At 43.5% G+C, this 72,089-nt stretch overlaps 2 protein-coding genes across 2 annotated transcripts in view; one reads left to right on the top strand and one right to left on the bottom strand.

Moving 5' to 3' along the window:
- Window positions 1-12,403: 12,403 nt before the first annotated feature.
- DHRS3 (dehydrogenase/reductase 3) lies at window positions 12,404-53,726 on the bottom strand. The gene is made up of 6 exons (XM_038377136.2): window positions 52,563-53,726; window positions 19,192-19,335; window positions 17,874-17,993; window positions 16,724-16,962; window positions 15,651-15,776; window positions 12,404-14,149 (listed from the first exon to the last, which is right to left on the bottom strand). Exons 1-6 carry the CDS (start codon window positions 52,755-52,757, stop codon window positions 14,065-14,067), a joined length of 909 nt encoding a protein of 302 aa, XP_038233064.1. The 5' UTR covers window positions 52,758-53,726; the 3' UTR covers window positions 12,404-14,064.
- Window positions 53,727-71,717: 17,991 nt separating this feature from the next.
- LOC119845086 (arylacetamide deacetylase-like 4) overlaps window positions 71,718-72,089 on the top strand; it is a 14,148-nt gene continuing 13,776 nt past the window's right edge. The window contains exon 1 of the mRNA XM_038376873.2: window positions 71,718-71,902. Within this exon, the coding sequence (XP_038232801.1) occupies window positions 71,747-71,902 (156 nt within the window). The 5' untranslated portion in view covers window positions 71,718-71,746. The remainder of the gene's footprint in view (window positions 71,903-72,089) is intronic.

Raw genomic sequence — 72,089 nt, 5'->3', positions numbered from 1 at the left:
CCTACGTAAAAGTCTCTACGTAAAAGAATCTATCATGCATTCCTACAACTACAATACCCACCTGCTGAAGTGAAGAAACAGATAGACAGAGCCAGAAGAGTACCCAGAAGTCACCTACTACAGGACAGGCCCAACAAAGAAAACAACAGAACGCCACTAGCCATCACCTTCAGCCCCCAACTAAAACCTCTCCAACGCATCATCAAGGATCTACAACCTATCCTGAAGGACGAGCCATCGCTCTCTCAGATCTTGGGAGACAGACCAGTCCTTGCTTACAGACAGCCCCCCAATCTGAAGCAAATACTCACCAGCAACCACACACCACACAACAGAACCACTAACCCAGGAACCTATCCTTGCAACAAAGCCCCTTGCCAACTCTGTCCACATATCTATTCAGGGGATACCATCATAGGGCCTAATCACATCAGCCACACTATCAGAGGCTCGTTCACCTGCGCATCTACCAATGTGATATATGCCATCATGTGCCAGCAATGCCCCTCTGCCATGTACATTGGCCAAACTGGACAGTCTCTACGTAAAAGAATGAATGGACACAAATCAGACGTCAAGAATTATAACATTCAAAAACCAGTTGGAGAACACTTCAATCTCTCTGGTCACTCGATCACAGACCTAAGAGTGGCTATACTTCAACAAAAAAGCTTCAAAAACAGACTCCAACGAGAGACTGCTGAATTGGAATTAATTTGCAAACTGGATACAATTAATTTAGGCTTGAATAGAGACTGGGAATGGATGAGTCATTACACAAAGTAAAACTATTTCCCCATGGTATTTCTCCCTCCCACCCCACCCCCCACTGTTCCTCTGATATTCTTGTTAACTGCTGGAATTAGCCTACCTGCTTGTCACCATGAAAGGTTTTCCTCCTTCCCCCCCCTGCTGTTGGTGATGGCTTATCTTAAGTGATCACTCTCCTTACAGTGTGTATGATAAACCCATTGTTTCATGTTCTCTGTGTGTTTGTACATAAATCTCTCCTCTGTTTTTTCCACCAAATGCATCCGATGACGTGAGCTGTAGCTCACGAAAGCTTATGCTCTAATAAATTTGTTAGTCTCTAAGGTGCCGCAAGTACTCCTTTTCTTTTTGCAAATACAGACTAACATGGCTGCTACTCTGAAACCTGTGATTAAGCACAGCTAGGTGCCTCCCTGCAGTCTGGACTTAGGGGCAGGTGTTAGCACGCACCCCGTCATCAGTTTCTCCCACTGGCTAGCTTCGATGGCTTGCCACCTAGCTTGCTGGCTTATGTGGATCGCATTCTAAGGTGCCCATCTCTCCCCATTGTTTGTATAAGGAGCCAAGACACCTAGCTCAGCTCTGTGGATGGCAGGGTGGTCCTGTGATAGTCGACAAACCTAAAAGTTGGATGTTGTGATACTCAGTGTTGCAATGGCTAAGTTCCTTGGGGGATCCCACCCCAGGTTCTTGGCCAACACTAACCGCCCCACAGGCAAGTTTGCTACATACTGAGCAACCAAAATATTAAAAATCGTTAACATGTGGACTCTATTAAGCCATTTAGAAGGAATTCACATTCATTGTTTCATTTGAAATATACAGGTTATAAAACTTAATGACCACATGACAAGGAAACTATATGAAACACTCGGAGATTTACAGAGTAACTGTTATGATCTTTAGGCAGGTAGGCTGAAAACTGCTTAATGATAGGCAACCCAACCTCTGGTTTGAGAGCTGGGATTTTCTGGCAGGTTCTTATTTTGACCTTGCCGACTGGTATTCAGTTACCACAGCAGCACCAAAGTAAAACAGAAACACAGCTTGTATCTTCTTTCAAGTATTTATTTCCTTTGTCCAGTTAACATGCAGTACTGAAAGGAATTGTAAGGATTTTAAAGAAAAGAAAATACCAACGTGATGGCTTAATTTCTCACAGCAAGTGCAGCACAAATGAACAGCAAACACATACCAAGGAAAAATGCAAAACAAAAGTTCAAGAGAAAAGCATCCTGAGTGCCAAAGCAAACATTTCCATAACAAAATCCTGAGTCTTTGCCTTTCTGGGTCAGTTTAGCACAGCAGCTAGTCTCTCTCTCAATGCCTCCTTCCCTCTCCCCCTCCCTCTCCCCCCCCTTCCCCGCACGTAGTGCTACATGTCAATGGGCTAGAAGGGACGTGTAATAGGGATACGGTTTCAAAAGTCTCTTCTCTGTGTTAACGAACAAAAATAAAAAGTATGAATCTGCTGCATTATGGCATTGAGTAGGCGACTGTAGTTTAGGGGATTGAACACAGGGCTGGGAGTCAAGAAAGCCAGGGTGCTGCTCCCACACTAGTCACTAAGTGACACTGGGCAAGTCTCTAAAGGATTCTGTACCTCAGTTTCCCCATCTGTAAAATGGGGACTATAACACTCGATTACATTTGTAGAGTGCTTTCTGAGCTGAGGCTGGAAAGTGCAATATAAAAGCATTGGTATGATTGCTGCTTGGCCACAGAAGGCCCTTCAGTTATGTACTCAGGTGCGATGGTGGGGTGTGTGTGGAGGAACAATATAAGAAACTCAACAAAACTGAAATCTGTTCTGCAATGAGCAGCAGGGAACAGAAACACCCCCCGTGACTTAGCGGACCAGTCCCACAGGATGAATATTAATTTGTGGATCACAAACACCCAAACCATTACCAATACCAATAGTCATGGTGAACAGCTCGAAAACAACTCATTTGCTGAAAATCTTTCAGTACAGAAAGTGTTTGTCAAATAAAATTTAAAAAAACCTGACGCCTGTTTAAGGATAATTCATAAACAGAAAAAGGGGCTAATTTTGTAACTTGAATTGCTCACTTTCAACAGCAGTAGTGAGGTTCTTCAGGGCAGGTTTTCTTCACCAGTTTTGGGTTAGACGCATCATGATCATCACCTTTTGCTGTGAAAGGGCTCTTTTATGTGCCAGTTTGCTCTACCCACCCTCAGGCTGATGCTTCTCCTTCACGAATCCCAAAATGTTTCAGATTTGACGCCAAACTTCTGTACTGACTGCAGCCTTGGGTAATTTATTTTCATGCCTAAATATCTTATTACTAAGTTAGCAAAAGAGCTCTCACATCAGCGTGTAGTCAATAAATCACATAATACCCGTGGTTATTGTGCAAGGCGTGTCCTATCACCACATTTCCAGTGGAATAGAGAGGATTCGTATGTTTGACGGCTTGTACCTTTCCACTTCTTCAGTGCTGATCTACAAAGGGCTGTGTATGCTAAGCCCAATCTCGCTCCATCACTGCTACTGGCTCCATCACCTCTGGCAGCATGATTTCCCTTTGAATGTTTTCCTTTTGCCAGTTTAGCTCATGTTCTTCTGAGTAACAATCTTTCCAGGGGCAGGTCCAAGTCCTGTGGCTGGTGGAAGAGAGTAGTAGCTCCTGACCACTGGGTGGCAGAAGCAGCACTAGCTCTTCAGGCTTTTGTGCCTGGTTCATTGCACTGTGTGCTTTAAAGGATCCTAAACTCAAAGATGTTTAAAGTGGGCTGCAATGTTAGCACATGATAACACAGGTGAGAGACCGCCTCTGGGAAAGGTGAGGTGAAGGATAATGTGCTTACACAGCACACTGACTCAGAGGCACTCAAATTACAGCCCTTCTCAAGGAGAAAAATGGAAGGGGAAAAAATTATGTAAACAGGTGTGGCGGGGAAATACCCAGGGCTTCATAAAATCATCCGCTACTGCTGCCAAACCTGCAAAGAGGGAGGCCCAGTGAATATAAACTCAGCCTGGCTCCTATCGGCTTAGTCAAAGTGAGGTTCCTGCTTGGCTTCACTTATCTATAGATCAAGTCACCGAGGGAGAAATGCACAGAACATGTGCGCTCTGGTATCAGAGAGGGATTCAGCTAAAAAGTTAGCGCCATGCTGGTGTTTAGGCATAGTTGCGTAGTGCCCGTGTGGAGTAGGTAGGTATTGTGTCTGGAGATGGAAACTGAGGTACAAAGAGGGGAAGTGATCCACACAGCCAGACTGTGAGTGAGACAGGAGTAGAACCTTGAGTTCAGTGCTTTAAATATTCTCATGCCAAAGCAAAAAATAAAATTAATAGATCACATTTCTCTAAATGGCAATGTGTTTTAGAGGTTTTAATTATAGGGAAGTTTACCCTGCTTACCTGAAAGATTTCCTTTCTTTGAGTAACGTGGCCCACATATCCGCCACAGGAAGTACTTCAGTCTGCTTGCAATTTGGGGACAGAACCAGACCTGCCAATCTCCAGCAGCAGGGGACTGCCTCGATCCCTTGACGTCCCATCCAATTGTGACAACTTCCACAGCTATGATAATTCCATTTTACTTCCCCAAATACATATGATCTTAACTGCTCTTTGAAGAAAAAGCACTACAATTTCTCTGACTGCAGACGACGGGACTAATTTCCTTTGATGAAATAAAACTGTATCTTTGGAAGTCAATTTCCATTTCTATTCTGGATGGCCTGATTGTCACGAGGGTGACCGGATCTCCGGACCTTAATATACAAAGAAGCAAATTTTCTGATAAACACAGTTAATTTTTCCTATTTTTCATTGTCTACACTCAACAGATCCATTGCAGTGGGATTTTTCATAGCAGTGTCCCTGCAGAATGGGAAGCTGGATCATCCTTTAAATAGGGACATACAAAATGAGGTTGGATCTTCTTTATCTTCTTCTGGACAACGAAGTTGTGGAGAAGACTTCTACCAAAAATGGCACTGGCTCAAGGTTGGATGGCCAATATGTAGAAGGTGGTGAATTTATGGACTGATGACCGCATAGGTACCTAGCAGATCTCATTACAGGAGACATGAACTCTCTGCCCAGAGATTGTCAGTGGTCTACACATTGGACTTTGATGCTTGACAGAAGGATAAATATTCCATGTATTTACCTTGGGAATGAATGCCGTGACAGTTGAGGACTACTTGTCTGAATTAAAAGTAAAATATGGGACCTCTTCTGTCAAAGCTCCCAACATCATAAACTTGTCTGATTGGAGATCATTGTTATCAGGAAGTCTGCACAAGAGATAGCAAGTATGATGACACGTGCCATGTGGGTTCAATTGTGGCAGTGCTATCCAGACCAGAATGAGGTTTCAGGGTTGTGTTCCACCACATTTAGGTAGTTGTCCTAAAAAAGCTTTAAATGTTGGGGTCTGCACAAAACGTCATGTTCTTGAACATACCAAAAACATTATAGTACAAAGACTTGAACTTTTGCTTGGATGCTCTCACAAACCCACATTATAGGCATTCAAGGCTACGTGTTATTTGTTTGAGGTGGCTGATAAACCATGGACTTTCCTTCAGCCAGTAGAATAAATTCTAGGTTGACTTCTTTCGAGGTTCCATGAGAGTAATAACTATTTTGTCCAAGTAGCCATTTTGAATCTGTCTGCTGTTGGAGGGATAATTGTTCTTTGCAATAGCAGTCTCCTGTGAAGTAGAGTCCTCAGATTGGCCAGGGCTAGGTTAATTGCACCTGATAACCATAGCCTCTTCAGCCAGAAAATCATTAAAAAATCACTCCTTCCTAGATTTTTTGTATGGTCTTGGGGAGCAGTGAAAAAGGTAGGAAGGGTTACAGCAGGGACCCTGCCCAGATTTCTGAAAATTATCTATCACCTCACATCTCAGGTCCCGAGACATGGCCTGTTGTTTCCAGATGCAAAGAGATAATCACCAGTCCATCATATTGACTTACAATGAGTGAGGATACCTCTGTGTGCAGGTTCCTCTCTGCTTAACCCATCTTCTGCTATATGAATCTTGATGTTCATCTTATCTTTGACTCCTTATTACCAGACCAAGTCTATTATCCGTGGAAGGAAGAGTGCTCTGAGACCTCAGTAAAGCACCATGCTCCAGCCAGGGGATGCTGTGCACTCTCTTTTTGCGACCTCTCCATTTTCCTCAACTAGCATGTGACATAAAGATTGCTCTTAGAAAAATCTGATGATCTGCATTCAACAGTTGTGGGAGCAGAGAATAGGCAAAGGGACCTTGACTGCTCCAAACAGATGTGCGAGGCCGGGATGTGGAGGGGATAACAGGAATTACTATGTTGGGTTTACAGGAACTCTAGCTCAGAGATGCATGTCTGTGCATGAGACCAGCATTCCCAACAGGCTGCAACAAGAATTGGAGTTTTGTGTCTGTGACACTGCTTGTGTTCCATTATGCACATCTTCATGCGCTGTTAACATGCTTCTGAGCTGAGACCCTGGTACCTTGAGACCTTGATTTATCCTCAGACCAGGCCTATGACTGTCTTCCCTGGTGCCATATGTCTGTGTTTATCATGAACCCAAAATACTCCAGTGTGTTTGTTTCAGCTCTCTCTGTGTTCAGAGCCCTGAGCAACAGAACATTTCAAGAGTGAGACTTGAATTTCCTTCTTCTATAAAGCCAATATTAATACCATCATGGTCCTGGAAGAGACCCTGGGAGCACCGGTCAGGTCAAATGGTAATGATCGAAGTTGAAGAAAAAAAACCTACCATCCATACAGAAAGTGTGAGAATTGTCCATAAAATGGGGCCATGAAGATGAGCTTCCTCTAGGAACTTGTTCATGTGTTTCAGACAGAGCGCCGCTGTCTTTGTTCCTGATTATCTGAGGCTAGAAATAAGACTGAGAACAGTCCTTGATGAGGAATGGGCAATAGCATGCTGATCTAAAGGAGATGAGCTATGGTCTCATTCATGTCTTGGCATTTCCATGGGCTTCTTGAATTTGGCAATGGAACAAAATTGTGTCTGTGATTCTTGCACAACTCTATAGGATACTCCCTTCTGGATAATGTCCAGAGCTGTTGGTAGCCATTTGCTCCCATGCTGAAAGAACCTGGAACTAACTGGGGGGTTTAACTCTGCATAGGGCTGATTGGGAGTCATGCAGAAAGCTCTGAGGCATCTGAGGGCAACTACTGACCTTGCCTCAGAATTCTGGATTTGTTCCAGCTACCACTTGCGAAGTGGTAATCTCTCTTGTACTTCAGGGACTTGTTATGTGATCTTTATTCTTTTCTGCAGTGTCTGGAAGGAGCCAAAATTGTAAATCTACTTTTCCAATGAGTCTCTGAATAGCCTCAGCTTTCCATAAAGTTTCCCACTGTAGCACTAAAAGAACTGGGAACACATTTGCCTGAGCATCTGGTCTCAATAACAAAGGCCCCATGTACCTGCATGAAACAAATTTGTGTCCCAATAGCTTTTTCAGGGAAAAATCTTTAGTCTATGTGGTTTTTAGCCTGAGAGGGTTCATATTTGCAATACCATCCATTCATATGAGCATTGCATGTGAAAGCATGTGGAGGGTGTCCAATAACATGTAATGCTTTTATTTTTATTTATTTCTGTTGTTAGGCTATGCTGACTGAAAAGGATCTGTACAGTGAGGAGGCCAATCTTTCAGGTAAAGTCGTTCTCCCAGTTAGAAACACAGAGTCCCTGACTATCATGGATGACAGCAAGGTTCATCTTTGGGTGTGATGCCAGGTTGAATTTGGACTAGTGCATTGAGGAACCATACGGCCTTATAAAATGGAGACCAGGGAGGCTAGTAAAAGTAAACAGTAGGTCAAGAAGCCCCCCTACTTCCTGCTTGTTCTTCCACATCACACCATAGCCATCTGCTGCAGGAAGGAGGTCGAGGGGGCTTCGAGACACAGCAATCTGCAGCTGGGAACGGTAAACTGACCATTAGGATGTGGTGGGCCCATAGTGGTTGCCGGAGGTAACAGGCTGATATTTAGGGAAAGGTGACCACAACAGTGGACGAGGGTGACAGTCAAGACTTTCCTGGTCTTTAGCTGTGGCGGGAGATCTTTTATCATGATATCATCCCAGGGAACATGAAGGAGGATAAATAGTCATATCTTGTCTAGGGCTGTAATGGACCACGTAAGCCTAGTTTCACAGTACCGACGAATCTGCCTGAAAGAGTCCATCATCGGTTATGTCTGCTTTTTTAAATTATATGTATTATGTGATCCCTTAACTCTGATTCAGACAGCTGGCCTTCCTCCTTGGAAGAGGGATTCCTTTTCTGTGTGTGAGAGCATGTGCGCACTCAGAGAAATCAGCACTGCACCCCGTGAAGGGGAGTAGGGGAAACCAGTGATGATTTTCTTTATTTAGATCTCCTTTGGGAATTTGTCCCTATGATCCTGCTTCCATGCTGGGGGCTCACTGGGAGCTCAGACATTGCTCCAAAGATACTGCCAAGTGGCTAGTGATCTCCTCGTCCTCAAAAGAGACTGGGTTTAGTGTCTTGTCTTCCCAGCAGTCCTTCTCTCAGGGAAGGACTGTGAGGTTCAAGAAAGGCTGTGCCCCAGGCTCTATCCCCTTCTATTGTATGGAGTCCATGTGGGGCAGATGGAGCTGTGTTTCCCCTGGAGGTCGCAGGCCGGGCTATGATTAGGGATTGCGTAGTGGGGGGGAGGGCTTGTTATAGAGGGGGAAGCAGCAGGAGGAGGGAGCAGGGCCCAAAGGCCCCTTACTGAACTGTCGGGTGTTGACAGCATCTGGGCCGTGTCCAGACAGGAGAGACAGATCTTTCCTTGTGCCTTTCTCGGGCTGCCTCACTCCCTGAAGCCTGCAGAGGCGCCAATCAAAGGGGAAGCGAAGCTCGGGTTGCCATCTGTCCAGGTTTTCCTAGGACTGAAGTAGCTCTCCCGGACAAAACGGTTCAGCTGTCCCGGGTTTTTGTATCACGGAGGTGACAACCCTATGTGATGCTGAGGGGACAATCCCTCCAAAAGGCACAAGCAGCTCTGGGACACAGCTGGAAGTTAGATGGACACATTATAGAGCTGAATTATTAGTCAGGAATTTGATAAAGCGGAGAGAGCTTCCCTGCAGCACAGAGGACCTGGGGAACAACTCAACCATGGGGAGGCAGATAAAACTTCAGGGGGGGCAAGGCATTTCCTGCTGCCAGTGACTTATAGTGCTGGCTCTAATCCCAGCTGCAAGGAGGCTGAAATACCCAGACGGGTGGGTCTTCACACGATGAAAGAGATCACTTTCAACACGGCTGTTTGCTTGGTGACACTGGCAGCCGAAAATACAAGAGTTTACCCTCGTCAGCATCTTGCCAGACGCCAAAAGTTTATGACAGGCTCAGCCAAAGAGCAACAATATTTATCACCTTGAATCAGTTTATTAAAGCCAGTTCTGGCATGCAAGGAAACCAAAAAATACAAAGTGGCTGATCCAAGGCTGCCCTATTATTCTTTTTTCAGGCAGAAAAGCAGCTTGATTTCAATGAAAGAAAAATAACATTGGGCCAAATTCTCACAGGTGTGTCCCCACTAAAGACAAAGCACCCACTTAGGCGGAGTCTGAATTTGGCCTGTTGCTCTTTGAGATTTGGCAAGGGTTGCACGATCTGTTAGTACCTGAACGCGGGGGGGGGGTGGTGGGAGCAGTCTGAAAGGCTTGTAAACCGAGATTGAATCACTCCCACCTACATGGATTAACACATTAGAGAAAAGTATACAAGTTTTTCTTTGCAAATGCTGCAGTCACTTGCCCAGGCAGGCGTGACGGTCCCAAAAGGCCTATGTGGATAGTTTCCATCAATGCTTAACTTGAAGAAAGAAATGGGGGTGCAGGACTTCATTGCATCGAGGGGAGCTCACTCTCTTCTCCAGGTTCTTCTAAACCGACTCATCATAAAGGATACAGCTGAAGAGGGCAATTTTTTTTTGCTTCTAAGTGCACCAGGCTGCACTTAGTGGCATGGCTTTTCATTTGGGGAGGGATACTCAGTGGTTTGAGCATTGGCCTTCTAAACCCAGGGTTGCGAGTTCAATCCTTGAGGGGGCCATTTGGGGGCAAAAATTGGGGGATTGGTCCTGCTTTGAGCAGGGGGTGGGACTAGATGACCTCCTGAGGTCCCTTCCAACCCTGATATTCTATGATTAAAAAATGTGAAGTGGGGAGGATCACGGGCCTCACTTGCAAGGGAGTACTCCCATTCCCCATCCACCCCCTCTGCAAATTACTGCGTGCAAATACCAGCCTCTGACAACACACAGCACTGCCATATGCCCCCACTTAAACCCCACCCTGCAGGCTTTACGTCAGGACAGAACAAGTCCTAAAGTTTTCCTAGCAAATCTAGTTCTAAGAGGGGCAGCAGCAGCCTGCTGCACAGGAAGAAGAAAATGCACTGTGGGTACTTTTCTATTGGGTCACACATCGGCATAAGTCGAGAAAACCTGAAAAGGTTTGCTAATTTCACAGGAGACCTCGACGGCCTGTCCCTGCAGCCTCATCTTGACTCCATCTCCGACAGGCTAATAAATATATACCTCTGGCTTAGATTTATTCCAGACCCTCTGTTTGACATCTGGCTACAAGATGGTGGCACTGAAATGTGCAATAATGATATAGGGGATTTAAAAAAGGGTGGAGAGAGCAGGGAAAACCAAAATTAAAATAAGTGGAAGGGTGGAAATTCTTTTGAGAAAACCTTGAGGCTTCTACAAAGCTTGCCTGCATGAGCCGTGCCTCCAGCTTACCCGATGTCAACCTTATGTCTGGGGGGACAGAAGACCTCAACCAGCGTTCCAGAGGAGGCTCTCCGTGAAACTAAGTCTTCAGAATGTATCCAGCCAAGCAAGACACTAGTTCATAAAGGCGCAAAACATTCCTTCTCTTCGCACCAGAGGGAGGGATCTTGTCCAACTCGAATTCTAAAGAGAAGCGCCAATGGTTTCCTTGTTATTTTCTGTTTGCTGCATACCTCTCCCCCACTGTGACTGCTATTTGACCTGCTGTCCGCTCAGAGACCCTGAGGGGAGGGGAGAGCTAAGAGGGTGTGTGTGGGGAGGGGAAGGGTGAGTCTCGGGTGGCATTTGACTCGTTCATATTCATTAGAAAGAAACAGACAGCACTCAGTGTGCAGAGAAGGAGCAGGGATGGGGGGTTTGGTATATTCTGTGGGAATGCCTCTTTACCTCCGCTTTGAATTGGCATGTCACTAATTAATGGACCCTCAAACCAAAGTTTTAATTTAAGGGTCCCCAGCAGGGAAGCCCTCTTCCACCAATTCTGTTTGTTCTTACAGCTGCAAGGCTGGCATGCCTGATCATGGATAATGAGAAAATATACAGGCTTAGACGGGGAGAGGAGGGCAGCGCTCCCCCTCACCCCAAATGGATCTCAATACAGATGGTGCTTTTGTATTCCTGGCAGATCCCTGGAAGGGCTCTCTCATGAACTAACTAGGGCTCTTGCCAAATTCTCCTGCTTCTCAGAAAATAAATAAACCTCCAAGAGCCCACTGGGGGAGCATTGGAGGTGCAGAATCACAGAGACTAAATGCACCTTTGCAATCTCTCCATAGAGCTGCAGATATCTAGGGAATCAACACAAAACCCCACTGTAGGATGCCTTTTCAAAGCAAAAAGAAAAAGAGTACTTGTGGCACCTTAGAGACTAACAAATTTATTTGAGCATAAGCTTTCGTGAGCTACAGCTCACTTCATCGGATGCATCCGATGAAGTGAGCTGTAGCTCACGAAAGCTTATGCTCAAATAAATTTGTTAGTCTCTAAGGTACCACAAGTACTCCTTTTCTTTTTGCGAATACAGACTAACATGGCTGCTACTCTGAAACCTGTCATTTTTCAAAGCAGATGCCATAATAAAGCTTGTTGATCCTGACCTCAGGAGGAAAGCACAGTTAATCTCCAATAGCTAGGGAAGTTGGATGCCATCATGGCAATAATGATCCCTCAGACCCTGATCCTGCAAAGGGACCTATGGACTTCTCTGGGATCTTATGTAGGCAAAAAAGTCTGCATGGATTGATTTCTTTGAAGGATCGGCCTCTCAAGCCCGATCAAGACTAAATTTAAAGTTAAGTCCACCCCACTGAGCAGTGTAGTTAAGCCATCGTAATCCCTGGTATAGACAGTGCTAGCTTGATGGAAGAATTCTAGCTACTGCCTCCTGGGGAGATGGATTAGCTATACCCACAGGAGAACCCTTCCTGTCAGCGTAGGCAGTGTCTACACAAAAGCGCTACAGTGGTGCAGCTGTGCCACTGTAACATTTCAAATGTAGACAAGCCCTTATGTCAGTGGGGCTTCCCGCAGCTCCCATTGGCCAGGAACATCAGCAAAATGTCTCACAGCCCACATGAGGCCCACGGGCTGCCCACTACTACCTTAGGTTGTGCAGTTGGCAAAATCCATTCGTTGATGAATCTGTATGGATATACACCAGCCAAGGATCAGACCCTCAGATTTTAAGAGTATCACCAAATTTAGCTCTTTGCTCTCCATTCTACACAATAGAATAAAGAGAGCATCCAAATGCACAGATCCACTTCCAGCTTTTCCAACGAAACACAGATCTCCTCTAGAAACAGATGTTTTATTATGTGGATTCTTCCTCTTGTCTTTACATTTTTGCAAGTAACCTCTCCAACTGTAAGCAAACAACATTTTGCTCCCACCATTTGAGGACTGCAAAGCACTTGACAAACATTAAGGAACCGAGCCTCACAACAATCTTTGCTGATCGGGAAGCTGAAGCACAATGAGAGAAGTGACTTGCCCCGGGGGGTCACACACACAATCTGAGGCAGAGCTGCAAACAGAAGGCAGGAATCCTAACTCACACTCCTATGCTTTAGCCACAAGACTATCCTTAAAGCACTTTTCTTGAGGTGCTCGCCTATCACACCTGCGACCAATCTATGCTGCAGTTATGATTAATGCCTCTCTCAGTTATGTTCTCTTATGTTTAGTACATGGTAGTATGCCCAGTGCTGCACTTTGGATCGGTGATGGGGATATGTTGCTGTACTTTACTGGGTTGTTAAAGAAACTGTATTGTACAAAAAAATAACAAGAACAATAAAAATGAATGTCTAGTTGGGAATTCTACCTCACTGCTTCCTCCCTCTTTTGGCTCATTTAGGGCTTGATCCAACTCTGACATAAGTCATTGGAAAGATCCCCATTGATTTCCATGGGGGTTACATCAGGCCCTTGCTCATTGTGCTTCCCACCTTCACAGTTCATGTCCATGCGTTACATCCTTCTACTTTTTGGAACATATTCCATTTCCTTTTCTGTGCGGGTTGATCAATGGGATTTCTCGGTGTAAGGACTGCTTGTGTGAATAAGGGTGTGCCGAGGAAGGCCCTAAGGTTAGTTTGTTCCAAAGCCAACACTGGCTAAATGAGTGGAAATCTAGGGATTATTGCTAAAAGGAAATTATATTTCACCGCAAATGAACAAAAATATTCAGAAAGACAATTACTTTCTGTATATGATTTCAGCGGCAGGCGGGACCTTCCACTATTCAGATTGTCCATCTCATGAAATATGTCTAGTCACTCCTCTTTCTGAGCCTGCCACTTCAGCCTTTGGACAGGCAGCAATAAAGACTTGCTATAGCTAGTGCTGTCCTTCCACCCACTTTTTGAGTGGCCCCTGAGCGGACCAGCTATTTGCTCCTGTCCAGAGATGCAAAAGAATGAGCGGAACAATCTGCTTCAATGGCTGTAAAGTACAGCCACCCAATGCAGTGAGGGGGGAAAAAAGTGGGGTCCCAATAAACACCCTTAGCTAGTAACCCTGCAAAGCCATTTTTTAAATTCTCATTCAAAAAGCTGATCTGAAATCAACACTAGTTGCTCTTCCTGTTTCTGTGAGCAGAGTGGGGAGGGATGTGCTGCACCCTGGTTGGAGCAGCCTAAGGGTACAATTAAAATGACAATTAAATCTTAAAACTATGAGCGGATTTAACAATCAGACTCTAAAGAATTAAACATTGTACAAACATCTCAATGTTTTTGTTGTTCCTCCCAAAAGTCCAGTCTAGCCATGCAGTCCTGTGCAAAGGTCGTGTTGCTATGGATATGACCTGCAAGAAATTTGTTGCCTGAGAGCAGCACAAGTCATGTGAGCAAGGCAGGCTAAAAGCCAAGACCGTTGATTCACAATCTTGTCAGGATTTTGCTGTTTGTGTTGGCTTCATTTTAGAATGAGTCTAAGTATGACCAGGTCTATGTTCGCCCTTTAAACGTGTTCATACAGGTGTAGCTTCCAGAAAACTTGTGGATTTCTTCAAGTGCTGACCGAGGGAGAATGCTGTGGAGAAAGAAAATAAACACACTTTTTAATCTGTTCAAATGAGAGGACGTACAAAAACACACACATACACACACACACACACACACGATGGGATGACTACTGTGGCATGAGGCAGTCATCTTTCCGTCAGAAATACCAAGTGTCCAGTCTTGCAAGCTGCTGTGTTTCCAACGACTTCGGTGGGCTCTGAAGTTGATCCGAAACTGGCATGACTGGCCCTAAGGGGGAAAGTGCAATAGAGTCTCTTCCTACTAAGAGAGAGCTTACTAAACAGGCCCTGGTAGAACAATGTAACCTGTAAGAAGGCATCATTCCCAGCCTCTGTTTCCCAGAAGCTGGGAATGGGCGACAGGGGATTGATCACTTGATGATGACCTGTTCTGTTCATTCCCTCTGGGGCACCTGGCTTTGGCCACCGTCGGAAGACAGGATACTGGGCTAGATGGACCCTGGTCTGACCCAGTACGGCCGTTCTTATGTTCTTATCTACATCTCTTAAATTGCAAGATTCTGTTCAATGTTATAAATCTTGAGAATTTATATTGAGAATCAATCTATATATTTATCTTGAATACCTATCTATCTGTTTAGGTATTTACTTTTTTCATCCCATAGTCCTGGTATGAATGAACTGCTATTTTTCTGTTGTCTTTTGTGCTGACAAGCTAAGTGAATAATTCATAACAAATCATTTATTTGACAGGTGCCCATTCTTTTTCTGGTTGTAAAGTGTCCATGAACGGAGCAAGATTTTTCAGATTTATTTGGTATTCAAAGTTATTTAATATATGTTGAGAATTTTGTTCACGTTTGGTTTCCTATCTGAAATCTGGGATGTGTCATTTAGTTGTGATTGGTGACATAAGTCACATGGCACTGTTTCAGTTCTGTGATTGGATGAGCTCTATTTTTAGATGGTTTCTGGTCTCAATGCTCACAGAAAATAAATTTAAAATGTGCTGTCCTCAATTATTTCAGTGAGAGAGACTAGGATTCGTTTTCTGCACACAGTTTCAAGTTCCCTTAAAAAATTGATCACATAAAAATAATTAATTTTGGTTACCATTTTATATTCTCATAGCTTTACAGAAAGAGTGGTCTCTAAATAGAAATGAGAAGGTGTATATTTTATACATTTTGTACAGTTGCTGGAGTCTGGAGAGGGGGTTACTAAATAAAAAATCAAATAGATAAATGGGTTAATAAGTAAGAAATATCCTGGAAACGGATTGTCAGTACAGATCTCAGGGATCTGTGAGTTTTGAGGGCTGAATCTGCTTCCTCATTGAGGTGTGGGGGCACATACTCAGATGTAACAAGCTTAAGTCAACTCCCTCTGGCTTCTGTGGGAGGGGACAATCTGGTCCTAGGTAATTACTGTATCGTGCAACTACCAAATGAGATTTGGCTTACCAGACAGAAATTGGGATTGCCTCCCATCTCTGCCCAAAGGGTAAAATGAGTGGGTCAGGCAGCCACAGAGAAGTGAAATATTTACCTTTGCAAGATGACAAGTACATGCATTGTCCACGGAAGGAGGAGGAAGGCTTGGTTCAGCTGAACAGCTTCTACTGTTCTCCTGGCCACAGTCTCTGGTTTCAGTGGGGGGAAAAGATTGGGGAATCTGAGTGAAGAAATTAAGTAGTAAACTCATTACCTAATTAGGGTGCAGTACAATCCCAGTCCTTGGGCTCTCTGAGCTGCTGCCAACATTCAACCACCCCACAAAACTGTCAGAGAGGAGCAGAGAGAGGATGAGACCCTGGTCCTATCACTCACTACCCAAACCAGTAAAGCTGGGCTGGCACCAAGGCTGAGGGGAGCATATGCTGCATCCTATAAGAGGGCATAATAGGGGCCACTCCCTCCTCTTCCTCTCTCCTGCCTTTTTCTTGGATTAAATTACTGGCAGGCAAAAGACTAAAAACAGATGCTCCCCAGCTGCCAACGGCGATGTCACATTGCACAATGCACCAAGGCACAGGGTGCACAAACGATGTTAGCAATTCATATCAAAAGATACAGATCCACCACTGGTAAACGATTAATTTTGGCTAGTCATTAGCCCCTTGAAAATCATTAATTTTTGTAGGAGCAGGCAAGGATCCAGTGCTCTTCTCACCGCTCTCAGTGGAACTTTTCGCCATTCATTCCAGTGGGGGAGGATTGAGCCCCTCAATAGGAATAAAGAAGGAACTAGGAACTTGTCGTGTGTATTCCCAATTTGTAGGACTGTTCGCCCCTTTGAACAACCTCAGACACCAATTTGATTCCTCTGCTCTGATGTCCACAACTGGCTCCCAGTGCAAAGTCACTTCTAATTTTCTCTCTAGAAACAATTGCCTGGAAGACACCCTCCCATAAAAAGGGCAAGTTGAACTGTACATGTTGGGAGTGTACCAGCAAATCAGAAGAACGAGCCTGATGGTTTCAGGAGGCCTAGATTGACCCCTCTGCTCACAGGCAGCCAGATCAGATATCAAATTCTCTTTAAAAAACCCCAGGCATTAACGAACATGTTCAGTTGATTAATTTCAGTGAGATGCTTTACCCCATCTCCCCTGGACTGACCTTATTCTCATGCCCTGAAACATCTCTGTGCTGGTGTGGAATGGCACGACTGTTGTAGCATTCACTCCAGGACAGTCCAGTAATCCCAAGGTCAGGCTTTCCATAAAGGCAAAGGAAGAGGCTTTGGAGGTGCAGTAATCAATGGCACCAGGGATGGCTGACAAGGCCAAGACAGAGTTCAAGCAAACAATGTGCCCATTCTGCAGCTCCAGCATGCGTGGCAGGAAGGCCTTGGTGGTCTGTAAAGCAACAGAGAGAGAAAATAAAAAAAAACTTCACAAAGCAGAGACACAACAGAAATTATAGCCACTAAGAAAACAAGCCTAGTGATGCAGGGCCCAATTGTGCATTCAGTTGTGCAGGGGTATGGGGAATAATTACATTCAAACTTCATGATTCAGGCCCAGCTTCATATTGAAGGGAGCCTTGCTGCTCTGTGAGTGGTTCCAAAAAACCTCAGTTAACCTGATCCATGTGAACAAAACCAAACCTGTGCTATCACAACACTAAGCTGTGCACAAAATAAAAGGCAATAAAGATCATGTCCTGTTCTGCTCAGATGCACATTATTTAGGATAAAGACTTCAACATGGAGAGGAACACCACAAATACATTATTTTTTAACTGATCTAATTAGAAACTGAATGAATTTAATGCAAGCTCTCTTCCTTGAACAATGCAGCCTAGATGATCTCCTGAGGTCCCTTCCAACCCTGATATTCTATGATTCTATGAACTATCAGCCATGCATCTGGTCATGTTTCGCTCATGTTCCAGATGTGCATCAAACAGAGAAATTCTCCTTTGTGCGCTTGGGATTTCTCAGAGGAAATCAGAGTTTTTCTTGTAAGTCACAGGGTGGGTTTAAAAGAGCATCAGAGGCTTTATAATTACTGGAAGCCTTTAATATGATATTTTAGCAGAAGTAACTGAAATCAATTTGAGGGAATCCGTCAAACTCAATTTTTTCCTCAGACTTCTCTCCTCTGGCCTTTGCCTTTCACATTGTTTTTCCTGGCTCGTTTTCATGTCAGGCTGATCTTACCAAGCATCGTTTGGAAAAGTCTAGCAGCAGCCAAGTGTTTACTGGCTGTAATTTGTCACTCTCATTTTCAAGTCTGAATACGCTGGATACAGGAGCTTATCTTACCCAGAACTGTCCCAGGGTATTTATGTGTTGTGATTTGAGTAGAGCATCGTCATCGCTGTCCATCAAGCTCTTACCATGCACGACAGCAGCATTGTTCACTAGGATGGTGATATCACCCACCTGCAAAAAGAAAAAGGGGGCAGCTAATTGGTTACAGTGGACATCTCTTTTCACAAATACAGCAGTCACTTTGGTCCTTCTACTGAAGTTTGAATCCGTGGCCTCTTCTGAGTTCCTGCCATACGGGGCTTTGTAATCTTTCTGGTTACTACAATGTACCCCAGGTAGCTTAAAGTAGCTGAAGCACAGATACTTAACGTTTGCACAAATGAGTTCTCCATGGTTCTTCTTTCTAGGCAGTTTCATAGCACGTTGTTTGGCTACTAATGAAATTCTACACAGTTTTGAAACAAAGACAAAGTGGTGTAAAACATTTGTCCCTACAAAGAGAGACACTCAAAAGGAGAAAGGCAGCTGGAAAGACGGCCAGGAGCATGAAAAGGACTAGCGATAGTTGTATAGTTAAAAGAAGTTTCCCCCCAAATCAACTGCCAGTTGCCTTTGTTGGGCTATTATTAGGATTCTCTTATATATTATTATAACTTGCATTTTATAATTCAGTCTCAATCCTATAATATCACCTAGATCAGGGGTTCTCAAACTGGGGGGCCGTGACCCCTCAGGGGATTGCGAGGTTATTACATGGGGGGTCATGAGCTGTCAGCCTCCAATCCAAACTGTTCTTCACTTCCAGCATTTATAATAGTATTAAATGTAAAAAAGTTTTTTTTAATTTATAAGGGGGGGTCACACTCAGAGGCTTGTTGTGTGAAAGGGGTCACCAACACTGAAGTTTGAGAACCATTGACCTAGATATTTCAAAAGAAGAGAGGCTGGCTCCGTGATGGGATATTTGCTCTTTCACAGCTCCTTCCACACTCAGATTCTTGATACAGTGTCAGGATCCAGCATAAGACTTACCAGGACTTATTCTCTGCTGTCTTTACACTTTGTGCAAATATTTCCTCTGTACAAAACTGGTGTCAAATGGACACCTGGTGTGAGTGAATAGAGAATTCTGATTTGGTAGCACTTCATAACTTCTTTGCCCAGATATAAATGTCAAAGCAAGGTCAGAAGGCATTGGAGAATCAGGCCCTTTATTCCCTACCATCAAAGCAAGAAACAGACAGGGCCAGGCCTTTGCCAGATGCAGAATGTATAGCTTCCCTAAGTCGCCAGAGAACATTTCCTACTTGCCACTTGTTAGGGGATTTTCTAAGCTCTGCCCATCACTGGATCCACCACACAGACCAACCTTTTCCCGGACAGCTTTGGCTTGCTGATAGACTTCCTCTCGATTTCCCACATCGCAAATGAAGTAATGGCACTCTGTTCCCATCATTCTAATCTCCTCTGTGGTTTCCTTAAGGCACTTCTCGGTTCGACCCCACAGGATGATCTGCAGCAAGAAACATTTGCTCAAGTAAAATTGTTCCTGTTTTGAATCTACTGTAATTAAAATCTGTTTCTAACTTGAACAATTCGACATGGCTCATTTAATTGCATTTGCAGTGCCAGTTCTGTCACATTGTTTCATTTAGGGCTCCGCTGATTTTTAAACAAAAATATTTATGTAACACATGGGTCTAGGGAACTACAGTGGTGGTAGTCATGCTGGTGGCCAGCATTAAGTGACTCCATTGTGATGGTGACTGATGCACAACGTCCAGGTGAAGGCTTTTTATTTGCAAGCTGCGTAACAGCCGGCACTGAAAATCGGAGCTCTGGGCCGAATGATTGGCCAGTGGCATAAGGTGATCATTAAATAAGCCAGGCACATGGGCAATTAAAACAAACAAGCCATCAAAACAAACAGTTTCTCTGATCTAATCCTAATTTTGTCATGCAGACATGGGGTGGAACTCAGGGAAGTGGGTTAGGTTTAACCCTAAAAACATTGCCCCATATATACACACTGCATATTATGGCTTGTTATACATTGACTACTACATTTTATTAGAGCTTCTGCTCCCTAGTAAGGTAAAATACAGTTTAGCTGACACATGGAAAGTAACAGTTTAGAATGCTGACAGTTTATAAGCTATTATTCCACGTCAATAGTTTTCAAACTGGGGTACATAAGCTCTCATCAGGAGCTATGCAAGAAAAATTCAGTAACGGCGGACAAAGCATTTTATTTTGTAAGACTTGGCAATCTAATCATAGGTCTATTATGACGCTATCTCAGATGGGGGTATGCAGTAGACTACATCATTTGGAAAGACGTTCCCAGCCTAAAAAGTTTGCAAACCACTCTTCTAGATGAATTCCCAATTCAAGAGAATGGAAGAGGAGAAGCCAATACTATACTAAAGAGGAGGAAATTAAGCAAGAAGCTCATTATAAAACAATGTGGTGGTTTTCAGTTAAACCCACAAGAGCAAGGACACTCACCATTTAGTGAGTTCAACAGGCTTTTTGTCTAAGGAAGGCCACAGACTCAAGCCATAGAAGAGAGAAGAAATTCTCAGGGCCAAATGCTCCTCCTAAGTGGTTTATTCTGCATAAGAGATTGGAAAATTGGGCTCATAACAGGAAAGACTTTTAGCCTTAATGATGGTGTCACTTCTGAGCAATTTGCTAATGCTGGTAGAAAATCTTCTGAAATACAGATCTTACGTGACTGTGTGACCCAAGCTTTCAGCCACTGCACTCCCTTTGATTATTAGTGTGAATTGATTGGTATACTGTTTTTTTTTTTAAAGGGTTAAAGAAGTAGTACATTGCATCTTTAGGATTTTAGCTCTCTTTGACTTTTGGGTGACCAAGTGCTGAAAGACAAAAGGGTCCAGAGACTGAATTACATAACTGCCTGTAACGCAACCCCTAAAGTCAACTGGATGACAGCACAAGACGACAGGGCATTCAGCATTTCCTGCCCACAATAAAACTCTTGAGGAAAGTTTCCTCGCTGGACAAGATGAGCCACTTCATTATCAGCACAGGACCTGATTCTCATTTACACTGCTCCGGCAGTACAAAGGATACTTGAAGTGCAGTCGAACATGGATAAAAATTGAGTGTACCTGGGTTCCAGCCAACTTCCTTAATGGGTTAAATTTAAAACGAATGCTGTTCTTTAAACCCTGTAATCTTTAGGTATCTTTATTTACACACACACACACACACACACACACACAGAAATACATATAGATATAGAAATGTAAAGGAGCTTCTGAAGGGACCACTGTCTCTTTGGAGGTTAGTTGACTGCGTTCTATTTGGCTTTACAATCAAACAAGTGGCCTGAACTGCCTTCGAACCAGCTACGAGTCTGCCTGTCCCTCTCTTTCACACCCATTTGTTCCAAAGGCGTAACCAGAAGATACAAAAATTCAAATCTCTCTAGTTAACCCTATTTCAAAGCTGCTCTGAGAAGAAACATACTACATACGGTCTTGCTGTGATATGCAATGATAAAGCTAAGTGGGCAGACACTCACATTTCACTGGGGTTGTATGAGGACCACACTCGGGAGGAAAGAAAAGAAGCAGAACTTCAGTACTATGCATGGGAGATAGGATGCAGAGAGTTTTTAGAGCAGGCGAGATTGAGCCAGAGCCATTTTGCTGGAAACCTTGGCTCAGAGAGGAGGTTGCGGGCAAGGAGAAACAGGTCTTCAACTTTAAAATGCTTCAAGAAAAGATCCACTATGGCCAAAAGTCTGAATAAATAAATGGCAGAATGTAGAATGCTCTCCTAGCCAGCCCAACAGCCCCCCTGCTGAAAAGCCACCCTGACAAGCCAGTGCTTGCAGGTCTCTATGCTTCACCCTGTCTCAACGATCCTCACCACCTCCACCAAGCTTGCAAAACTGAAGTTAGCCTGTGTTCAGTGTCATCTTGTTTTCATAGCTTGGGTGGGCGCCACTTTCAATTCCTGCTCTGTAGACTCGAAGAGAAAGACAGAATGTGTGAAATTTCACAAGATTTTAAGTTACTGTTGAAGATGCGTTTTTAAAAGGATGGAAGGGGAGGAACAGTGTGACCACAGAGGGAGTTATGAAATACAAAAAGGATAATATAAAATTCTCTGGGCCTCTCTCACTTATGTATAAAGAGAGAAACAAAATACAACACTGATGGCTGCTTATGAAGGCATCAGGCAAAAATCTATGGAATTATGCATTCACAGTCATGGGGAGTTTAGCCTGTGGTTTGCAAGGGGACTACCAGGTTCATGCCCATCAACGCAACTGGTGAAAAAGTAAATCAACAAGCTGAAGAGGTGGAGAGAGTGAGCCAGACAGGGGGAACCAGACAAGGCAAGAAAGTGACCTATCCTCCCCAGCTGTCTGAGCTATCACATGACTGATAGATAACAGGAAACAGATTTCTCTCTCCATTTCCACTCTGCTTGTCAGCATTGCCATCTGTATGAGTCAAATGGGGACAAACTTACACATAATGATGTCAGGAAATACATCGTGAAGAACTGTACGAGCAGGGGATGAGCGTGTCATCGCATTATGGTGCAAGTGTGGGAGATGGTAACATTTTGTAAGCCAATAATGGCTATTTTGGGACCTTGAATAGCCTGTGAGTTAGTCTTGCAAGATGACTCCATCAAAATGTGGGCTGTTCTGGAGGTTTTGGGTGGGGTGTGGTACCCCTGCCACAGCTCCAGCTCCTCTTCCTTTAGTTTTCCCAGCCCATGGCCTGTCCAGACTCAGAGTGTGTTAGCCTTTGTGGAGGAGAAAAGTAATGGCTACAAGACCAACTGCCCTACTGCCATTTTTGCTGGTTTACATGATGGGCAAAACTCAAAATGCTTCATTTCTATGTCTAGTCACAACGTCTTTGGTCTAGAAACCAGGCTGAATACTCTTACAAGACCAGGCTCACATGTGAGGCTTTCGGTCTCTGTCTGACGTTTGGCCAGAAGGCTGAGTTGGTGCATCCCTATTTGTCCTGTGTCTCTGCCTCTTTAGAGCTCAAATCCTGACAGGGTTTTGGACTGGGGCTGAGAAGGGACAGAAACCTTTTCCCGAGCCAAAGTACCAGCAGACTTTCAACCACTGTTGCAATCTGAGCCCTGTAGTACTATCCATTGCTCCTGAACTCCATCACCACAGTGGGTTTTGGCCAGTAGATGCTTGTAGTCATTACTTCTTTTTCCTCCTCTCCTATGGTGTAATAGTTTCAGTCCCGTTATTGTCTTTTTCCTGGTGGCTTCTCCATTGTCCTTTCCCAACGAGTGTTTGCACCACCCTACTCATAGGTGCCGGACTCTTCTGAATTCAAGCCACCTTAACGCATTTGCAGCTTGACATTTTCTGTTGGCCACCCTGGTGAGGTTGCATCATATCATACCACGACTAGCCACAGAGGGATTCAGAGTCACAGGTGATCTTCGGTGCCCCAACTATCTTCCAAATAAGCCCTTTCTCTTTCCTGTCAATGTCAGAACCCCTGCCTGTGTTTTGCAGATGTTGGCTCTTGCTGGTCTGTAGATGAGCGAACATGGTGCTCTGTGCACTACTCTGTCACTCCTTCAGACATGGCACTCTAAGCAACTGTCATCGTACCTTATGCTTAAAGTCAGCCTTAAGAGAGTTCAGTCAGCTTTATCTTATTGCAAAGAGCACATATATAGCTTTTTAACACCCTAATCTTGAAAGGTATCTGGATCTGGAGTTCAGGGAATGGCCCATTCTAAAGATAGGAGGCATTTGCAAAAGGCAGAGGGGGGATATGGACTTTGAATGCTCCAAAGTTCTGAGGTTTTTTAGATCTGGGTATTCCAATTTGGACACCAGTATTAAAATTTAAGCCTTTCGTCCCAAACTGCTTACGAAGTTCGCAGCTAAATGCTAGAAAGAGGAATCCTCACGGTGCCAGGAATTTCTGCCTTACAAAGAGAGAGGCAGTGGTGAAGGAGACAGAGAGACACTGTTCCTTATTACATGGCATGTCAGGATGTTGCATAGCCATCCATTCATGGGTTTGGAGGGAAGGGAAGGAAAATTTAATCTCCGTCATGAAAAAGTTATTGGACAGATTGTTTCCCACCCTGGAAAGAATCCAGCCACCGAGTCTTCTCTCGCCCCCCCCCTCCACTCCCGCCCCCCCCCCCCCGCCTCCTTACGGCACAAGACACGCTCTCCTTTCAAAAAGTTACTGACCAGAAATTGTTGAGGGCAGCAGCCCAGTGAGGCGGTTAATCCCCGCTGTGGCAGGGCTGCTCACAGAGGCTTCCTGCCCTGTGGTTACCTCTGGGTGACCCCAGTGGTTGGCAGTCAGGTGGAATGTGAAAGCAATCGCTTAGGCTACCAGCTGGTGGTGGTGGAAGGATTCTTCCTGCTAGTGGACACAAGAAATATTGGGAGATTTATGATGGCACAGCAGCTTTAAAAGTAGCTAATGACTGCGACCTCTCAGATCGCTGCAGATTTCCCCAGGATGGATTCTCACGTTTGGTTTGCAAAACAAGCCCTATCACTTTATCTTCCCCTCTCTGGCAAATCACCGAGCTCCTTAGCTGGCCTTAGGAGAATCATTCTAGCAGAGCTGCAGGCTACAGCGGACAGCGTTGGACTCCTAGGGAATCTTTAACTCTGACTTTAGAGTGCTAACGAGACGATGACCCCGGGATGCAAGCAGGCTCTAGCTGCCTGTTATTCTAAGGCAAGAATGTCCCCCATCGAGGGCTCTGCTGGCTATTTGCCAGGCGCTTAACGCCACCCCTCCCACCCATAGGCTTAAATCCTAACTTTCCCCCCATCAAACAAGCAGTTGGAATTATACTGTTGGCTTCCATAGCATGAGGGATTTGTACTAAACCGTGGGGTGCAGATATCAGCTGCCCCTTCTGAACACAGATAGGAGGCACATGGAGGGGGGGGGGGGGGGGGCCACCAGCATGACTTATTCCCAAGCAAGGTTTTGATTGCAATCCTTGTATCAAAGAGAAAGGCAGCTGGAGATTGCTGTTTACACACTGCAGAACAATGTGAGCTATATTGGGCCATCAGGAGTGTTGGGAGGACCCTTTGGCCAGTGATGTCATAAAGATGTCCTATGGCTTATTCACAACTTTTGGGTGTCCTCCAGGGAGATGTCACATAGCCGAAAGCAGAGCAAGAATAGCACAAGATTTTACAGGAGTGAAGAAGAGGGCCTGAAAAAGGTGCATTTTAAAAAAAGTAGTAGAGAGACAGCACAAGAAAGATAAATTTCTGCAGGTGAGATCTATAACCCCAGACCTTTAGATATTGATTACAGGGGTTTTTACAGTCATAGGAGAGCATTGGAAAAGCCATTTAATCTGTGGCCCAGATGCATTGCTGGCATAAGCTGGGACAACACCAGCGAACGGTCCCCCTTTTATTATGTCATCGGTGATGAATTTGGCCCTAATATTCCACAAATCCGACATATTGTGCTAACCATCAGAGAAGCTACCAGTTCACTAAATAAGGGCTGGAAAAGAGTCGATAGCTGGTATAGTCGTCTCCCACTCCATGCTACTCACTCTATATTAGTCAGGGCATGTTTTAATGGATCATAGCAACTCAATTCTATGCAATGGTTAACAGCCGCAGAGTTCCATCCCGAAAGTGGGTAGCATTTCAGGATGGATGAAGCAATCTTGTTTGTAGATCAGTTTGAAGACACTCTGGGATAAAGTGTTTATATAAACATATCAGAGCCCTTCCCAGCTTGATCTCATTCCTGCTATCCTCACAAATCAAAAGAAACCACAGCATCTCCCAGCCACAGATTACTAGAGATATTCCGGGTGGGTAGGATAACACATTTTGTCCCCTCTCAACCTCCTTCTGCTATCAGAGAAACAAAAGTCGCTCTGTTTGAGCAGGGATTTGCGATTGCCCAGGCTATTACCCATGTTTAAACAGAGAGCCTTTGTGCTCCCAGTACTGAAAGCTGCTGAATGGTTTCTGGAAGGACAAAGTGCGGATAATCCAGAGAAGTATTTCAGCCTCATCCCAGTATATCTGCAGAGCCCTGGCACTCACACATCAAAGACACACATTTCAGTATATTCTATATCCTGGGAGAGTTTTCGGGCTCAGGGTGCCGTAGGCCCCACAGCCTGAAAAACATGATTGTATTTTGGTTTTGATGTTGTATGGATTTTTCTCCCCCACCCCTTCCACTCCCTTGCCCTCTGGGTAAATGCAGACAAGTTAGTTCAGGAGTACTTCACAGGAGAGGCATGCTAAAGACCCGATTACAGGCAGAGTGGGAGGTGTGGCTGTGCAGAGTGAAAAGTCAACCTTTGCTTTAAAAAGAAAAAAAGAACCTTTTGATGCCTGGAGTAGATCAAAATACTCAACCCAGCCCCTTGGTGAAATCTGTATGAACTGTAAGCAGAGCTGTTGGAACGAGGGGTGCTGGGGTGCGGCAGTACCCCTGGTTTTAAGTGATTTCCATCATTTACAGGTTTCAGAGTAGCAGCTGTGTTAGTCTGTATTCGCAAAAAAGAAAAAAAGAGTACTTGTGGCACCTTAGAGACTAACAAATTTATTTGAGCATAAGCTTTTGTGAGCTACAGCTCACTTCATCAGATGCATTTTCCACCAAATGCATCCGATGAAATGAGCTGTAGCTCACGAAAGCTTATGCTCAAATAAATTTGTTAGTCTCTAAGGTACCACAAGTACTCCTTTTCTTTTTTTCCCATCATTTACTGGGTTTACAGTTTTGTTTAATGGCTCTCGGCACCCCCACAAAGCAGGGCAATGGCAAAATTCTGCCAGTTCCTATATTGGCAAGCAATCAAAAGTGCAGGGGGTGGGGTGGAAAGGGACAAATATGGGTATGGGAGACCGAGAGGGGTAAGAGTGTAGCTCTAAATTAGCCATTTCACACATAGGCTTTTCTGGACTAGGCTTTAAAGGTCTGATATTGGATCACATTAGCAAGCTCGACCTAACAATCACTTCAGTCAAGCCAAGGCAAAAATTGGGGCAAAAATTGGGGATTGGTCCTGCTTTGAGCAGGGGGTTGGACTAGATGACCTCCTGAGGTCCCTTCCAACCCTGATATTCTATGATTCTATGAAGGGAAGTGGTATGTTAGAACATGCTACCTTGGCCATGTTAAAGCCTGGGGGAGCCTAAGTATTGCTGAATGTAAATATCACAGAGGTCTGCTAGATTCTACTGGGAACACCTCTGTGAAGGGTAATGAGGACATCCTGCCATTAAAGAGCCTGACTCCTCTCTCACATACACATATTTTGACACTGAGCTAACTCAACAGACATCAGTGGAGTTACTCTGGATTTACACTGGTCAGAGTGAGCAGAGTCAGGTCCAAAGTCTTGAGTTGAAGGGTAAATTAGGGAAGAAAAACAACCATGAGAAACAGAAACAACGAGGAGGCCAGGGGCCCCTTAAAGACAGGCAAACTAACAAATGTTAGAGACAGAGTTACGGAAGAGAATATATATGAAATGAAACATGGGTTGGAATTATATAAGGGTACAATCCTTACGGCTGGGTCTTTCAAAGGAGACTAAGGTGTTAAACTCCTATTGAATATCAACAGAATGTGGGTGCCCTAGTGTTTAGGTTCCTTTGGAATCCCAGCCCCTAATGCTTTATGACATACAAAGGGTAAATTGAGCCATACCTGAAAAGCTAAAATACAGATTTATTGTTTGAGGGGCATGGGGACAAAAAGAGAATTAGCACAAATGTTTTACACAAAAGCGCTGAAGCTAGTCCACCAAGCACCATTTCCCTGATGGCTATAGAGCAAGGCATTATTGCCATGTCAGGTGGGAACATTTGCTGAGCTATGAAGAATAAAGGTCAATTAAGCCTATGAAAGGCGTCCATCTGACTGCCATAAAATGAGAGGCCTTCTGTACTCGCAAGGCCAGGAGGTGCTTTCATTTACAACGGAGTAAATGCAGAGTAACTACTGATGTGAGCACAGATATGCTAGATTTATAGTGGAGTAAAGAATTTGATCTCACTCCCATTGAGATTAATGGTCGTTTTGCCATTGACGTTAGTTCGAGCATAGCCAGGCCTAAGTCAGATCAGAATCTAGTGTTCAGTTTTAGCTATTGAGCTCATGGACAGTTGAGTAGGAGAGCAATCCATGGTATCTTCAGAAAATGCTGAATTAATGTTGCTCCAGGTCTCTGACTGTTACTCTGAGGCTCCTCCTCTCCGAAGTCCTTGCTTTTGCCCTTTCCCAGTTTCCTCTCCTTCCAGACAGGAAAGAACAAAATAAAACAAAAACCTTCTGTTCCCTGTGCTCTCCATCTCCGAAGGCTGCAGCCAGGTGCACTCCTGCAGCACAGTTGCAATCCATCACTGAGCCCACCCAAAGTCATCTTCTTTCGTCCTCCATCACAAATGTTCCTCTCCTCCAGCTGGTATATGAACATCAAACATATTTGAAATTTTCCTCCTCTTCGAAGCAGTCTTTCACATCTGGAGGCCAGGGGTCAGATCCTCAGCTGGAATAAACTGGCATTTCTCCATTGACTTCAGGGGAGCGCTGGTGATTTACACCACCTACGGACCTGACCCCAAAAGTTTAAATATAAAGGTTCTTTTAGACATCAAACTCTGCATAGCAGGGACTGTCCTTAGTGTCTGGCCTTGTAAACCAGCAAACACACTGTCAGCACTTAACAGCTAGCAAATAATGGGGTCCATATCCTATTGTAATAGGACCCTTTGTGTTGCTCCATTGGCACAGAGGGCACCAGGATGCAGGAAATCCCTGGTTGGTGTGGAGCTGGTGCATTGGCTCGCCTCCGTCCCCCGTAACAGGCAGTATGGCAAGGGAGAAAAGGCCAGAGCTTATTTTGGATTGCTAACCAGACCTTTGAGGCCTAAATCAAAAATAGCCTAAAGCATCCTCGGGTCCTGTGCTCAGTGTAGCGTGGCCAAACCTGAGAATCAGCCCCAGTAATTCTCAGTCATGTAAATTAAATAAACAAGGTTTGCTCAGTTTTGTTCCTCCAAGTGAATCTCTGGCTTTTCTATTGTAAATGTTGACTTCCCAAAACCCAGAGGATTGTGTTAAAAATCACTGGTGGGCATTGTTATGCAATTCATTTAAATGCAAACCAGATTCCCAGTCTCCAATGGACCCCTCTTTTCCCCACAGGGAAGGAAAGGGGATGGAGAGAAGCAACGAAAACCAGGAGTAATATGCAGACACCTGCTCCCAGTAAAGCTGGATCAATGGAGGCCTTCCTCATATATTGGAAAGAACACTTTGATTTTCTGTCTGCATACAGGAATTTAAGATCATTTCCCTCCACTTTGTGAGTACGGTGGGCATTGTTCACCTATCAGGAGTATGTGAGCACAGGTGGCCCCATGCTGATTTCTCTTCAGTGGTTTTGCCAGTCGCTCTTGTCTGTAACATAAACTGCAACTGCAGATTGCATGGGGAGCAACACTTCTCAGCTCTGTTGTACAGAACAGTTGAGGAAGAGGAAGGGTGGGTTGTTTGCGAGAAGAGGTCACGCAGGAGTCAGCCTTTACAATCCTATTAACGCTGAGACAGGGTCAACTGGAGTGCACCGTGCCATCAAAAGCACCAAGTGGCCACAAGTTGTCACGGCTGCAAAGGTTCATGGAGGCATTTGTGGGGGGAAAGAAGTGACAGCTTTTTAACAGGCGCAAAGGTTCATGGAGGCATTTGTGGGGGGGGGGAGGGGAGGGAAGAAGTGACAGCTTTTTAACAGGTTTCAGAGTAGCAGCCGTGTTAGTCTGTATTCGCAAAAAGAAAAGGAGTACTTGTGGCACCTTAGAGACTAACAAATTTATTAGAGCATAAGCTTTCGTGAGTGAGCTGTAGCTCACGAAAGCTTATGCTCTAATAAATTTGTTAGTCTCTAAGGTGCCACAAGTACTCCTTTTCTTTTAGCTTTTTAACAGTCAGTTTCTGCCACACAATGTGCTAGAACTTGCCTCTGTTCTGGGACATTAAAGCACCCAAAGCAACATCCAGTCAGAAAATTCTCTGCCTGCCACTAGTCAAAAGCAAAGGGGAGTGGCACATTTGTGGGGATTCTTTTTAAAAATGTGTTTATTTTAAGTACTGCTTTGAAAACGTCTAGTGACAGAAATACAATGTGCCATCTTGGGAAAATAATTGTCCAGTTTTTTTTTTTACTGTTAATATTTGCTTAACAAACCTGGCATGTCTAATATGCGTAATCAGAGATTTCACTCAATTTAATCAAATCACTTCAAGTGACATGTCAAGGGTCATGTAAAGATGCTCACTCTGTACATTTGTAACACCCTGGTAAATAGACATATCTGATGATTATATTACTGTCTAATGTTCCTTTCAACAAAAGCTCACTGTTGTAATGATTATTGTATTGTCTCTGATATTTTCATGGCAAAGATCTGTAAATCTGTTAAAACTTCCTACATAAATAGTTTAAAAAAATAATCAAACTACTATACTGCAGCCCTCTCCATCCATTCTGCAAGACAGGCCCCACTAGCCCACATAACCCACATTCATATAAAAATTTCCGCAGAGAGCTCAGGAAATGGTGTGGAGATAAAACACGCAGGTGCAGAAAGCACTACTGTAGCAGACAGGGACCAGAGAAAAGCCAATGAACAAAAATCTAAAAAGAGTGTCAAAAGTTACTGGGTCTGGTTTGGGAAAATGATTTGATCCAACATCAACATACCGAACAGTGCCCTTTTGCACACTTGTTTTCTGAATTCAGCATTAATTATTATTATGATTGTGCACTGCTCATATCTCCCAGGGTAATAGGATCCCACAGAACATAACACATCACAGGTTAAAACATGGGTGCAACAGGCTTATGCATTAACTGTAACAACAACAAAAAGTTACAATGACATTAAGGATTAAACCATTTATTTTTATAAAGCAAGAAAAGGCAGGGTTTAGGTTGCCCATTTAGTCTGTAATGGCACCAACTGTTAGGGTGAAGGGAAATGTGAAATTCAAAGGTTAGTTATGACTGGTCACATAAGTCACATGATATTATTTCCGTCACCTGACTGGATGAGCATAACTCTTAAAATCAGGTTTCCGGTGTGACTGCTAATGGAAAAGGAAGAACATTTGAACATGCAAGCTATAAAACTGGTGAAGAGAAAACAAACAACGTCTGCGGAAAGAATTTTAAAAAAGGGGGGGCGCACAAACAAAACTGGAGTGATTTGTTTAGGAATTTGCATTTTCCGTTATTATTCACCTAACTCTGTTACTGATTTTGGGCTTGATCCTACAGAGGAGCTAAGTGCTCTCAACATCTACTGAAGTTACACTTGAGGGATGAGTTGAGGACACTTAGCCCTTCTCAGGAAATGCTCAGAACATCTCTTTAATTCAAGCTGTAATGCTTTCCACCCAAAATTTATGTTGACTGCAATATACAGAGCAAAAGAGAATGTTCGGTTTAATTTAGAATTTTCTTAATTTTAAATTAAAACGTTATTGATATTTTAACGGTGTTCTATTTATTTTTTTGTGGACAATATGGAGAAATCGGGGAAGAGTTTTATAATAAGAACTGTACACCAGCCAGGAGATATAGTAAAAAAGGCAGATGAATTAACCTCGGATACTAGGATGAGTCTAAACTTGGACAGCCGGTCTTTGAATGCTGTTCTGTGACCTGGAGCTGGGATTTGCACAGCATTGTCGCCAGGTACTGCCATGATGCATCCTTCTGGCTTCATTGCAATCCAGGGGATTTTGCATTTTATTGCATTGCTACAATGGGAGAATCCAAAGAAGGGTGACAAAACAATAAATGGATAAGAGGCTCTGACCTATGAGGAGAGCCAAAAGGAATTTATACAGCTGAGAAGAAAGACAAGGGGGGGATATGATAACCACCTATAAATACATGAGAGGGAATGACAAGGAAAAAAAGGAGAAGATTTCAGGCCTCAAAGGAGAGGAAAGTATAACTAGGAGCAATGGCCTGAAAGAAAACAAAGAAAATTTTAGGAGGAACACATTTCTAACACTGAGATCAGTTATTCATTATTGTTTACTTGCCTTCCACTAGGGTCCACAATGTGTAGGCACTGTCCACACGCATAAGAAGACAGTCCTTTCTCAAAGAGAATATTTACCCATGAGACTACTGAGGGAACACTGAGTTATTTTAAAGTAGACTTTTTGCAGGGAGGTAATCAAAGAGTAGAGCCAAATTATGCCCTGATTTACACCCTATGCAACCAACCACATGGGACCAAACTCTCACTTACTCTAGATTTGTGCTGGTGTTACTCCAGATATAATGAGAGATGCTCTAATTTCACACTAGTGTAGCTGGGACCAGAATTTAGTCCATTGACTTTAGTGGAGTGTGTTGTAATAATTGTGATCTAGCAGGCCTATCGCAACTGTGAGATCGATTATTGAAAAGTGGGTGTAAATTCATAACAATATGCAATAAATGGTGATAGAAAAACATATAAAAGGGAGATAGAAAGACTGGATTAGTTCAAACAAAATGGTCTACCAGTCCTATCCAAGGACTCTGTTGAAATCATGACTGGCAAAGAACAAGAGATTGCAAGTGGAAATTAATGGACCAAAATGGCTGTGTTGGAAAGTCGGCCTAATTTCTGGACAGACTAATGAGCGATGCCCTGTTTTGCCCATCACACCTTTTTGGGGTCCTTAATGCCCCCCCAATGGAGGGGATCAGAACACTGGGGGGATGGGCTGACTAGAAGGAGTGAATTTTACTATCATGGCTGCCACCCCCACCATCTATTGGGACCCCAGGATCTACCATGACACTGCTAGGCCACCATAGCTCTGATCTTGAGAAATGCCCTGACCAGACTAGGCCAGAGAGAGGGAACGGATGACATCACCACTTCTATCACCTTTGGCTAAATCCTGAATAGCGCCTGGAATGTGCCTATGGGGTTCCAGCTCCCGCTCCCTCCCTAACCTGGCCTCTTCCTTACCCACCTCACTCATTCTCTTTCCTATTCCCTGTAGTTTAAGAAGAGTCTGGCTTAGCTGTCCAAGATTGCATCTTTTGCAATGTTGCTGTGAACTCACCAGCTGCGAAGCAGCTAACAGCAATGCCCTGACACTGGCACACATTTGCTAGTCACAGAGCAATTGATAAGACCAGGTGCTTTGCCCTTGTTTCTCCAGCAGTGAGGTTGCAGTAAAAGTCAACACCCAAGACAAAATCTGCATTTCCTAGCACTGCCGTTCCTTTCTCTCCCCTTTTGTGAGTTTGTTTTGTTTGGTCTTCAAGGAAGCAGAATCAAACTTTAGCCACAGCTCCAGACCACACAACTAACTTCTCTTTTTCCCAAAACGTGCAGTTATCATCATCGTAAAGATTGTCAAACAGGCAGGTTTCCTTGCAAAAATCTCTCAACAGCTAAAGTGAAAGGGAATAAGGGATATTGTTAAAATAAAAACCTGTCTTAACACTTTACCTTTTAAATGCTTTAACTCTTTTCCTGTATCTTTAATAAAAGATTCTTAATGGTAGTTGTGCCCTTGGGACTAAGCAGGCTGATCTCTCGGTATCGGAAACCCCAAACCATGTTCAACTGTTTAGTTTTGTACAGTGACAGAATCATGTTGATGCCTTTGATTCTCTGGGCTCACTTATTCCATTACAATTAGCACAATAGGTGAAAGAGGTAGAAGCCAGAGGGGCTGGTCTGCTCTTTCTCATAGCAAAGCCCACAGGAGGGGATTAAGAGGGAAGGAATAGTCCATAAGGAGCCCCGCTGCCAGGATCTCCCACTGGCCATGATGGCCGTCAGGATCCAGCTTAAAAGTATGTGGGTGTAGTTCCTTACTGTAGAAGCATTACACCCATTTAAATTAAGAGCGAATGAAGTTAGCATGACTTCAGATTTACACTGGAGAGAAACAAGATCAGAACAATTCATTTCTCTTCACCAGTTGAAGCGGTTGAGGCATTTGTGGAAAGATTTTCAGCGGTGATATCTGTCAGCGAATGAGGGTGTGTGCACGCACGAGGTGGGCATGTATTAAATTGCTGTTGAGTTGACGGGAGAGCGCTCAGCGGTTGATTTATCGCGTCTATACTAGACGTGATAAATTGACCCCCGCTGGATCGATTGCTGCCCGCCAATCTGGTGGGTAGTGTAGACAAGCCCTGAGCAACAGCTGTTCCCATTGACTTCAGTGGGAAATTCTGGATGCTCATCACCTTTGACAGTCAGACCATTAGGAACCTAAATATGGATTTAGCAGCCTAAATTGGCCTAAATCTGTGAATTAAGAACACAAAATCTTATTTTAAACCTAGTTAACTGCACCTACTCTGATTTTAACCTCTAGAAGATCTCAGGTTTCAGAGTAGCAGCTGTGTTAGCCTGTATCCGCAAAAAGAAAAGGAGGACTTGTGGCACTTTAGAGACTAATCCAGAGTAAATTGGTTGTCTTCAGTGAAGTTACTGTGGATTTACACTGCATAGCTGGCATGGGGATCTGACACCTGGGGTTTTAATGGCAATATGAAGTACTGCTCTTGAAATATTACAGTCCGAATGCTAGGAATGTTCTGACTCTTGTTTTTCCTCTGAACTCCTAATCAGGAACAGACTTAAATCCCTTTAGTGTTAAGACACTTCCTTCCTTACGATGCTTCTTGTTCTGCAAAAAATTGCTGGGGTTGAAAAAAAAAAATGCTGCTGACGGTGGTCAAAGCCCATTATCAGTACAGCACTTCCTCTGTGCGAGTGGTAAACAAGTGTAATGATGTCATTAAGAGCTGGCTGACCCGCTGATGAACCCTGGGCTGTAAATGAGATGCAAGGTGCCAACTCGCCCCCCACACACAGAGCCAAAGGTGTCAAACACCAATCTGCAACTGTTACATATATAACCCAAGGAACTGAAACCCTGCAGAGCCCCTTTGATAGTCAGCCCCTAAGTTTCAAACTTCCTCTCCCCATAAACCACACATTCAAGCAAGCACAGGATAATCTCTGATGTGTTTGGACTAAAATACGAGAACAAGAAAAGAGTGTTGTGCAATTTTGCATAGACATCACATCCTGCAACCTAAAATTGAGCAACCTGATTCAGAGATGCTGGCATCCCCAGTTTCACAATGTTCTTGGAAATGCTCTTGCTTCAATATGGCAGGAGCTAGTCGTATACTCCTGTGGCCTAGGGAAAGAAATATTTATACCAAGTGAGCTGCAGTGAAATATTGAATGTTTCTTTGCCTTGCAATGGAGGAGACTCCTTTCAACATTTCATTTGGAAGCAACAACCTGGAGTTTTGTTCCCTCCATTAAATGATTTTTTGCAGGTAGCAGGGAAATTAGTGAGTTCGTATTCAACACAGTTTCAAGTTGTTAAAACTGGATCTCAGCATTTCCTGGTCCCTCCCCAAAGTTTAAGAGAGCCAAATCTCACTCAGTGAATATTCTAATCACAGGGGTTGGTGTCTCTGTTTACTATTAGCAAGGAGGTTAAAAATCACAGATCCAAGAAAAACACTTATTTAATCTTCAAGCTGGAAAGGTTGAACTGTCTGTTTTTGTTATTGAGCTTTAGTGACAAAACTGCTCGTTCCCTACAAGAGGAGGAAATGGTGAATAGTGCACCCTCTTCATGCTCAATGTTGCCAAATCTCAGGATTTTACCTTGTGAGGTAAGAAGAACAGGAGTACTTGTGGCACCTTCAAAAAAGCAGACATTAGCAGACTCAGAGAACTGGTAGGTAAGGTCTCATTGGAAGAAAATCTAAGGGAAAATGGAGTTCAGGAGAGCTGACAGTTTCCCCTGGAGTCAATACTAAAGGCACAACTGCAAACTATCCTGATGAGAAAGAAAGATAACATGAATAGGTAAGAGGCCAATATAGCTCCATCAGGAGCTGTTTAAGGACCTGAAAACGAAGAAAAAAATCTACAAAAAGTGGAAATATAGACAAATTGCTAAGGAAGAACACAAAAGACTAGTACAAGCATGTAGGGACAAAAATCAGGAAGTCTAAGGGCTTGTCTTCACTATGGGGGTAAACTGATCTACATTACGCTACTCCAGCTATGTTATTCATGTAGCTGGAGTCGACATAGCTTAGGTCGACTTACTGCAGTGTCTTCACTGCACTGAGTCGACAGGAGACGCTCTCAGGTCGATTTCCCTTACTCTTCTCGGAGATCTGGAGTACTGGGATCGACCAGAGAGTGCTCTGCTCTCAGGCTTAGGTATTTAATGCCTATTTCATATCAGTCTTCATTAAAAAGATGAATGTGACCAGACACTCAACACAATTAATATTAATGATAAGCAACACAAGCCAAAATAGGAAAGAACACTTTAAACGAATATTTAACTAAGTTAGGTGTATTTAAATCAACAGGGCCTGATGAAATTGATTCTAGGGTACTTATGGAACTAGCTGAAATAATCTCAGAATTGTTAGCAATTATCTTACAGAACTCACTGGGGACAGGTGAGGTCCCAGACGTCTGGAGAAGGGTAGACATAGTACCTATCTTTAAAAAGAGGAACAGAGAGGATCCAGGAATTTATAGACTAGACAGCCTAACATTGATACCTGGAAAGATACTGGAACAAATTATTAAACAATCAGTTTGTAAGCACTTAGAGGATACTAGGTTATAAGGAACAGCAAGCATGGATTTGTCAAAAACAAATCATGCCAAACCAACCTAATTTCCTTCTTTGACGGGAATTCTGGCCTCACGGATATAGGGGAAGCAGTAGACATGATTTATCTTGATTTTGCTAAGGTTTCTGACAAAGTCCCTCATGACATTCTCATAAGCATGCTAGGGAAATGTGGCCTAGATGAAATTACTACAAGATGTGTGCACAGCTGGTTGAAAGACTCAAAAGAATTGTTATCAATGGTTTGCTGTCAAACTGGGAAGGCCTTTATAGTGGCGGTCTGCAGGGGTCAGTCCTGGGTCTGGTAATATTCAATATTTTCATGAAAGACTTGAATAAAGGAGTGGAGGGTATGCTTATAAAATATGCAAATGACACCAAGCTGGGAGGGGTTGAAAGCACTTAAGAGGACAGGATTAGAATTCAAAATGACCTCAACAAATTATAGCAATGATCTGAAATCAACAGGCTGAAATTCAGTAGAGACAAGTTCACAGTACTTCAATTAAGAAAAAAACATCAAATACACAACTGTAAAATGGGGAACAACTGGCTAAATGGTAGTATTGCTGAAAAGGATCTGGGGGTTCTAGTGGACCACCAATTGAATATGAATCAACAATGTGACGCAGTTGGGAAAGAGATTAATATAATTCTGGGCTGTATTAACAGGAGTGTCATATGTAAGACATGGGAGGTCATTGCCCCCCTTTGTTAGCAACGGTGAGGCCCTAGCTAGGGTATTGGGTCCAATTCTGGGCTCCACACTTTAGGAAAGATTGGATAAATTAGAAAGAGGCCAGAGGAGAGCAACAAAAACGATAAAAGGTTTAGAAAACCTGGCTTGTGAGGAACAGTTAAGCAAAACTGGGCATGTTCAGTCTTGAGAAAAGAAGACCGAGAGGGAATATGTGAAGGGCTGCTGTAAAGAGGACGGTGATCAATTGTTCTCTATGTCCACTGAAGGTAGGACAAGAAGTAATGGGCTTAACTTACAGCAAGGGAAATTTAAATGAGATATTAAGAAAAACCTTCTCACTGTAAGGGTAGTTAAGCTCTGAAATAGGCTTTCAAGGGAGATTGTGGAATCCTCGTTATTGACGATCTTTAAGAACACGTTGGACAAACACCTCTCAGGGATAAGCTAGGTTTGTTTGTTCCCGGCCAAGTGCAGGGGGCTGGACTTGATGACTTCTCTTCCTGCCCTGCACTTCTATGATTTGGTGTTTTTCTTAAAGCCCCAGCTCCTGGAGTCAAATGATTACCTGAGAATCTTGTCTTTTGTTTAAATTAAAAGTACATTGCTAGCCCTCAAAGCTGCGAAGAAAACAATGAAATATGACCCAACTGTACCCCAAAGGTTCAGAAACCACAAGGTTAATAAAAAGAGCCCAATTGTATTAATTTACTTTAAATCTCGTGATGTTTTGAGGACTGATGCATGTTTTCTGAACAGCAGGGGTTGGCAATACTGTTTTTTACTGCTGAGGAAGGATACCCCAGTAAGTTCTGAAATGCAATTTTGCTAGGATTTGAAAGTTGTTACCATCTGATGCTGGTATTCAGTAGACTGTGTAAAATAAATTAATGGTTTCAGTCCAATAGCTTATGGGAAAATGTGCATATAACAAAATTAGATACTGACACAATGGTGCTAATTGGCCCCCATGTTGGACAGGGAGATATTATGGACTGAATGGGCCATGGAGCCTAAACTACCTCCTTCACATCCCTACACAGGTGGTTTCATCCAGGTCAAGGTTGAAACAGAAACAGGACGATATTAAGCTTGCCATAAGCCCTGCCTACACTGTACCTGTTCTGCTAAAAAGGGTACTTCCGCTGACAGGGCTGTCGCAGTCCAGATCCATTTCTGAGCAGTAGGTTTATACCACCACAAAGCAGAATACAATATTAACACCCTCTCAACACACAGCCCCTCCTTAAATATACAACGGCCATGGGTGACAGAGTGAGAACCAAATTCTGCTTTTAGCTATAGAGGCGCCACTCAGCTGACTTAGCAGCGCTTCCTGTGTGTAACTGAGAGCATTTCAGTTTTCAAATGTCTTTTTCTTGCCACCAGTGAAGTTCTTAGGCATTTGCTCAGGAAAAGTTAAAAAGCATGAATTGCTCAGGTTAGCACAGGGTTGCAATATCATCAATAAATTGTAATTAAGAAGGTAGCAACGTTAGGGTGGCTGCCTGCAGGACCCTTATTTAATTAGGTGCAATTCACGGCTAGCTTATGAGAAGGTGCAATTTAAATTCATTACAAGTTCTGCTAAGGAAGCCATCTCTTCTCAAGACTATTAATTAGAATCAATTTAATCCCTGCTGGGACAAAGGTCAAACTACATGGATTTGACCCTTCTCTGCTGGCGTCAGCGTTATCAGCCAATGGATCTGGCACTGCCTGGGTCTGACTTGTCCGAATCTTCAATGTGCTGACACAATGTTTTGAAGAGGAGAGGTCGAGCCAAACTAAGAGCATCCCTCCAATAACTTCTGCTTTATATTCCAGACAAGCATTAAGGTATAAAGCCCCGTGAGTACAAATCCACATTTGTTCTCCCAGGGGGTCAGCTCTGAAGCTGACACTGTTCTTTGGCTTTCAGGACTTACCCCTATCAGTTTGGCATCTTTGGACTAAACACTTCCTCTAAACTGAAAGCCAAAATGACTAGACTTGTATGTTTAATTTGGTCTAGAAATACAAGTAAAAGATTTACAATAAAGACAACTTGATACTAGTCACTAGCTTTTAGAAAACTAGAACACGACCAACCTTCTGAAAGGTTTAAGAGTAGCAGCCGTGTTAGTCTGTATTCGCAAAAAGAAAAGGAGTACTTGTGGCACCTTTGAGACTAACAAATTTATTTGAGCATAAGCTTTCGTGAGCTACAACTCACTTCATCGGATGCATTCAGTGGAAAAATACAGCATTTCCACTGAATGCATCCGATGAAGTGAGCTGTAGCTCACGAAAGCTTATGCTCAAATAAATTTGTTAGTCTCTAAGGTGCCACAAGTACTCCTGTTCTTTTTGCGAATCTTCTGAAAGGAAGCAACAGCCAGAGTTTCAAAGGGTTGACCTAAGAAGACACAGACTTTTCGTTCAAGTGTCAAAATTCAAAGAGAGAGAGCGCTAGTAATAAACACTTGTCTATTTCTTGTTCTTCTTCCTTTAATCACTGCAATGGAAATGAGTCCCTCTGTGGCTTTCATCAGACCCCGTGCCTCAGTTTCTTCATCCTATAACAATACTTTCCTGCCTTACAGGGATATTGTAAAAGGCTAAATTCTCTGGTCATGAATATGTCAAATTGCCTTTGAATTCTGATGTGCTGTCTTTGAATATGCTCTTTTTTCAGGTACCCTCTGAGGAACTGTGTTCGGCGTCTATCCACAGACTTCACTAAGGCCTATGGTTACTACTGTTCATTATTAGCAGCTGGGGTCCTCCAAATGCTCTGCTCAGGATTGGAGTCCCATTGTGGTAGGTGCTGAACAAACATATAGGAAGAAAGAGCAAGAGGAGCTGAGGGGTGCGCAGCCATTTTGAAAATCCAGGCCGCTTATTTACATCCCTAAATATCAATTGAAGAGCCTAACTTTAGGCTCCAATTATTTAAAATGTTGACCCCATTGCCTGGCCATGATGTACTGACAAGCTAGTTTTGGATAAGTCACAACAAGTGAGGGAAGAAGGGATAAAGAAGGCAGGGATCAAGGGATGCTGGGACAATTTGTATCATGGGGGTGCTACTGAGAGCCATTGAATCAAACTATAAACCCTGTATATGATGGAAATGGCTTCAAGACAGGGCGTGCTGCAGCCCCCACCCCCAGCACCCCTAGTTCCAGCACCTACGCAGGGAACAGTAATATGTTTGTGATATATCACAGGCCAGTCTTGTTGGTTCTCAATCTTTCACAGGTGGTTTGTTTTGTTTTGTTTGCTTATCTGACTTAGCCATTGTGAGCTGATTTTGTTGAAGGTATCACAGCAGACGCACATCCCAAGGAAGGATTTTAAGGATAGGGCAGAGGCTTTATGGGTTAATTCAGGGAGGTAGTTCATGTGTGAGGGGTATGTGGAAGAAAATATAAAAGTGATTGTGGAAGAAGCAGATGAATGGGTGCTCAGAGGCAGCACCACTGCAAGTCTAGCAGGGGGTGACATGATCAGAAACAAGACCAAAGACGTCTTGGAACAGAATTGCCAAGGGCCATGAAGGCGAGCACTTGGCTTTATTCAGAATTTCAAAAGGCTCTTTCCTCAATCCTCCCTTCCACAATTACATTAGTGTTTCCAAGTCACCCCATCCCCCCTTCCTTCCCTGCAGCACTACAAAGGCCATTTGGGTACAGCACGAAACAGTCCTTGTATCTTCTGCTCGCCAGCATCCACATAGAAAAGAACAAAAACAACCACCAAAAAGGATATTGAACTCTTTATCCCTTCTGGACTTTTCAATTGCAATCCTTTGACCGGACACCCTGAATGCATTTCTCTCCTAAAGCAAATTGCTGTGCCAGACTAATTAGGCATTAGCTCAACAGCATGTTCAACTCATTTTATAGTGCAGTAAAAGCCATGTATATATTTTAGTGCTTCAGGGGGAAAGAGTTCCGCCAATCTGAGTCAACTTTTCCCTAGCCTGTGCCAGACTCGAGATGTGAGTGCAATGTACACAGACTGAGGCAAGTTTCCAAGTCTTTATAGAGGATGGCACCACACAGGTGAAACAGGGACGGATGAAACCAGTAAAAAAAAAAAAAAAAAGAAGAAGAAGAAGGGATCAACACTGAAATCAAACCCAGCTCCTCTCTTGTTTGAAAAAAAGCATGGCTGTGTAGCGCCTCTTCCTCGCTGCGACCCTGATGAGACACCTCATCTTTGCTGAAACCTACCTAAGATCTCAAATAGCAGCGTGAAGCTTCCCAAATTGTACAGGAACATCCAGTTTTACAGCGCTGATCTGCAGCTCATTGAAATTTCTGAAACTCATGATTTCTCCTCACTACAGCGCGGCTGTAACGGGCTAACCTTTGACATCTTTATGACACCATGATATGATATGGTTGCAAGACACCGCCATGTTGCGATGTGATTTTCTCCACCATGACACTGCTATTTATCGCCTTACATCAACATGTGGGATTGCAAATGCCAGGTCTGTCCTGAAAGACAAACTGAAAAAGGCAGCAGCCATAACGCTGCTTCGCAGATACCCCAAGGTCAGCTATCTGACATTTCTGGCTGTATTTGCCAGCTAGAGACGGTGTCTTTTCGCATTTTATTCAAGCTGCTGGCCATGGCCTCAGTCCAGGTCAGAAGAATAAATGCCATCCATTTCTGGGACTTGGATCAAGGGTTCTGGCCCATATTTAATCAACAGGAAAGTTAGCTGCCAGCAGGAAGCAGTTAAATAACATTGCTGTGATTACATAATCCTTACAGAGAGGACGCCTTTCCAGAGTCTGTATGAAGGGGTAGATTCACTTGAGAAGCTGTAGGTCAACAAAGCCAGCAAGGAAGGTTAATTGTTTGATGAAATCATTGAGAGGGGATCTAGGGGGCAAATAATCACTCAAACCTCTCATGTACAACACACGAGGAAATTCTTGATTGGCTATTACAGTGTGCTCAGTATCTCTTGTAAGGTGCTGTCAAACCCCTCCGACAAGAGCTCATGGAAAAATCCTGAACATTTTTGATGATTTTTTCATTTTTGTTGCTGTCAAAAATCATATTTTTCATGAAAATGCTCGTAGAAAATTCAAAATGCAGAACGTTTCTCCCAGCCCTCTCTCCTCAGCTCATGCAGCTTGCAGATAGGTTGCACGGTCATCATGGGAACAGGTACGCAAAATGCAGGCACAATGGACAGAAGGGGATGGAAAGAGAGAGACAAAAAATAAATGTAATTGTCTATTTATTAAATGCCTTGTTGGCCGACGATAATTAAGTTTATTCATCACTTTAGAATGGTACGAAAGAAATGGAAAACAACGTGTCTGGACAACTCCTAGAAATCCGTCTCTAGAACCAATGCTGGCTACTCATCTCCTTTAACCCATAGGAATACAGATTATTGCCAGGTCTTCAGTGTTCTCCAATCACCATTTCAAATCCAGTTTGGTTGCCACATCTGCTATGAACGAGACTTCATTTATTGCCACTGAAACATGCCTGAACAACAGCTGGTGGAAGCAAAGTCCTGTCCTTAGCCATAGAATAAGTACAGCCTAAGCAGTCTTCCCCACTACAACCCTGAGAACGTGCATTAACTGTGACAATCGACCCAGACAAGGGACATCAGACACCATGCCCCAATCACACCTCATTCTCTCAGGTTAGGCTCTCAGCAAGAGTTCCAAATTGATGGGGAATTTTGTACGATGAGGACAAACGTCCACTAAGAATTGGACTGAGACCTACCAACTCATCTCACATAGGCCACCGAGTAACAGATTTCTGGTCACTATTAACCTAGACCTAACAGCTACTCACAAGTTAAAGGCTTTAATCTCCTATGACATTTCAGGGCATAATCCACACTGGTGAGGGGTTGTACAACCTGGGGGGTGTCTCACAATGTCTTTGCTGCTGTAGCGCTCAATGTGGTCGCCTCACAAACAGCCAAACAGCATGCAGGTCACATCCTGAGTGTCTGTGTATAGCCACAGCCCTGGTCCAGCAAGTCTGACCCCAGCAGCTGTTAGCAAACACCAGTTACACTCTGGTTTCCAGCAACATTGGTTACGACTCACAGGGTGACCCCAACACATCCCCAGTCCTGGATTTCCCCCCAAAAAACATATGTTCTGTACTGTCCAGCCCTCTCCTGGACAGCCCACATACATTATGGCCCTAAGGGGATCTATATACAACAGATTGCTATCATAAATGGAGTTTCCCACACAATTCAGTTTAAAGACAACATTGGATTATTTTTATTAAAGAATAAAACAAGTTTATTGAACTACAAAGATATTTTGAGTACAAGTATAAGGCATTAAAGTCAGAAATAGTTACAAGAGAAATAAAGATAAAACACTTTCTAAACTTAAACTAGACTTGGTTCAAGGTGAAATTCTTACCACATTTTCCCAGATACAGGGCTGACCAAATTTCAGGTCAGGCTCTGTTCCCAAATTCCATAGTCTGTTTCTTTTGTCTTCTTAGGTGGAAAAGAGAGATGGATTGGGAGAGAGATCAATTGGGGCATTTTTGCCCCTCTTTTTTATAGTTCAGTCACCCTTTGAAATTGCATTTTCCTGAGGGTTACCCCTAGATAAAGTTCATTCCCACTGCAAGGATGAAGACAGAGAGTCTGAGGGTGAAAGAGGTTCCTGCTGTTGTCTGCTAAGATGCAGATCTGTTTGTTTCTGCTCCCCTTCCTTACTAAAGAATAGCCACTTGACAGGCGATTGCCCATCAGGCTTTGATGACACCTGGAAGGAGGCATCAGCTTGTTCTTTGTCTTTGAGAATCAGGTTTACCCACTCCCTAGACTTGCCTGGCAAACACACTTCAGTCGTGATTTCAGTTTATGTTCATAACTTTAAATATGATGTTGCTACATGCCTTTCATCATGATATTATTGACCGGTGAGTTATTAGTTTTTAAATGATACCTTGCAAGGCATATTTTGTACAAAAGATTATTACAATAGTTTGTAGGGTGTGAATACAGGGGTGCAATTCTGTCACACACAACCCCTTAGAAAAACCCTGAAACCATCCAGTTCCAGTGCTGTAGGATCTAAAGATAAGTCTACTCTGCAACTGGAGGTGTGACTGCAGCATGTGCTGACATACTGGAGCTACCTTTAACTTTAACTTTAACAAGGGATAGCTCAGTGGTTTGAGCATTGGCCTGCTAAACCCAGGGTTGTCTGTTCAATCCTTGAGGGGGCCATTTAGGGATCTGGGGCAAAAATTGGGGTTTGGTCCTGGTTTGAGCAGCGGGTTGGACTAGATGACCTCCTGAGGTCCCTTCCAACCCTGATATTCTATGATTCTGTAAGTGATAACAGCAGCGAAGCCCTGGGGCAGCACTGCCTTCAGCACAGGCTAGCCACCCAACTAAATCTCTGGTGGGCTTGTACAGCCCCCGCTGAATCCCCAACTTCACTGTTATTGGTATTCGTACTAGCTAAATTAAAGCTAGGGTGGGTATATCATGCCTCCATTACAGTGTATGCAAGCTCTAACCGTTCACAAAACAGGAGTTTCATGAGCTACAAAGTGATATTTATCCAACAGAGACAAATGTCCTCAATGTACCCAGATATCTACACCATGTTAAATAACTTCCTTCTGTGCAAAAAGTCCCCTCAAACAAGCACAACTGCATTTTTGCGACAAGTCAAATCGTAGCTTCAGTATGTCTGGCTTCAGTATTCTTAGGTAACTAAACCACTTATGGAAACCTCAGATGATGACCTATGGGTAAATAGTCTCTGAGCAGCTGTCATTTTGACGTCTCTACACAGTACCAAGAAGCTTCAGTACATACATACATATTCATACATTTTGATCCAAAATCCAAACTCTATAACATGTTAGTTTTATACTGAGAGTTCAAAACATTGTACATAAAGCCAACTGAATGCTTATTTGCACAATATTTTTTGCCTACCACAGCTGACCCTGGAAAAAGTAGATTGGGAGTGTGTCAGTTTCTTTTGTAAACCATGTTCTGAAAGGATTTATGATTTCATTGTGTCGGATCACATGACCTAAAACAAATACAATGGTGAATTATGGTGCAAGTAAGATCAACTCCTCTGTTCTGAAGGTCCTTGGATAGGAAACCATCTCTTATCCTTATACTGGAATTCATCTGCTCTTGAGGAGGTTAAGTCTGGCACTTTCATTGTTTTGAAGTCAATGTAGACTATAAGTCACGTACATTTATAATCTAACTACATGTCAGAGTCTGGTTTGTTATTTGTATTGTGATTGTATTCAATGGCCCCAATGATGACCAGGATCAAATTGCCCTGGCTTTACAAACACACAGGTAGACATGAATCCTATCCTGAAGAGCTTAAAATCTAATTTGAAACAAAAGGCCATAAAATGAATTTACTTTGGGTATGTTAGGTCAGCCCTGCCAATACAGGATCATACCCATTCAGAATGAAAGTCAAAATCTACCATACCACAAATTTCACTCCTTTGTCATCTTGTGGATACTAGAAATGTCTTCCTCTGAAGAATGTTTCTGCCCTAGAGGTGTGTCTTGTTTGGACTTATGTGGCAGATTTAAATTCCTATAAATTAGGAATCCGATGGCAGGTGCTTTACACAGAAGAGAGTTTTCAAACACAAAATAGCAGGGCATTCAGAGTCTTCAGCAGTGCATTCCAAAATGGATTATTGAGTTTCTTTCTAAAAAGGGCACATCAGAGCAGTGGATAAGTCTTTCTTTGAATTTCAGACTTGGTAGTATGTCAGCACTTCAAGGCCTCAGTTTCATTTGTAAGTCCGTCAGTTGCCATAATGCAGTTGATCTTTTAATATATAACACTGGGCAAAAACACCTCAAAAATGTATGCAACTATCTACACACATATATACAAAAGGGAAAACAACATCTAAACATGATTAATAAAGGTCAGAGTCAAACATTCACGGGACCATAGATACAATCCACATCATTACTGTGGAGGGATCATGAGAAGTATTCAAGGTCTGCAACTTGGGGAGAAACCTGAGTCCTTCCTCCATCCTTATTTTCACTGACTTCCCTGGAACCTTGTTTGAATAAGGACTGAGTAAGATCTTAGCTGAAACAGAGTAAGGAGCTCAGGATTTGCAGCATTGATGTAGATGGAAGTTGCATGTACTCATCCCCAAACAGGATTTGACCCAATGGGAGTTTGTCTCCATTAGGAAGGACTTTAGGATTTGACCCTGGACATTTTGCTTGAATAAAGCCACATGGGATTTTGTTCTTTGGTTTTAGGCTGGGGGGAGGGGAAAAAACCCAACAAGCCTTTAGGTGGAGGAAATATGAGCCAACCCAAAAGCCATGTTCAGTTTTCAAAGCAAAACTTCTCAAGTAATACTTGCAGGGAATTTTGTTCACCATCCCAAAATAATTACTGTTATTATCAGGGCGGCATTTTACAGCTGCCCACCATGTCGTCATCGTGGTTAATAGTATTTTGCAGACTTTGTGACATAACTGTCTAGATTCAAGTGCTGACAGAGTGAGGTCATGGCCATAAAACAACACATTCAGCCTGACAGGGGAATTCTCTCTTTGTCGTTTTTATTGGCAATAGGAGATTCTTGCCATCAAGCACTGGCTCCTTTCTGTCCAGTCTGCCTGCCTTATTTTCATACCACAAGCGTGTAATTCCCTTTAATCATCTTGTCTCTGCTAGTGCAGGGAAGTGGGCATCCAGAAAGTGTAACAGGCCAAGAGGAAGACATTCCAATGCACACTCAAGGCCTTAACTTACAAAAGTGGAGAGTTCCCATAACACCCATTAAAGGGTTCAAAAAAGAAGTTATGGTTATGGAGGATAGGTCCATCAATGGCTAATAGCCAGGGTGGGCAAGGATGGTGTCCTTAGCCTTTGTTTGCCAGAAGCTGGGAATGGGCAACAGGGGATGGATCACTTGACGATTGCCTGTTCTGTTCATTCCCTCTCTGGCACCTGGCATTGGCCACTGTCGGAAGACAGGATACTGGGCTAGATGGACCTTTGGTCTGACCCAGTGTGGCCGTTCTTAAGTTAATGGGATTTGAGGGTGTTCAACATCTTTGGGGAGTTGTGCAGCACCTTGCGGCATCAGGCTTGCATTAACACAAGCTCAAGGCCACCCTGAGTTACTATCTGATAGTTTGGGGAGCTCTCTAGCACAAAGAACAACACTGACAGCTTAAAAGCCACCACCAGTTCAATCTACATCAGCTACTGTTGCCAACTGAGCACACATAGTACAGATAAGAACAGACCTGCAAAGATTTTCAGAGAAACTACGAATACTACTAAAAACAGATTCACTCAGAAAAAAACTGATGGGACAAACAAAAAAAGGCAACAGGAGAACATTGCTATAATTAAGGTCACCTGTAGGAATGCTTTGGGGAAATGCCCCTGGATCATTTCTGAGCCCAAATTTCATGCATGTCAATGCAGTGCCCAATGAAAATCAATTTTGTCCAGCTTCCAGTAGAAGATAGCCCAAGATACACTGAAAAATTCAGATTGACATGTTTGGAACCTAAAATTCAGTCCAGAGGTTGGAGCAAAGGGGTGATCTCTATGCAGTATTTAAACAGGCTTTTTTGTTAGCTTTATTACATTCTGGCAATGAAAAACATTACAGGATGTGTCCGGTCAGAACAACTCTTTGTTTAGTCATGGCTCAGTCTAAATAAACAAAACTTTCAATAAAGTAAATAAAACTTAGTAGCGGAAAAGTGAGACATCAAGAAAATTGCCTTAAAAGGGTGATTTGACAACAGAACAGATGGCTTGATGTGGTAACCAAGACTCCATCACTGGGGATTATATTAAAAAAAAAAAGGGGGGGGGGAGGGTTGACAGATTTTTGACCACATTAATATAGTAGAAAATCCTGCAGGATGCAGTGAGTTAGACTAGACGATCCAAGCGGTACCCTCCAAATGTAACCATCAATGAATGAATCATACTCAGTCATTCAGCCCCTTATACATTCACTGATTTCACACAATCAATTGTCTTGGTCAGGACTCCCGATGCCCAGGGTCCAGAATTTCCAATGTTAAGTCAATAACACTTCTCTTACAAACAGAGTTATGAAAAGGAGTGCTGGTCCATTGCAACTGTATTTTCATAGTACGGCCATATAAAGACACACCATCACAGACCCAACACTGAAATCACTTATAAAGAGTTTTTTTGTTTTTAAATAATGCAGATCTATGCTGTTCCTTTTGGCTAAAGGTCCATGATGACAAGCTGCATGTCCCACTAAACAACCTATGTGTGAGATTATGGCACAAGACCACAAGCCACATTGTGAGCTAATGCTCAAATTAACATAAACCTGGAGTAAAAAGTTGTAACAGTTACAGACAACTTCATGCCAAGCCTTTGGGATTTTCTAATCACTCAATCAACCAATAATCAGCCAAAAGTAAAGAAAAAAAGGTCCTCCTCTCCCTTTTCAGTACTTGAATGGTAGTAATATAATGTGATTGAGCTGACCTTTGCAATCAGCAGTTCTGAAACTGGACACATCACTGGGGGGATAGGGTTTATTTTGAATCAGAGCATTTGAATCCTTCCGGAGAAAATTCACAAGAGTATGTTCAAATGCAGCTTGCTGTTCACCTGAGATAAGACATGAACACATCCAGTTTCTTCTGCAAATAACTCTCTTTATATACACTAGATTTGTACACTTCTGCCAGAAGTGCTACTAAACATCTTTGAATTCTACATCCCTTTACACCTGTCCAGCTACTTATTGAAATGTAGGTTTTGAAAACCTTTTCTCCAGAGAAGTTGAAAGGTCTCAGGACACAAGTAATGGGATATAGAGCCTTTCATCTCTATGGTATATCGCTGGCACGAAGTCATCCTGGGTCTAGTAATAACCCAAATCTCTTACTTTCGACGGTTGCTGTTGGTCTCAGTCCCAAACCCTAGCTAACAAGTATTCCCGACACATAACTAAAACCAATGTTGCAACTGGCACTTAACTGGTCCCCCCACTGGCAATTTCAACAATAAGGCCAATGAATGAATGAAGATGGAAAACAAAGTACCCCTAGAAGAGGAAATGCTCTCTCATTGAGGTGGTACATCCAGATCAGATTTGAAGTACATTGGCAGGGCAGTGTGGGGAAAGGAACTTGCACACTACCACTGTCCATGATGCTTCTGTCCTGTCAATAGAGGACTTCAGTCTCCAGGGCTGTCAATCCAGCTCTTTTCGCAAGCTCAGCATTCACTGACACACAGACACATACACACACCCCCTCCTTATTTGCTGACATCTTTGCCATCTTAACTGAAAATACATCATATTTTAGAGTTAAAGAATCTTCAAAATCTCAGATATTTTAAAACGGATTCTCAGTGAGACACAGCACTTGTGATAGTCTCTTGCTGTCTCACAGAATCTGCTTAGCCATATCTTGCATATGCTTAAAAAAAAACCCAAAACACCAACAGGCCATGATAAGAGGGATAGGATCTCAGGTGAAAGCCAACCCCCATTTAATTATCAGGAGTGACTTCATACACTAGCAATAACAACTAACCCCTCTGTAGGAAGATTCTAATCTCAGATACATGGTTGTATATCGCCGCCTACCTCCAAAACTCCACCACTATGCCTGTGTGCGCAGGTGCAATGATGGACCTTTCAAGGCGTACTGTGCATCCACAATTAGAACCTGAATTTTAATCTCAGTTTCCTCTCCCCATCACCCAGCAATGTTTGTGACCTCGGAATTTCATACCAGGGATGAGAGCCTGAGTTTGTAAAGCTTGCTATCAGCCAAGCAGGATCAACAGTGGAAAACCAACAGATAGTTCCAGAGTAGACACAATTATCTGAAGTAATTAACTCTAATGGGAGAGGAACCGCAGGACAATAGACTATTTAACTCCTGTGTGTCTCTTGGCAACATGCTAGAATATGGAATTTAAATTTTTTAAAAAACTTTTTTGCAATTCTTTCAGGTTGTTTACAACTGAAACACAAAATTAAGGAGACTGCTACATTAGAGATGGGTTGCATCCTTTACAAAGACACTGCATCACACAGAGGAAGTCAGCTTTTGAAGTAAAAGGGAGACCAGTTAAATCTCAGGGCAAGACAGTGGAAGTTATGAAAACTTTCCCTAAACAAATACTGAGGAGGAATACCGTTGGGTTTTATGAGTCAAGTTCCACTCCAAGAATTCCTGCTTTATATACAGACCACCATCTGTTACACAAACGGGCCAAATCGTGCTCAGTGCAACTCCATTGGACTTAATGAGATAGAAATGGTGACATTTGCCCAAGGTTCTCAGTGAAGACAGTTCCTGAGACAGACGATAGCCAGAAAAGAAGACAGAAGATATGGAGAGCAAAGCCAGAACATACTCTGTCCATGTAGCACCACATAAATGATAACATGGGCATATTTTCACAGAAAGTACTAAACTCTCCAATACTTTATCACCTTCTAGTTAGCTTTATCCCTCTCTTTGAAACATTTTATGATTCTCTATAGGACATAATATACAAATGAACTGTATTGTGAAACAGATGACAATTATTTTGTTTTCAGCTCTACACCCCTGGTGAAAACAGCTCACTCTCCCTCCACACCATGTCAATTATTTTATTGGGGCTTATTACCATTGTTCTAACAGGGCTGCAGCTAAATAGCTAATAAAACTAGTTACAGACTTGGTGATACTTTCATAGCACAGCCCCAGTCTGACAAAATAAATAAGTCAGAAATCATGGTATTTTAATAGATGATGAAAGTACACTGTCAGCAGATTGTTTAGGTCCAAAGTTCAATGACTTGTGTGTTCAGCCTCCAAGGAATTGTAAATCTCAATGCAGGGTTTAAACTCAAACACATACAAAACCCAAAGCTGTATGCCAGGCATACCTCAAGCCACACACACCTCTCAAAGCTAGATGCAGGTAAATCTCAATGCCACACACAAACTCTAATCTGTAGACAGGTGAATCTTGGCAAACGTTCACATACACCCTGCAAGTTGCATATACGATTTACTTTGAATAGGTATTTACTCCAGCTCCATGCACTACGCGATTGCTTCCTAGGAGCTGACAGTGGGGGATTCCCGCCAGCCCCTTCACAGCAGCTAAAGTGTAAACCTATCTAAGCCATATTTCAGAGTAGCAACTGTGTTAGTCTGTATCTGCAAAAAGAAAAGGAGGACTTGTGGCACCTTAGAGACTAACACGTTTATTTGAGCATAAGCTTTCATGACCTACAACATGCATCCGATGAAGTGAGCTGTAGCTCACGAAAGCTTATGCTCAAATAAATGTGTTAGTCTCTAAGGTGCCACAAGTCCTCCTGTTCTTTTTATCTAAGCCATGTTGTGGTGTTTGCTTTCCCGAGTCCCACATTTGGGCTCACCAGGGCCAAAACGGAGGTTCCTATGTGATTGCTCTGGGTAACTCAGTGGCTTACCCCCAGCTCTTTTCAAGGGGAGAAAGGCAATCAGCCTCACATCCCAACATAGGTGCTGGAACTACGGGGGCTGCCGCACCCCCTGGCTTGAAGTGGTTTCCATCCTATGCAGGGTTTACAGTTTGGTTCAATGGCTCTCAGCCCCCCTACATCGTAGGTTAGATTCTTACCCTCTTCCTCCCCCCTCCTTAACTTCCCCCAGCTCCAATGATTCTGGGGAACAAACAGCACAACGGGGGGGGGGGCGGGACTGACTTTCAGTGGAAAGCCACCAGGGTGAACTGAACCTGGCCGCTTAGGGCTGCACCAAAAGCCCAGCTCTACCCTCTTTCCAGGCGCTTAGGAATCGGACCCGGATCCCGTCTGAGCGGCTGTAAGGGGAGGGGATCAGCCCCATTGATTCCCTGCCTCTCAGGCAGCGGGCCCCCCCGGGCCCAGCTCTGCACCGGGCCCCACGCCCACCCCTTCCCCGGGCGCTCGGAGCCCCAGCGGAGGCGACACCCGTGTAAACAGACAACGCGGCTCCGGCTCCGGCTCCCGCCCCGCGCAAAACCCGCGCCCGGGTCCAGACAGAGCCCTCGGCAGCCGAGGCAGATCCCGGGCGGGCGCTGAGGACCCACAAGGCAGCAGGCTGGGATGACGGGGGGGTGGCAAAGCAGCCGCCCTCCCCCCGCTGACCAGCCCCACACACCCCCCACCTCCCCGGGGGGAGGGGGGCCTTTGAGGGTCTGTTTGAGGGTCAGCCACCCCGCAGGGAGACCTGATCGCAGCAGGTGGCGGCCGGGGGAGGGGGCTGCCCCCCCCCAGCTCAATCCTCACCTTTCTGGCTCCTCGTTTAGCAAACTCCCTGGCCAGGTGGCGACCGATGCCTCTGCCCCCTCCGGTGATCAGCACGCTCTCCCCGGACAAGTCCCGGAGCCTGGCCGGCAGCAGGATGCACACGGCGGCTTTTACCACCAAATAGACCATCTGCACCGGGAAAAGCAGCAACGCGCCCAGCCATTTCCAAACCATCCTCTTGATGCGGGCAGGGCAGGGCAGGGCGACCCCCGAACCCCCCCCCAAAAAAAACTGTTCCAGCCCCTTCACAAAACCAGAGAGTCTGAAGGGCAACACGCCCTCTTTCTTCCCCCCCCCCCAATAGGGGGAACAGGCTTCAACCCCCTTCCAAAAACCCTGGGGAGAGAAAACCTTGGAAGGGAAAGATCCTTCTTTCCCCCCCACCAGAAAAAAAAAAGTGTGTGTGTGTGGGGGGGGGGTTGGAGTAAAATTGTGCAGAAGACAGTTGCTTCCCCTCTCTCGCTGCTCAGCTCCCTTTGGGATTGTCACATGCAGGTAAAATGTTTTTCTACTGGAGGAGGACAGAGAGTTTGTTTAAGTTAAAAAGAGCGAGAGAGGGAGAAGGGGGGTGGAAGAAAAAAAAATAAAACCCACCAGCCCCTACAGTTTAAAAGTGCAAAATTAAAATCCAGTTTCCAAATTGCAGGGTTTTATTTAAAAAAGTAATAATAATAATGAAGCAACCCAAGTCTCCAAATTTCAGCTTGCAGTGCCTTCCAGGCAGCCCATTGCTATTCTTAGACTCAGGAAATTGCTTAAGGCTTGCCAGGACTTTCTTTTTAAGAAACGGTCTAGTCAGTGTAAGGTGGCTGTCGGTTTCTTAAAATATCTATATAAGTATCTATAGGCAGTCTCTTCTGAGCTTGTTGCAAAAGGCAGAGCTGATTAACTGCCTCTCTCCTGTTTCTTTCACGTGGAGGATCTGTGATCACAGACAGGGAATTAGGCTGAGCACTGTTTCAGCTCTGGGTCTTATTCATTTCTCCCCATTGCTCTCTCTGCCTATCACAGCTGCAGCGCCGGGGAGGGTTTATACCCCATTGAGCCTGATTGACAGTTAAAGTGTTGGGGAGATTTTACTACTGTTTCTGAGTGGCTGGCTTTGCTCTCCCCTCCCCCCCCCCCCCCCGAGCTATCTCTGAGCCACTGCACATAAACTCTCACACACACTGAAACAGACACTCTCTGGGTTGCAAGTCTGCAAGCCAAGACTTGCTGCATGCCACGTCGGGCTCGCCGCTGTAATTGAAGAGCATTGTAACAGAGAGAGCCAGCTAACCACCTCCTCCACGTTAATAAATTTCGGATAACATGCAGTGATCTTACTCGAGTCCAACAAAAGCAAGAGAAATTGGGGTTAAGGGTCAATCCAGGGGGCTCATCTGTCCCTAAGAGTTTCAGCTTAATGTGGGCTAGAAGAGTAGAGGATCCCGTAGCAAAGCTAGGAAGTTGGTCATGGGATAGACTCTTTCACACTTTGGTTTCTGGTCTGAATCCAGGCAGCACATGCTGGTTAAGGACTGAAATCTGTTACCATTTGGTGGTTGCTGCATGGCCTGTGTGGAATTAATTTGGAAGATTTAATCCAGTTCCTAGGTTTCAGAGTAGCAGCCGTGTTAGTCTGTATTCGCAAAAAGAAAAGGAGTACTTGTGGCACCTTAGAGACTAACAAGTGCCTAAGTGTCTAAGGTGCCACAAGTACTCCTTTTCTTTTTGCGAATCCAGTTCCTAGTGGACCATGTTCACATCACAGGAGTCAATGAGAACTGGGAGAAGCCAAGCATTGAAAGAGCCAGGGAGATTGCTTCCCTCAAAGGGAATCACTTTTGGCCACTTCATTTAGGTGCTTAAAGGGGAGTGGAGTTCCTCTGAAACTTTGCCCATTCATTTTCCCTTCACTTGTCCTAGGCTTTAGCCCAGGTACAGGGCAAGATTACAACACATTTAGGTCACATCAATAAGATAAAGCCATGTTGTAACTGGGTGAAGGGGCAAATGTGTTGTAATCAGGTCTCTTGACTTGGTTGTTTTGCATTGGTCAAGCAAGTGTTTGGTTGTTTTATATTCAGTTCCATGGTGTAAATGCTCTTGAGGAGGGTCTCTTTGCACATTCGCTAAATATACACAGCAAATAATTGTGGTTACAGTTAGGAATGCTCATCTCATTCATAACGAGCAGTCCAGGGGCACTTTAAAGACTAACAGATTTATTTGGGCATAAGTTTTTGTGGGTAAAAAAACCCTTAGTGGGGTTTTTTATGCCCGAATAAATCTGTTAGTCTTTAAGGTGCCACCGGACTCCTCGTTTTTGTGGATAATACAGACTAACATGGCTACCCCCTGATACTTGCCATCTCATTCATGCGGAGCTAAAAACAAGGTATGCCATTCCCCACCCTGCTATTTTTATCAATGGTGTCTTTGATTCAATGACTTTGGAAAAAGCTGCTTTTTAAAATGACATTTTTATGATTGCATATTTTTTGTAAACCAGTGATGAAAAAGGTAAAAGTAAAGGCTTTACCAAACTAAGTCCACAAAAAAGAAAAGGAGTACTTGTGGCACCTTAGAGACTAACAAATTTGTTAGTCTCTAAGGTGCCACAAGTACTCCTTTTCTTTTTTGCGAATACAGACTAACAGGGCTGCTACTCTGAAATAAGTCCACAAACTAATTCATATGAAGTTCATCTGTCTTTATCTGTTATACTGGGAAGCCATCTAGTGGTCAAAAAGAAAATGGAAATGACTGATCTGGGGCAGTGACTTTTTGAACTGTTAGGGGACACGTTCAGATTTACATTTATTAAGGGAACAAACACTGTCAATTTGAATTACTTTTGAAGTGGGCTGGTTTGAAAAAAATCTGTACTTAAGTACTTAGGTTAGATTTTTCAAAAGCACTGAAAGGATTTGAATCATAGAAAATCAGGGTTGGAAGGGAGCTCAGGAGGACATCTAGTCCAACCCCCTGCTCAAAGCAGGACCAATCCCCAATTTTTGCCCCAGATTCCTAAATGGCCCCCTCAAGGATTGAACTCACAACCATCACTGAGCTATCCTTCCCCTTCTCAAACTCACTGAAAAATCATTGGGGTTTATTTAGCCTCCTGAGTTATCATGGGCAGGTCTACACAGTATATTGGAGTGAGCTCCCCAGCCAGGGTCGATGCCCTATAGGGAGGAGATGGGCTTCAAAGCCCAAGCTCCAGCTCCAGCTCCAACTTCAAAGTAGGCGCTATACATCTATTTTTAGAGCACTAGCCCTAGCCTTGCTAGGCCCCGGCCTGTCAATCTGGATTGGGAAGCTTGCTCCAGTTGGCTGTGTAGACATACACTTTTGTGCTTTTGACAATGTTACCTTCACATAAAAGTGGACTTATGCCAATGGAACTTGGTGCTCACCACCTCTGAAAATAAGACCACCAGTATTTAAGTGCTTACATGTGGATTTAATATCTAATTTGAGGCTCCCACATATGAAAATGTGACTTGCTCAAGGTCATAAAGTCTTGGCTATCAGGAACAGAATGCAGCAGTCCTGAATCTCAGCCCCCATCTTGGTCCATTAGACCACAAGTGCCCTCAGAAAGAATGTAGAATTTAAAGAGAAACCTTCACAATCCTAATCCTTAAATGTCAGATTACCTCACATGAAGTAGGCCATCATATGACACAATACGCTCAGGGGAGGTTATTTGGGAGAGATGAAAATCTAAACTTTCTAACTGAGGGAAAATACAGTCTAGATTTTAAAAATGAGATGGTAGCCCTAACCTAAAAGCATATGAAACAAGTCGCAGTTCAGAGAGCTTCTTTTGCCACTTGGCAGCATTTAGGACCTCTGTGTTATTACAGAGATATTTTTAGAAAGTGAGTGGTTGGAGGCCACCTGGTATTGCAATTTTCGTCTCCGTCCGACAATTCTGGAGGGGAAAAAGAAATTACACAGAGGGTCTAGTGTCTGGTTTGAACAAGGAGGACTCAGTCTCTGGATTGGTAACAAATGTAGCCACCTCCTGGTGCGGAAATCAGGGGCGGTGCTAAAAACGAAGGAAAAATAAATGACAGTTTATTCAAGGGAGGAGGAGTTTTTATGTAATTTATTATATTTATATATAAATCTCTCTGTATATTGATATAGATACAAAAGTGTGTGTTTAAAAAAGCAAAAAAAAAAAAGATGAAAACATCGGCTGACATTATTCATGCATTTGAATCAAAGGGCTAAATTCAGCTGTGATTTACAGTACATGCCCTGCCTTTGATGTCAATGGAACTACTCTAGTCAGTGGATATTTATCTCACATATGTGTCTACAGTTTGAGTATGCTAGGGAATTCTGGAAGAATAGTCAAGTATTATTTTATGATTTGCTTTTTTACTCTGTTAAAATTAAGACCAAAATTTAGATTTGGAGTAAAATAAACCAACCAACCAACCAACCAAAACCCCCCCAAAGCCAGCAAACAGGTTTAGATATTTAAACAGAAGTGTTTTCATAATTTCTTTTTCAATGTCAGTGAAAATTTGGATTATGTTTTGTATGGGTTTAAGCTTCCCCTGCAGCATTTGCAACACAAACACAACTGCTTTGTACAAGTGCAGAACATGAGGCAGGAAGATTGATAATAAAAATTAAGTAACTAGTCTGTTTTCCCCAGAATGAATGCAGTGCAAAAGTAAAACAAGAAAGAAATGAGGCAAGGCATATTAGATGGTAAAATTCTTTCCACTTTAAAAATCTAGGGTGTTATAGAAAATTTTAAATATATTCTTATCCTGGCAGCATCTTTTAAAATACCATTCTACACCAAAAGATGATGAAAAGTGGTATTCTGGAATTTCATGTTATTGTCTTTCAGTGACTGCACATCACATTTGCTTATTTTACGAGAGATTCTTGAGCCCTTTGCAAAAATCAAACTGGGTTCAAACAGTCAAGCTGAGCTGTTTCTTTCTGGAAAATCATCAACTGCAATAAACATTATGCACGCTAAATTATCCCCCCCTCAGTTATACCAGTTCATCCAAATTGCTTTCAGCAAGTTTATACAGGTGTAAATGATTGAAATATAGTACACAGTTCTGTGGTTGATACTTAGGGCTTGTCTTTACAGCTGAGTTAACATGAGTTAGGGGCAAAACACTAGTTATAACTGGAGTCCTGTCCACACACAAAAACCCTTAAGTGTGGTGATGCCTTCAACTCACTGTCAGGGGCATAGGCTACTACTCAAGTTAGTGCAGCTCATCAGCTGCTAATATAACTCTACAGCATTATTTTGCAGCGTGACTGCTCTCACTCAAGTTAGTCTGACTCGAGAGGACTTCATGGGAGTGTAACTGCAGTGAAAACAGTCACAGAATCCAGCTCCTTCTCAGTTGTGCAGGCTTTTAGAAATAAAAAGCGGTTAAAACTTGTTCATCCCTAGAGTCGATGTGCCTCTGAATACGAGCCACTTGAGTAACAAGGTGCCATTTTTCATAGTAGAACTGCACTCAGGAAGTATGTTCAAAATGCGCAGCAAAGTCCTGATCCTGTAGCAACATATATGTGGGTGGAACCATGCACATGTGTATAGCCCTTTTGTTTTCAGTGGGCCCCACAACAGGCCATAGTGGTCTGCCCTTGCACACACAGTAGCAAAATGTCACAAACTTTCTTAAAGAAAAGGAGGGGAAAACGGAGAAGCATGATCAGAACAGGGTGAGCTTTTCTGCCTTTTCAGTTTGCTTCTTTTGAGAGCTTTGCTTTAGAAGCATTATTTTAAAACATCTGTACATTATCAAATAATATGTGATCAGCAGATCTGAAAAAACCCTTTGGACACAGACCAGAGCTGTTACAAATTGGAAAATTCTTATGACAAGTAGCACTAGCTTTTTACATCATACAGGGTGCCCTGCTATGGGCAATCCAGGTCACTGATTAAAATTAAACCTCTTTGGGAAAAAAAAAAAAAGTTCTTGCCAAGTTGAGGTGTTTTCCATGAAGTACTGCTGTCACAACAGGATAAATCAAGAACTGATTAAAATGACCTTTTTGTGTTTCTTGATTTCGTTTCCCCTTGAGTTCACATTTTCCCTTTGAAACATGTCTCAGTGGCACTATGATCTCACAGTGTCCTTCTGTATAACTATCAAGGGCCTGATTCCATTTTCACATAACTCACTGGCAAAACGCCTGTTGACTTCAATTAGGAGCAAGACTGGGCCTTTAATTCTCTAGCTCTAGCAGAAGCTCGGAGAGGCCTGGGCAGTCCAAAACGTATATTTCTCAGAGAAAGTCCGGGATTGGGAGTTTGCTGGTGTAACGCATGAGTGGCTGGCCATAGCAGTCAAACTGTGTGTCTGGGAGTAATTTACATGCTGGAGGCTGTGTGTGAGAAGACCAGGAGTGGTTGCTCTCACAGCAAATCAGTGCAAAAAGCACCCCAGGTTGGAGAACTGAGGGGACACAGCTGTTCATCAGTCCAGATTATACCTTGGGTCATTTCACAGATGCATTTTGTGTACTATTAACTACATGGGGATGATAGGTTTTGCACAGTAAGGGCTGGATCCAAAGCGTATTGAAGTCAGTGGAAAGATTCCCATTGCCTTTACTGAGCTTTGGATCAGACCTCTAAAGTTCTTTCATCTGTATGTGTGATTCGAATGATTGACAATCACCCTGTCATGTAGTAGAAAAAGCATGTTGAATGCATGTAAATGGAAGCCACGTTTTGAAAAATGGATTCTGTAAGCAAACTACCATCTGGTGTACAGGTTGCAGCCATTTGGAGAAAATCATCATCTTTTATTTCATCCTAAATGATGAGAATAGAATTCTCACGCACAGGTCTTCTTGGAGAGTTCCATTTGCTGTGATAAACCTGACAAATCTGTGTCTGTTTACAGACAGCAAAAGCAAGAACAAGGTTCAATGTGCAAAGACCCTTAATCCATGCAATTAGCAAACCTCTCATGTCTAGGACTGATCAGTAAGACCCTATAAGAGATCAACAACATGAAGCAAACCTGTGTCAGTATGTGTCACAGTGCTACCCCTCTTTTCTGTTGGCTTGCTCCATGATAGTGAGCGGGCAGGCAAAGCAGAAGGACAGTGAGAGACACATTCAAGCACACAGGAACCAAACAGAGATGGCAGCCACATTCTGGTGAAACTCTGAATTATATTGATTTTAATGGACTTACTCCTGATTTGCACCTGTAAAACCCAGATTGGAATCTAATCCTGTATTTGATTGAATGTCTAATTCCTGTCACCATCCCTTTAAGAAACACCAGGCAGTATTACGGCAGGAAGAGGAAGCCAATACTTTCTTCTTTTGGAAAGGCCCTCAAAATTTCAGAAAGCAATAGTTTGCTTTGTCCTGTGACCCTGAAAATAAATCCTATTAAACACTGTAACATGGATTTGACAAATGGAACATACATAGGCTAATTCCTTTAATGATCATTTGGCACCAGAAGTTTGCAGACTAATATAAGAAAAAAAAAAAGCAAGACAAAAATCCCTTTCCTAAACCCTTTCTAACAATGTGCTTCTTTCAGAGGGTTCATAACATGCAACTGTTCTTGGTTTGCTTGTGTTTTGGGGCTAGCAGTGAACTAATTTTCCCTCCTCTCTACACACCTCCCAATCCAAGATCTTATAAAGCCGTAGTTTTAAAACTTTTTTCTGGGGACCCAGTTGAAGAAAATTGTTGATGCCCACGACCTAATGGAGCTGGGGATGAGGGGTTTCAGGTGTGGGAGGGGCTCAGGGCTGGGGCAGACGGTGGGGGTGAGGGTTGCGGGGTGGGGCCAGGAATGAGGGGTTCAGGGCATGGGAGGGGGCTCTGGGCTGGGGCAGGGGGTTGGGGTGCAAGAGGGGGTCATGGCTCTGGGATGGGAGTGCAGGCTCTGGGGTGGGGCTGGGGATGAGGGATTTGGGGTGCAGGAGGGGCTCCGGGTTTGGGGGGGGGGGGCTCTGGGCTGGGGCAGGGCATTGGGGTGCGGGATTGGGGCACAGACTTACCTCCAGTGGCTCCCGGTCAGTGGCGCAGCCGGGGTGCAGAGGCAGGCTTCCCGCCTGTCCTGGCACCCCGGACCATGCTGTGCCTGAAGTAGCCAGCAGCAGGTCTGTCTCCTAGGCGGAGACATGCAAGCAGCTCTCACCCGCAGGCACCGCCCCCCTCCCAGCTCCCATTGGCCCTAAACCGGCCAATGGGAATGCGGAGCCAATGCTCAGGGTGGGGGCAGCGCGCGGAGCCCTGTGGCCCTCCTGCCTAGAAGCCGGACCTGCTGCTGGCCGCTTCCAGGGCGCAGCGCGGTGTTGAAACAGGTAGACACTAGCCTGCCTTAGCTGGGCAGCACCGCCCATGGGACTTTTAACATCCCGTGGGTAGTCCTGACCAGAGCGACCCAGTGCCTGACATGCCACAACCCCACTACTGGGTCGCGACCCGAACTTTGAAAAACGTTGTACTAGGGCGCTGATCAAAGCACCCAGCAGACTGAATAGTCTCATGCTCCATTTAGAACTGTCTTCCAAATAGCTCCTCCTCTACTCCTCAGAACTGGGGCTCTCAGTGATCAGTTAGTTTTGTGGGTCCCATAAACTGGCTCTGGGTATAGGTAAACTGGTTCGGCTATAAACCCTAATCTCAAACTTGAGGACAAGATGTCTTTTCAAGCTTAAAAGAAATCCGAATAAGTCTCTGATCCCCAGGAGGCTTCCCTGACTAGTTGATATCTATCTTTTGTGTCCCAGCAGGTCTCTGGTACACTGGCTGAAGCCTTCAGATCTAGAAAGCTCCAGGTCTTTCTCAAGGGAAGGTCTCAGGGAGGCCTGGTAGCTTTCAAAAAATTAAAACAGAGCAGTGGATCTGATCCCAGAAGAGAGAACCACCAAATTTGAACCCCCTGATCACGGGAATATTATCAGTGGAAGGCCTGCCCATTACGGTCAACCAACAAGAATAGCTTGGAGATAAGGATCCAATTAGTAGACAGAGGAAAAAATCCTTGGGAAACAGGAGTTATGGGGGAGAGTTGGTAGTAACCCAGAATTTGTTTTTCAGAAAATTCCAACAATTTGAACACAGTTATGTTGCAAACTGGAATGAAAACTAGAAATATTGAAATTTCCCAAGGAGAGGAAGTTCTGAAAAAAAAGGAAAAGGAAAAAAAGAAAAGGAAATTCTGGAAAAAAACAAAACAAAACAACAACCTCTGATTTTGGAAAAACTGAATTTGTTTGGTTTTATTTGTTTTGTTTTTAAATAGATATCCCAATTGCCCCAACTCCTGGGGACTCTTCCTGCTGTCCAGCTTCCCGGGACAGCCTGGGGAGCTCCCTCCATGGAGTGGGGAGTCTAAAATCCCTAGCTTCTAAGGCTTCCAGGCTCTTGGTTCCATGGCAGGAAGTCTGGAAGCCCTGGGGACCTCAGCCCCAGGAAGTCCACACGGCTGGGCTGCCCCGGAGCTATGGACTCTGGAGTCCCCACCTCAGGGCGTGTCTGGGTAACATTTTGGTTTTGATGAATCAGCATTTCCAGCAAAAAAAAAATGATTTTGCCAGAAAATTCTGGACCAGCTCTAGTTAGGAGTCAGGGGGCTGTTAGGAAAGGGGAACTTCTGAAACTCTTCAGAACAAGATACATTGTGTTTTTTAAGCTTAGTAGAATAGAGCGGATTTTCTCTTGCAACTTGCTGGCGTGCAGCCATTCTGTCTCTCTCACTGAACAGCTACATCATTGATTATTTGCATGCTAGAAGACATGAAGGTGGACTTTGCAGCTGAATGCGACGTGGGGCAAACTCACTGGTCAGCTAGAAGCTAGATTAGCTGTAGCTAGTAGCTGATTTACAGAAGGCGCTGCCCTTCTGAAATTAATCTCTGTGGTGTTTATTTACCCTAATATGTATAACTATGGGCTATCGCAATTCACCCTAAATAAACAGGCATAAATGCCAATCAATGAGCTGGTTTGTCAGGGGAGAGAAAGATCAGTAATTTCAACAAAACACCCCACAGGTCCAAACTTTCCCACGTGATTGACCAGCTAGCAGCAACTTGCTCAAATTGAAAGAGGCTCTTTCATAATTCCTTGCTGGGTGATATGTTTTAGCAGCGTGCAGCCTAAAGCAATGAACTGATCCCAGGAGTTTCCAAGAAAAATCTCTGGCTTACATTTTTAAGCATTGTTGGCATGTTTCTTTCTTTCTTTCTTTCTTTCTTTCTTTCTTTCTTTCTTTCTTTCTTTCTTTCTTTCTTTCTTTCTTTCTTTCTTTCTTTCTTTCTGACCTTTTACCTAGTGTCTCTGAAACCACATGGGGATTCTTGTCTTACTAGTGTCCAATTAAATGGCACTTATCAAGGAAGCAGGCAGAATGGCAGAATGGATGATGGGCCACAATCTGTTTGAAATTATACCAGTGTAAATCTAGAGTAATAATTGAACTGATCTGAAATTGATTACTAGAGTTCAGATACTACTTAATAAGCCAGAGAGCAATTTAAATGGGTCAAGTGTGCCAAAAAATATAGATGCAAATATTACATGTTCCAGATGGGTGCAGGGGGTTGCCTGCTTGGAACAAATCCCCTATCATAATTAGTATAAAAATAATAAGAGAGTCAAATTCTGCTCTTGCATTTACTTGGTAGAACTCCCATGCAGAGTGGTACAACATGCCAACCTGACCTAGTGTTCTAATAAGTCTAAAACCACATACATGTCTATGAAAGAAAGAAAAAGTGTGAGTTTTACCTAATTATTCAACGTATTATTTTTCTTTGTTTGAGAAACTTGCTGTTTCAGGGGCCTGTGAAGGAACGCAGTGTAGGTGCTGAGCACAGAAAAGTGAATGCCCAATTCTGCAACTATTTGGCAAAAGAATGACAATATTCATATAGTGAATTTATCTGAGGATCTCAAAACAGTTCACAGAAAAGTGAACGTATCCTTAATATCACTTCACAAGTGGGAAAACTGCAGTAGAGGTTAAGGTCTACAATTTCAGAAGTATCTACCAATTTTTGGGTGCCAAACCTTATACCTAGGGCTTGATTTATAGGGGTGCTGAATACCCAAAACTCAATTGAAGTCACTAGGAGCTACAGGCACTCAATACCTTGGAATATCAGACTCTTGGTATCTTAAGATAGGCACTGAAAAAAATGATGAAACCCAAATTCAATAGTCTTGTTGTACAGCTTCTACAATGGTACAGCTACAGAACTGATGCTATAGTCTAGATGTTTTCAACATCGATAGAAGAGAAAGGGATGCTTCTATCAATGTAGGTAGTCCACTTCTCAGAAGCTGTAGCTAGGATGACAGAAGAATACTTCTAGTTGTGTCTATATCTGGGGTTAGGTCAACCTATCTGTGGGGCTCAGGACATGAAATTTTTCACAGCTCTGAGCGATGTAGGAAAGTCTACCTATGTGTTAGGTGCAGACCAGGCTTCAGTTGTAGATGTGGACCTTAAGTGACTTGTCAACACCTACACAGTGAGTCAGTGGCAAAGTCTGGAATATAACCCACTACTTCCATTCCTCCATGAGCCATTGGATCATCACACTATTCAGTGGCACTATTCTCATCAATGTTACTACTCACATGAGGAAGATGAAATAGACTGGGGAACGTGTCTGTCTATCAGTTTATCAATTCCATTTTTTGTGTTGTGGATGCCTGTTGTATTTTCAACATCTGTTTTGAATGTGATTTTTAGGAGGCCTTTGAGCATTCATTCTGTAACTGTAACTTCACATGTAGGTTAGAGGCTTTGTCTGGGAACCTGGCACAGAACAATCAAGGCCCATCAACATGAAATGGTTTTTCCTCTGTGGAACAATGGTCTTAACAGTATTTTAAAAAGAAAACAAAAAACAAACAACTTTTCAAGCTATTAAAGCTCAGAGCTTTATGTTTTGTCAAGAAACACACCTAAAGGAGGAAAATAATAAATACAAAGGTCCTACATTCCTTACCTTTCTCCAGGAACGTCAAGCTTTTCTCCATAGCCATGAGTCCTAGAAACTTACTTTTTTTTTTTAATACAAGCTGAGCTACTCACCCAGGGGCTGGGGCTTTAAGGAAAATGCCAGATATCATGAGACTCACGATAAAATCTTAAGAGCTGGCCACACTGATATTAGTATTCCCAAAGAGGCTAGGTTATCTCATTCTCCCGAGCCCTATTTTTAACACCCCCTCGCCCCTTCTCTTCTTTCCTGGATGATGGTGCTTTTGTCCTTTCTTCTGTTTTTCCCCAACCCAACTTCATTACTGTGGACTGGTCATGGGGACTAAGGAGTTAAGGGGAAAGAAATCACTAGTAAGAAAAGACCTTAGAGAAGAATTGACCTGAATAACGTTAGGCTCTACATCGATACAATCCCCTCTGGTATCCCATCACTAGGGTTCTGCTGCTCAGAAAGTTCTGGCTCCTGGGCCTGTCTTGGTGTGATAGTGCTGTGCAGCACAGTTATCTTGTAGGGTCCTATTTGGATAGATAGTTTCTGAGATAGTCAGGATCTGTTGGGGGTAAGGGTCTGGTGCATTATGATGAAAGATTTAAATGCAATTTGGAAATAAACAGGTAGTCAGCAGAGTCTGAGGGGATGCTGGTGTAACGTTCCTGCAGGCCTTGGTTGCCCACTGAGCATACTACTGTGTTTTAAGCAATTCGCAGCTTGCTGGCGATGTTTATCTTTGTATCCAGACAGAAGGAGGTGTAATTCGGCTCAGCAGAATTCAATTTTTTTCAAATAAAGTTGATGCAAAAGGTCAATGTTTATTTTTAAACAATTTTTTAAAGCTTTATCCATGTAAATTTTCACAGTTGCAGGAAATCATGGGCGGGTCAGACAATTATTTAATGACAGTAGATTCCAAAAAATTAAAGCTTTGTAATGGTTAAAATATGAATTGTCAACATTTCATATAAAAGTATACTAAGCAAACATCCTTACATCAAATGGTGTGCACGGTGAAATCAACGTTCACCAACATTTTCTGATAAATATCCTTCCAAGGCTAGTTGTAGTCTAACATGAAGACAATGAATGCATAGATGAAAGTAGCAAAGTCCCTATCTGAGAGGAAGAGTAGTAGTATCCTGGGCAGTAGAAGCTGGTAAAAAATGCTCTCCTCTGATGCAAGTTGCATGTTCAGGAGTAGTGAGGAAACCATCATAAGCTAGAGGCTACCATGATGACTGGTGTTTGCCTGGCCTCAGCTAAGGATGAAGTCAGTGTTTTGGCAAATTTCTCAGATTCTCCCTCTCTTTCTAAGAGCATCAATTCTGTCTTCCCTGGATTAAGTCTGAGCCAATGGCTGTTCATCCATTTCATTATTTCTTCTAGGCTCCGAGACATCTTGGCAATGACAAAGGCTGCTTTGGTGGAGAAGGAAGCAGGACAGAGTGTGATCAGAATACCGTGGCATTTTCCCGTGTTTATCATGACTGCATGGTCTGTTTGGTGGGAGTCAGCAGAGTTCTGTCTACCTAGTGCTGCTGGGTTCTTTATGTAGATCAGCAGCCTTTCATCATTGGCCATATCAAAGGATATTGACTGCGTAAGGAGAGCAGTCATTAAACACTAAAAGGCATGGAGATTTGGCTTCTCCCAAAGACGGTAAACAGTTCATCCTTCTAATCCTGAAGGCTGTCTTTGAGCAATATCCTGGCCTGAAGCCTGAGTGTAAAAGGGCCATATTTCCAAATACAGCTTTATCCCAGCTAAGTTGTGAGACTGACATGAACCGTCACATTTTAAAGCTATAAATTATAAAGCAGCTACAGTCATCCACAGCAATCCTACACAGCTGTGAATAATCAACTCCATTTCCCTAGATATAGTGCTCTATGCGCAGCATAGAACAAAGTAGTAAATTCTATTCAGCCTTTGTAAAATGGGGCAATTTGGTCTCACTCATTGTAAACAGTCAAAGGTTTTGGAGAAACTGGGTATCTGCACTGAGATTAGCATCTTGAGGCTCACGTTGAATGGAAAATCACCACTGCCTGCTGTGTAGAACAATCCTTTTGTACCATAGCACACCAGTGCTGGGTGCCTCTGGAAAATCATGACATCTCAAAGTTCTGATCCTTAATTTCACTAATACAGCACCATCAAAAACATTTATTTTCCAGGAGGCTATGAAAGAGTATGTCACTACATTGTCAGAAAAAGTGACCTGGTGGCTGTGTCTGCTGGGTAAGTGGGCCTTGTCCAGTTCCATTCCTAGATGCTTTGCCTGTTAAATACAGAGTAAAGGAACTGGTTGGTGACTGGGGTCTCTCCACTTCTTATGCTCTTGGGAGGGTGAGCTTGAGAAAGGCATACATGGCCTCTCGCCATGGCCCTCATCTGCATCCCATTGCGCGAAGAGGCCAGTGGGGTTGAGGAGAGGATCATAAGTTGCTTCCGGCTGTATTGTGGGAGCCCTTGACAGCACCCAGTCCTGGCATGTATAAAGCATGTCCTGGCATGTACCTGGACAGCACCCAGTCCTGGCATCTACCTAGAATGGACATATATGAGGATCCCTCCCTAGAGTGACCGTTCAAGTCTGTTGTCTTCTGATACAGGAGCCTCAGATGTTTCATGAATTCCTGGACTGGGACAGAGTCTGGGGAATGCCCACCTCCTCCAGCCTGCATGAAGTTTCTGGTATAGGTGTAGGTTCTTGCTGCCCCGAGCAAAGTTATGTAAGATGGTGTGTTCCAACCACATACTGATCAGAAGGCGGGTGTGGTTGGTGGAGAGGTTGCTGCTCTCAGAACATGATTCACATTCACCTGTCCTGGTCAAAAAAGTGCAGCAGAAAAAAATATTCTGAAGTAGTGAGTGCAGCTCACTACTACTGGTGAGAATGGGGGGACAGAGCCCTTTACAGACTGGGTAAGGGTCAGGCAGGAAAGTTGTACTGCATTGTGGGAAGGGGGCGTGGAGGACTATTGAAACTCTGGACTTGTTATACGCCTTTCTTCCCTGTCCACACTGGCACAGGTACAGGGCTGTGCCACAGCCTGAGGCATGTACTAGTTTAAATGTCCTGTACTTGCCTTCAGACATGGGCTTCTGATGTGGACTACAGGAAGGTTACGATGTAATGCAGAGGAATCTGCTATTTTTTGTTGTAATCTGGATGTGAGGACGTAGAACGAGGTCCAAACTGAAGGTGAGACCAAGATTACAGGCCTGAGTGATTGGCAGGATGGTGGTGTCATTGAGAATGATGGAGAAAGGAGATCACAGGGAGGGGAGAAGAATAAGAGTTTTGTTTAGCTATGGTGAACTTGAGTGGAGAGCTAGACATCCTCACAGAGGATCTGAAGACAGCCAAAGGATATGTCCACACTACAAGTGAGTAGGCAGACCCATGCTAGTTTTAATCTAGTAGCAATAGTACTCTAGATATGGTGGCACGGGCTTCAGCAAGGGCTAGCAACTGGAGTGGAAGCCGGCCAGGAGGCCTGGTTATGTACATTGTTTGCTGACCCATAATAAAGCCTCTGTAGTCACACCTAGGCAGTCATTGCCACCCATGTTAGCTAGATTAAAGCTAACACGGGTTTGCCTACTCATGCAGCCATGCTACAATCACACCTTCACATGGAGGCTGAAGTGTAAAAGGATAATTAGGCAGGCCCAAAAAGAATATGGAAAACAACTAGCAAAAGAGACAAATGCCCAACAGCAAAACTTTTTTTAAAATACATCAGAAGCAGGAAGCTCGATCAGTGGGGCCACTGGACGATCGAGGTGCTAAAGGAGCACCCAAGGATAAGGCCATTACGGGGAAGCTAAATGAATTCTCTGCATCAGTTGTCACTGCAGAGGATGTGAGGGACATTCCCACATCAGAGCCATTTTTTTAGCTGACAAATCTGAGGAACTGTCCCAGATTAAAAGAAAAGGAGTACTTGTGGCACCTTAGAGACTAACAAATTTATTTGAGCATAAGCTTTCGTGAGTTTATGCTCAAATAAATTTGTTAGTCTATAAGGTGCCACAAATCCTCCTTTTCTTTTTGCTTATACAGACTAACATGGTTGCTACTCTGAAACCTGTCCCCGATTAAGGTGTCTGAAACAAATTGAGAAATTAAGCAGGAACAAGTCACCAGGACCAGATGGTATTCACCCAAAAGTTCTCAAGGCACTCAAATATGCAGAATTACTAACTGTGATATGTGCCTTAAATCTGACTCTGTAATAGATGACTGGAGGAGAGCTAATGTAATACTGGTTTTTTAAAAAGGCTCCAGAGGCGACCCTGGCAATTTCAGGCTGGTAATTGTAACTGCAGTACCAGGCAAATTAGTTGAAACTAAAGAACAGAATGGTCAGGCACATAGATGAACAGGATATGTTGGGGAAGAGTCAATACAGCTTTTGTAAAGGGAAATTCCACCTCACTTGTCTATTATAATTCCTTGAGGGTGTCCACAAACGTGGACAAGGGTGATCCAGTGGATATAGTGTACCTGGATTTTCAGAAAGCCTTTGGCAAGATCCCATACCAAAGGCTCTTAAGCAAAGTAAGCTGTCACGGGATAAGAGGAAAGGTCTTCTCATTGATCAATAATTGTTTAAAAGATAAGAAACAAAGGATAGGAATAAATGGTCAGTTTGCACAGTGCAGAGAGATAAATAGCGGGGTCCTCTAAAGATCTATGCTGGACCAGAGCTGTTCAACATATAAGTGATCTGGAAAAAGCAGTAAACAGCGAGTTGACAAAGTGTGCAGATGACACAAAATTGCTCAAGATAGTTAAGACTAAAGCTGACCAAAAAGAATTACAAAGGGATCTCACAAAACTGGGTGACTGGGTAACAAAATGGCAGATGAAATTCACTGCTGACATAGTGCAAAGTAAGATACATTGGAAAACATAATCCTAACTAGACACACAAAATGATGGGGTCTAAATTAGCTGTTCTCTCTCTCTCTCACACACACACACACACACACACACACAGAGATCTAGGAGTCATTGTGGATTGTTCTCTGAAAACATCAGCTCAATGTGTAGCAGTAGTCAAAAAAGCTAACAATGTTAGGAACCATTAGGAATGGGATAGACAATAAGACAGTAAATATCACAATGTCACTATATAAATCCATGGTATTCCCACACCTTGAATACTGTTTCAAGTTCCAGTCTCTACATCTCAAAACATAAATTAGAATTGGAAAAAGTACAGAGAAGGGCAACTAAAATTATTAGGGTCTGGAACAACTTCCATATGTGAAAAGATTAAAAAGACGGGAACTGTGCAACTTAAAAAAGAGGTGACTAAGTGGGGATATGCTAGAGGTCTATATAATCATGACTGGGGTAGAGAAAGTGAATATGGATGTGTTATTTCCCCCTTCACATAACACAAGAAATAGGGGGTTTCAATGAAATTAATAGGCAGTAGGTTCAAAACAAACATAAGGAAGTACTTCACACAACCTGTGGAACTCATTGCCAGGGGATATTGTGAAGGCCAAAAGTATAAATGGGTTCAAAAAGAACTGGAGAAGTTCATGGAAGATAGCCATTGATGGATCTATTAGCTAAGATGGTCAGGGATATGCAACCTCATGATCTGGATGTCCCATAACCTCTGACTGCGAGAAGGTGGGACTGGTTGACAGGGAATGGATCACTCAATTATTGCCCTGTTCTGTTCATTCCTTCTGAAGCATCTGCTACTGGCCACTATCAGAAGACAGGATACTGGCCTAGATGAATCATTGGTCTGACCCAGTATCGTCATTTTTATATTCTTATAATGTTTATATTGTAATAGTGCCCAGATGCCTATCAGCCCCAGGACTCCATTCTAATGGGTGTTGTACAAACACCTTTGACAATGTGGTCGCTGCCTGGAAGAGATTACATTCTCTGCACACAAGAGGCATACATAGGTTTGAGGGAGAGAGAAAGCGTTTACAGTTTTCGATAGCTGTATGTATATTTGCCTTTTGGCGAGTTATTATAAACAGATAAGTGAAGTACCCCCAACTTTCACTAGATCTAGCCAACAGTAGCAGGATGATTACTTATAGGCAGTGGTGAACTGGAGCCGGTTCGCACTGGTTCGTGCGAACCGGTTGTTAAATTTTGAAGCCGATTTAGAACCGGTTGTTAAATGGGTGAGGAAGCTCAGGCGGGATGGACAGGATGTGGCCCGTGGGACCATCCTGTCTGTCCCTTCTGAATTCTCGACTGGGGAGGCTCCCATGTGAATTTTTACTGACCCGGCGGCACTCCGAGTCTTCGGTGGCACTTCGGCGGCAGGTCCTTCAGTGCCACCGAGGACCCAGAGCGAGTAAAGGAACCGGTTCTTGAGCTTCTGACAGCTCATCACTGCATGTCGGCGCTGTGGCAGAGGGGGTCTTGAGGAGAGATTTGCAGGAGAAGGTCCTGGCCTTAAAAATCAGTGTTTCATGTGAATTGGGCAGAATGGAAGACAGGGCAGAGAAATTTGTGGACGAAGCTGACAAATGGGCCACTGAGATTGGTATCATTGGTGAAGTAGGGAGTGGTTGCACAATCAGAGACAAGAGAAAACAGGTAAGGAAGTACCTAATTGTGAGTGCTCTTGAAGGCAGCTGTAAAGCAATTTCCCACAGAAGTTGAAGAACAACAAAAGCCTGATTGTATCTGAGGAAAACATAACGCGTCTTGGCCTTCCCATAAAATTGTTGCAAAATGCATAAGAAATCAGACTGCCAGCTCCCAGGACTGGAAGAGAGAAGAGAAGAACAGAAATGCAAGATCAGTGAAATGAAGTTCTGAAAAATCCTCCTGCTATTGCAATATGAGAGAGAAGAGAAATCTCAGGTCTCTTGTTAGAGCTAATATATCTTTGCCAAGAGAAGCACTAATCCAATAATGATAGGCACGGTAGGAAAACACATAGAGAATGTGTGTTGCCATTATATCTACTAATATGAAACAATAATTTGTGCAAGCCTCCCCTTTTCCTAATTAATACTTCCTGTATGGTGAGATCTTCACCTCCCTATGAGTATTTCGAGGAGGAGGAGGATGGGGTGTGGAGGGATTTTTTGATCCTGCCACTGAAGATTTTAGCTGTGGAGACAACTGCAGGAGAGCAGTCAGTTCCTAGTTCCATCCTTCTCAGGACCGTGAAATGGAATTCACATTAGCAATTTTTCTTGTTGCTTTTATCCTGTTGGTGGCATTGGCATTTTACTATGAACATCCAAAGGCTGAAATCCCTCGAGAAGTGGATCAGTGCATAAAGCTTTACTTTCTTCATTACGTCGTGAACTTTGTATTTGGTCTGGTGAGTGTACCTTGTTTGAAACTTGGGTTTGATTTCCATTTAAATGTAAAGAGTTGGCACAAGATCCTTGTCAACTGGATTAGTTCTTGGAGGTAAAGAGAAGAAATCACTCACGGGTAGTTGTGAGGGGGAATTATTTCTTAGTGTTCAGGCAAAAGCCTTTTTAGAAAAAGTACAAAGAGTGATA

The sequence above is a fragment of the Dermochelys coriacea genome, chromosome 18 (assembly GCF_009764565.3).
Source record: "Dermochelys coriacea isolate rDerCor1 chromosome 18, rDerCor1.pri.v4, whole genome shotgun sequence".
NCBI classification, from domain to species: Eukaryota; Metazoa; Chordata; order Testudines; family Dermochelyidae; genus Dermochelys; species Dermochelys coriacea.
The sequence above is the reverse complement of the archived record's forward strand: the minus strand, read 5'-3'. Positions and strand labels throughout refer to the sequence as shown.

What these genes read in the sequence shown, in the direction of transcription:
- DHRS3 (XM_038377136.2), bottom strand. Translation starts at nt 52,757, where the DNA reads ATGGTTTGGAAATGGCTGGGCGCGTTGCTGCTTTTCCCGGTGCAGATG. An exon ending in CTAAACGAGGAGCCAGAAAG is followed by an intron (nt 19,336 to 52,562) that starts GTGAGGATTGAG and finishes TTCTTGCTGCAG; the next exon opens with ATCATCCTGTGGGGTCGAAC. An exon ending in TTTCAGGGCATGAGAATAAG is followed by an intron (nt 15,777 to 16,723) that starts GTCAGTCCAGGG and finishes TTCTTCACTCAG; the next exon opens with ATTCCCCAATCTTTTCCCCC.